The sequence below is a fragment of the Dendrobates tinctorius genome, unplaced genomic scaffold (genome assembly GCF_039654945.1).
Source record: "Dendrobates tinctorius isolate UK_male_01 unplaced genomic scaffold, ASM3965494v1 ptg000011l, whole genome shotgun sequence".
Classification (NCBI taxonomy): domain Eukaryota; kingdom Metazoa; phylum Chordata; class Amphibia; order Anura; family Dendrobatidae; genus Dendrobates; species Dendrobates tinctorius.
Genome location: NW_027361679.1, coordinates 54,489,797 through 54,561,885, shown reverse-complemented (window position 1 = coordinate 54,561,885; position 72,089 = coordinate 54,489,797). Strand labels below are relative to the sequence as shown.

At 44.8% G+C, this 72,089-nt stretch overlaps 1 protein-coding gene across 2 annotated transcripts; it reads left to right on the top strand.

The window, feature by feature from the left end:
- The first annotated feature begins 15,676 nt into the window (after positions 1–15,676).
- Positions 15,677–69,994, top strand: PRAG1 (PEAK1 related, kinase-activating pseudokinase 1). Of its 2 annotated transcripts, none has more exons than XM_073542473.1 (6): positions 15,677–15,903; positions 34,976–35,382; positions 37,385–38,844; positions 47,530–47,705; positions 58,619–59,358; positions 66,409–69,994. In XM_073542473.1, exons 2-6 carry the CDS (start codon positions 35,044–35,046, stop codon positions 67,441–67,443), a joined length of 3,750 nt encoding a protein of 1,249 aa, XP_073398574.1. In that variant the 5' UTR covers positions 15,677–15,903; positions 34,976–35,043; the 3' UTR covers positions 67,444–69,994. The 2 variants fall into 2 exon arrangements, with proteins under 2 accessions (XP_073398574.1, XP_073398584.1); XM_073542483.1 differs by having other exon boundaries at positions 15,677–15,922.
- Positions 69,995–72,089: the final 2,095 nt, after the last annotated feature.

The window sequence follows — 72,089 nt, the reverse complement described above, 5'->3', positions numbered from 1 at the left end:
TGGAAAAAGGTTACCACCACTATGTAGATAGCTTTTATGCTAGCATCCCACTCTTCAATTTCCTTCCACGAACTACCGCGGCATGTGGAACTGTCCGCAAAAATCAGAGAGCACTCCCTAAGATGCTAATTGGACAGCTGCTCAGAAAGGGTGAGAGTAGAGCCCAATGTAAAGAAAACATGCTGGTGGTCAAGTACAAGGACAAGAGGGATGTCCTTTTCTTGACCACATACATGGTGATGGAAGCATCCCTACTGCTGTATGAGGTACATCAACACAAGTCCACAAACCAGACTGTGTCCTGGGATACAAGAACATGTGGGAATTGATCTATCTGATACAAGAAGCTTGCCATGCACATTGCACTTGTACAGATGGCAATGTATAACGCTTTCATGCTATGGCCAGACGGGGAGCTTTCTTCAGTTCCAGGAGGCAGTGATCAAAGCCCTAATATTTTGAAGTCAGGAAGTAGCAGGAGCCAGTATTTCAAGAACTGAAGGTACCTTATCGTACCAGAGCAACATTTTCACAGTGAGCAAGCCTCCCAACCATCCCGGACCCACTGGGACAGGCCCGATTTTGACAGTCTGCCCCACTGTCCAGGCCAGGAGTTTACTTTTCCCTCACTGCACTGATAAGCCGCCACCGACCCCATCCATTCCTCACCCTCCCAGAGAGACCCACCGTAGCCCTTCACTGCCAATAAATCCCAGCAATGACATCGCTAGGCTGTTCTGTGTGCATAGGACCTGTGATGAGGTCGCATCAGGACTCACATGATCAGGGGCCTCAGTGTATGCAGGACTCTGCTGTGCTGGTTGTCATGGTGCTGGATGAGGGGAAGTTTATGTGTGGGGTCAGGAGGGGTATACAGGGTGGATGTAGCAGACCTGTGTGTGTACGAGGTGTACGGCGTAGAGCTGTGTGTGTATGAGGTGTATGGAGCGGAACCATGTGTGTTCGAGGTGTACGGAGCGGAGCCGTGTGTACGAAGCGGAGCCGCATGTGTATAGGGTGTGCGGAGCTGTGTGTGTATAAGGTGTACGGAGCGGAGCCGTGTGTGTATGAGGTGTACGGAACAAAGCCCTGTGTGTATGAAGCATATGGAGCCAAGTGTGTGTACGGGGTGTACGAAGCAGAGCCGTGTGTGTACGGGGTGTAAGAAATGGAGCCGTGTGTATGAAGTGTATGGAGCTGAGCGGAGCAGAGCTGTGTGTGTACGAGGTTTACGGAGTGGAGCCATGTGTGTACTGAGTGGAGCCATGTGTGTGCGAGGTGTACGGAGCAGAGCCGTGGGTGTACAAGGCATACAAAGCGGAACAGTGTATGGATGAGGTGTGGGAAGCGGTGTGTGTGTATGAGGTGTATGGTGGGGAGCATTCATACCTCCCAACCGTCACGGATCCAGCGGGACAGTCCCGATTTTGAGAGTCTGCCCGCTGTCCCGGCAGGGAGCTTACTTTTCCCACGGACACAGGAGTACATGGCGGAGCCTCGAGGAGCACTTTAAAACACGCATGTGACATTCCACCGAAAGTGATGTGCTGGAAGCTGATCGGAAAGGAGGTAATTTCTGGAGGGGATCGTGACAGAACCATGGAGGCACTTCAGGGAATGCTTCAGATCCATCACCGTGTCCTCCTTCGACAGCGCAGACAGTGGGATCGCCTTGGAATCAGGGATGCCAGCCATATGAGCGGATCACGATATGTCCTGCATCGGGAGGCTCAGGTGGGCACTACAATGGGAGCCGGACTGCTATAGCATCTTTATAGAATCTTTCTTTCTCTGTTTCTTTCTCTCTCTCTGTTCTTTCTTTCCCTCTCTAATGTTTCTTTCTTACTCTGTTCTTTCTTTCTCTCTCTCTTTATTTCTCTCTGTTCTTTCTTTCACTCTCTAATCTTTCTCTCTCTCTCTGCTGTTTCTCTAATCTTTCTTTTTTTCTTTCTCTCTGTTCTCATTCTTTCTTTCTCTCTCTCTGTTCCTTCTTTCCCCTCTTTCTTTCTCTATATCTCTCTGTTCTTTCCTTCCCCTCTGTGACATCGGCGGCTGTGCCCGCCGATGCCCCTTCAGCGGCGGCGCCCGCCGCGGCGTCTCCTCACCTGCATGCCTCCGTCCGCGCGCACGCCCGCTCTGTCTTCCGCCCTGCTGCGGGCACACGCACCAGCCTTAGGTCGCAGGCGTGCGTCCACCCGCTCTCTTCCTCTGGCGGTGGGCGTTGGCGGTGGGCCCTGTCCGCTCCCTCTGTTCTGTGTCCCTGCCTTCCTTCTGGTAGTCTCCTTCCCTGGTGCTCGTTCTGCCCTCCTGGTTCCCCGGTCCTATTCTCGTCAGTATATGTATATATATTACCCCCTGGGTTTCCTCGCTTGTTCCTCTCTTCTTCTGTGCCAGTGCTGGCCATACTCCTAGTCTGACTTCCTCAGCTTAGGACCTTGTTATTCGCCTGATTTTCCTCTCTGCCTCTTGCCTTGCCAGTCCTGTGAGCCGTCCCTCTTGGGACCGGCTGTCGCGCTTCTGTCCTCTGTGGTCTTGCCCCTAACGATCCCTGTACAGGGGTTGGTCATCACCTGGTGCGCTCGACCCAGGGGCTCCAGATCCGCGATCCAGAGGGTCCACTCTCGGATGTAGTCTACCCTGTGCATCACAGTATCACCAGGCCATGGACCCCTATGGTGCCACGGCCGCTACGCAGAAGGAACTGCTTTTCTTGAGAGAAAATCAGACCCGGATTATGTCCTTTATGAAATCCATGGATACCTGGCTCTCCGCTCTGCAGACCTCTGACTCAGGGCAGGTTCCTCTCTTAGCCAGTCTCCAGCACGAGCTCGCGCAGCAGCGCGATGCTCAGTCCCATATCCTGGGATACATGGCGTTTGTGGACGATCGACTGCTTGCTCTGCAGTCCTCTGCGGCCGCCTCTACCCTACCTCGGGACGCAGCTCTGTCCCCGCCTCCCCGTCTGGGAAAGTCTCCCAGGTATAGTGGGGATCCTAAAGTATGTTGGGGTTTTCCAAATCAGTGCAGATTGCACTTTGAGCTTGTACCCCAGCAGTATCCCACTGATCGCGCCAAGGTGGCGTTCATAGTGTCCCATTTTGAATGTGAGGCCCTGGCCTGGGTGAACCCTTTGTGGGAGAGGGATGACCCTGTAGTTTCCAGTGTCCAGAATTTTCTGGAGGTGTTCCGCAAAGTGTTTGACGAACCTGGTCGTTAGGCCTCCTCTGCTGAGGCTCTTTTTAACCTCCGCCAGGGATCCCTTACGGTAGGGCAATACGCCATCCGCTTTCGGACACTATCCTCGGACCTGGGGTGGAATAATGAAGCTCTCGTTGGTGCCTTCTGGAGAGGCCTTTCTAGTAAAATCAAGGACGAGCTTGCCAGGCGAGACACTCCCACCACCCTGGAGGATCTCATCTCTCTGGCTACTCATATTGATCTGCGTTTTTTGAACGCGCCAGAGAGTCGGCTAGGGAGAAAAAGCCCTTTAGGTTGTATCAAGCTCCTATTCCGCGATCTTCTGCACCTCCTATTAGCTCCGCATCAAGCTGTCCGAGCAATGACGTAGGGAGAGGATGACTAATGGACTCTGTCTGTACTGCGATGGAGCCAACCACTTCGTGCGCACCTCCTAGGTGATCATAATTCCTCTCTACCACTTACCCTTTCAGCTCTGATTATTGCAGGTCAGGGGCATGGATCTGTGGAGGCGTATGTGGACTCGGGCGCAGCAGGTAATTTCATTCGCCAAGAAGAAGTTGACAAACTCCAGATTCCGGTGGTCATCCTAAGAAACCCGCGTGCAATCACCTCCGTCTATGGCAAACCTCTAACTGAGCTCATTACCACGGTTACCGCCGAAGTTGACCTGCAAATTGGTGCACTCCACCTCGAGAGAATAGCCTTTTACGTCCTGCCTCAATTGTCCCATGCTGTTCTCCTAGGGTTACCCTGGCTCAGGTTGCATGAACCAGTTGTCGACTGGCGCTCAGGAGAGATCTTGCGTTGGGTGCACTCCTGTCATGAACGCTGTCTGCGGGCCCTTGTTCGTCCTCATTCTCTGCCTAGGCCAGTTGATCTCCTGGGTCTTCCTGCACCGTATCACGCATACGTCGATGTTTTCAGCAAGAAGGAAGCGGATTCGCTGCCACCGCATTGGTCCTATGACTGCCCTATCGACCTGATTCCCGGAGCCGCTCCTCCCAGAGGGAGAACGTATCCTCTCTCCCCAGCAGAGACCATGGCTATGACGGAATACATACAAGAAAACCTGGCCAAGGGATTTATTTGGAAATCCTCATCCCCTGCGGGTGCGGGGTTTTTCTTTGTTCGGAAAAAGGACGGGTCACTGCGACCATGCATTGATTACCAGGGCCTGAACAACATCACCGTTAAGAATCGGTATCCGCTCCCGCTGATTCCAGAACTCTTCGACCGGTTGAGGGGGGCTCGGATCTTCACGAAGTTGGATCTGCGGGGAGCCTACAATCTGTACCGGATCCGCGCAGGGGATGGGCCTTCAATACCCGTGATGGGCATTATGAATATTTAGTCATGCCATTTGGTCTCTGCAATGCTCCGGCTGTGTTTCAGGAATTCGTTAACGAGGTGTTCCAGGATCTACTCTACTCCTGCGTGGTGGTGTACTTAGATGATATTCTCATCTTCTCCCCCATTCTGTCCTCTCATCGGAGAAGCGTACGCATGGTCCTGCATCGCCTTCGGGAGAATCAACTCTACACCAAAATTGAAAAATGCCTCTTTGAGCAAACGTCGTTACCCTTCTTGGGATATATCGTCACAGATTCCGGTCTGAAGATGGATCCAGAAAAACTCTCTGTGGTACTTAAGTGGCCTCGTCCCGTTGGTGTAAAAGCCATCCAGCTTTTCCTCGGATTCGCTAACTATTACCGACAATTTGTGCCTCATTTTTCTACAGTTACAAAACCCATCACGGCCTTGACCCGTAAAGGAACTAAGTCAAACAACTGGTCTCCCGAAGCTGAAGACGCCTTCCTTGCTCTGAAACGTTCTTTTGCATCAGCACCAATCTTACATCGTCCGGTAGCCAGCAGGCCCTTCGTCCTAGAGGTGGATGCCTCCTCCACCGGAGCTGGGGCGGTTCTGTCCCAGCAGGCCTCATCTGGACGTCTGGTGCCCTGCGGTTTTTTTTCTAAAACCTTCTCACCTGCGGAGTGCAATTACTCCATTGGAGACCGGGAATTGCTAGCCATTAAGATGGCCTTGGGGGAGTGGCGATATTTATTCGAAGGGGCAGTGCACCCCTTCACCATCTTCACGGACCACAAGAATTTGGCCTACCTGCAGTCCGCCCAAAGACTCAATTTCCGGCAAGCCAGATGAGCTCTGTATTTTTCTCGTTTTGATTTTAAGCTTCACATCCGACCTGGCAATAAGAACCTCAAAGCGGATGCACTTTCCAGGTCTTTGCAGTCGCCAGAGAGGGATGAAGATCCATCGTATATTATCGAGCCTGCTAAAATTATCACCATGGCTCCTGTGAATTTCTCTACTCCTCCGCCTGGCAAAACCTTCGTTCCTCAAGACAAACATTTGGAGGTGCTGCGCTGGGGGCATTCCTCCAAGGTAGCTGGGCACGTTGGGACTAAGAAGACCTTCTTGCTGCTTTCCCGTTATTACTGGTGGCCCACCCTTCGCCAGGATGTGATGGACTATGTAGCCTCGTGCACGACCTGTGCTCAGAACAAGGTTTCTAGGACTCTACCCTCCGGACTTTTTCACCCGTTACCGGTTCCAGAAACTCCTTGGCAGCAAATTGCTATGGATTTCGTGACTGATCTGCCCCGCTCAGCTGGATGTACCACCATCTTAGTCGTTGGAGACTGCTTCTCCAAGATGGCCCATTTTATTCCCTAACCCGGACTGGTGTCAGCCCCGAGGTTGGCCGAGATCTTCATCCACCAGATCTTCAGGCTGCATGGTCTTCCTCAGCTGATCGTGTCAGATCGGGGGGGTCCAGTTTACCTCTCGATTCTGGAGGGCTCTCTGTCGGCCTATGGGTACATCTCTCGACTTTTCCTCTGCATATCATCCTCAGACCAACGGGCAAGTGGAGCGGATTAATCAAGTGTTGACTACCTTCTTACGTCACTTTTCCAACGCCCATCAGGATAATTGGGTCTCTCTCCTACCTTGGGCTGAATTTGCGCATAATAATCATCCCAACGAATCAACCGCCAAGTCACCATTTCTTATGGTAACAGGTCAGAATCCTGGTATTCCGCTGCCCTTTTCCACATCATCAGGAGTTCCCGCAGCAGATACTCTTGCCAAGGGATTTTCGCAAATCTGGAGGGAGACCAGGGATGCCCTCGAGAATGCCAGTGCCGAAATTAAGAAACATGCGGACAAGAGACGGAAGGACGTTGCTCCGTACCATCCTGGTGACAAAGTCTGGCTTTCAACCAAACATATCCGCCTGAAAGTCCCTTCCTACAAGTTAAGTCCCCGATACATCGGGCCTTTTGAAGTAATTAGAATCATTAATGAAGTGGCTTATAAACTGAGGTTGTCTGCTTCACTCCGGGTCCCTAACGCCTTCCATGTCTCGCTCCTGTGGTTCTGAATCGGTTCCAACCAGCTTCCACTGCCTCTCCTTCACCAATTGGCTCGGATGACGTCTTTGAAGTAAAAGACATTTTGGCCATGAAAAAAGTCAGGGGAAAAACTCTTTTTCTTATCGATTGGAGGGGTTTTGGTCCCGAGGAGAGGTCCTGGGAGCCTCGGGAGAATGTCAATGCCCCTCTTATCCTGAAAAGATTTCTGGCCAATCTCAGAAGGTGAGGACGTAAGGAGGGGGGTACTGTGACATCGGCGGCCGTGCCCGCCGATGCCCCTTCAGCGGCGGCGCCCGCCGCGGCGTCTCCTCACCTGCACGCCTCTGTCCGCGCGTGCGCCCGCTCTGTCTTCCGCCCTGCTGTGGGCACACGCACCGGCCTTAGGTCGCGGGCGTGCGTCCACCCGCTCTCTTCCTCTGGCGGTGGGCGTCGCTGAGGGGCAGGGCTGGGGACGTACTTCCTGGCGCTAAGATATTTCAGGCGTCCTCCCTATGAGGAGGGCGCCTGGTGATTGTGTGGAACCTCCGCACCGTTCTGGCCCACGTTCGCCTGTTTAGAGTGGTTCTGTCTTTGTTTCGCTGCTGTAGCAGTTCCCCCTGTCGGATCCTGGTCTTCTGTCTCTGTTTCGCTGCTGTAGCAGTTCCCCCTGTCTGACCCTGGTCTCCCTGTCCGCTCCCTCCGTTCTGTGTCCCTGCCTTCCTTCTGGTAGTCTCCTTCCCTGGTGCTCCTTCTACCCTCCTGGTTCCCCGGTCCTATTCTCGTCAGTATATGTATATATATTACCCCCTGGGTTTCCTCGCTTGTTCCTCTCTTCTTCTGTGCCAGTGCTGGCCATACTCCTAGTCTGACTTCCTCAGCTTAGGACGTTGTTATTTGCCTGTTTTTCCTCTCTGCCTCTTGCCTTGCCAGTCCTGTGAGCCGTCCCTCTTGGCTGTCGCGCTTCTGTCCTCTGTGGTCTTGCCCCTAACGATCCCTGTACAGGGGTTGGTCATCACCTGGTGCGCTCGACCCAGGGGCTCCAGATCCGCGATCCAGAGGGTCCACTCTCGGATGTAGTCTACCCTGTGCATCACACCCTCTTTCTTTCTTTTTCTCTCTCTGTTTTTTCTATCTTTACCCTCTTTCTTTCTCTCTCCCTCTCTGTTCTTTCTTTCTTTTCCCTCTTTCTTTCTCTCTGTTCTTTTTTCTGTCCCCTCTTTTTCTCTCTGTTCTTTCTTTCTCTCTCTGTTCTTTCTTTCTTTCCCCTCTTTCTTTCTCTCTCACTCTCTGTTCTTTCTTTCTCCTTTCTTTCTTTTTCTCTTTCTTTCTCTCTGTGTTCTTTGTCTCTGTCCCCTCTTTCTTTCTCTCTCGGTTCTTTCTTTCTCTCTCTGTTCTTTCTTTCTTTCTCTCTTTCTCTCTCTCTGTTCTCTCTTTCTCTCTCTCTGTTCTCTCTTTCTCTCTCTCTGTTCTCTCTTTCTCTCTCTCTGTTCTCTCTTTCCCCTCTTTCTTTCTCTCTCTGTTCTTTCTTTCCCTTCTTTCTTTCTCTCTCTCTAGTTCTTTCACTCTGTTCTTTTTTTCTTTCCCCTCTTTCTCTCTCTCTGTTCTTTCTCTCCCTCTCTCATCTTTCTTTCTCTCTATCTGTTCTTTCTCTCTGTTCTTTCTTTCTCTCTGTTCTTTCTTTCATCTCTCTGTTCTTTCTTTCTTTCTCTCTCTGTTCTTTCTTTCTTTCTCTCTCTGTTCTTTCTTTCTTTCTCTCTCTGTTCTTTCTTTCTTTCTTTCTTCTCTCTGTTCTGTCTTCCTTTCCCCTCTTTCTTGCTCTCTCTGTTCATTCTTTCTGTCCCCTCTTTCTTGCTCTCTCTGTTCTTTCTTTCCCCTCTTTCTCTTTCTGTTCTTTCTTTCTTTCTTTCTTTCTTTATTTCTCTGTATGTTGTTTCTTTCCCCTCTTTCTTTCTCTCGGTTCTTTCTTTCTCTCTCTGTTCTTTCTTTCCCCTCTTTCTTTCTATCTGTTCTTTCTATCTCTGTTTCTTTTCTTTCTCTCTGTTCTTTCTTTCTTTCTCTCTCTGTTTCTTTTCTTTCTCTCTGTTCTTTCTTTCTCTCTCTGTTCTTTCTTTCCCCTCTTTCTTTCTCTCTCTCTGTTCTTCTTTCTCTCTGTTCTTTCTTTCTTTTTCTCTATGTTCTTTCTTTCCCCTCTTTCTTTCTCTCTCTGTTATTTCTTTATTTCTCTCTCTCTGGTCTTTCTTTCTTGCTCTCTCTCTGTTCTTTCCCCTCTTTCTTTCTCTTTCTGTTCTTTATTTTTTCCCCTCTTTCTCTCTCTCTGTTTTTTTTTCTGTCCCCTCTTTCTTTCTCTCTCTCTGCTCTTTCTTTCCCCTCTTTCTTTCTCTCTATTTGTTCTTTCTTTCTCTTTCTTTCTTCCCCCTCTTTCTTTCTCTCTCTGTTCTTTTCTCTCTCTCTGATCTTTCTTTCTCTCTGTTCATTCTTTCTTTCTTACTTACTCTCTGTTCTTTCTTCCCCTCTTTCTTTCTCTCTCTGTTCTTTCTTTCTCTGTTATTTCTTTCTTTCCCCTCTTTCTTTCTCTCTCTCTGTTCTTCCTTTCTCTCTGTTTGTTCTTTCTTTCCCCCCTTTCTTTATCTTTCTCTGTTCTTTCTTTCTCTCTCTGTTCTCTTTCTTTCTTTCCCCTCTTTCTTTCTCTCTGTTCTTCCTTTCTCTATTCTTTCTTTCTCTCTGTTCTTTCTTTCTCTCTCTGTTCTCTTTCTTACTCGCTCTCCTTTCTTTCTTTCTCTCCTTTCTTTCTCTTTCTCTCTCTGTTTTCTTTTTTCTCTCTGTGTTCTTTCTTTCACTCTGTGTTCTTTCTTTCTCCTCTCTCTTTCTCTCTCTCTCTGTTTTTCCTTTCTCTCTCTCTGTTCTTTCTTTCTCTCTCTGTTCTTTCTTTCTTTCTTTTTCTGTTCTTTCTTTCTTTTTCTGTTCTTTCTTTCTCTCTCTGTTCTTTCTCTCTCCTTTCTTGCTTTCTTTCTCTCTGTTTTCTTTTTCTCTGTCTCTGTTCTTTTCCTCAATACCAGTCAGTGTGCCCACAGAACCAGCCACTGTGCCCATAATGCCAGCCACTGTGCCCTCAGTACCAGTCAGTGTGATCAGCAGTGCTATATGGGTGCGGTTGGGGCGTGGACATAGGTGTGACTAGTTGTGAAATGGGTGTGGTTGGGGTGTGGCCTAAAACTTGCCATGACGCACTACTCGAGCCACAGCCTTTGTCCCTGTTTCCCTTCTTCAAAAGTTGGGATGTATGGGTGTATGGGTGAGGTCCCTCAAGCCTCAAGGAAAGGAAGGTCGCAAAAAAAGTGACAAGTGTGCTACAGATGGTGAAAAAGAAAGGACTCCATTTGGCAATGCAACACCTGCCCTGACCAATCTGGCCTGTGTATAAAACAAAGTTTCAAACTGTACCACACGTCCATGTACTACTAAATTCATTTCTGCCTGACTGACACAACTTACATATGCAACCTGACGCACTTTGCACAACGCACATATGCCATCCTGATGCACCACACAACTCACATATGCAAACCTGATGCATTTTACTGTACATAACTCTCATATGTCAACCTAATGCACTTTACACAACTCACATATGCTAACCTGATGCACTCTACACAACTTAATTATGACAACCTGATGCACTCTACACAACTCACTCGCTTATGCCAAGCTGATGCAATTTACACAACTCAATTATGCCAACCTGATGCACTTCTATGCAATTTACATATGCCACCACATATAAAATTCATATACCAGGAAAACACTAGATCAACTCCAATATAGAGTCACTTGCAGGGATTTCAACTGTTTAGGCCCATCAGGGTCTCTCCAAACCAGACATAACACTGTAGACCATTTCATCAAAGTCTGCATTCCAAAACGTCACTCCTTTCTTTCCAAGCCCTGCCATGTGCCCAAACTAGTTTTTCCCCACATATGGGGTATCAGTGTACTCAGGAGAAATTGTACAACAAATTTTGGGGTACAGTTTCTCCTGCAATCCTTATGAAAAGGGAAAAAATTGGAGCTAAAACAACATTATTGGTGGAAAAATCTATTTTTTCCATTTTCACAATTCAACGTTGTAAAATGCTGGGAAACACCTGTGAGTTTAAGCTTCTCACCCCAACTTCCCACCGCTACAGGGCAAGTGGGAAGAGCCTGAGAATACAGCCCCAAGCTGTCAGCTTTAGCAAGGCTGGTTGTCAAAAATGGGGCAGACCCCACATCGTTTCTTTTAACTATTTACAGTGCAGGAGTCGACTGATGAATACGCCCATCAGCAGCTCCTGCTGTCACTGTTATTAACAGCAGCCGCGGAGACACCATCACATGTTTCTCAACGCAAGCAATGACTAGCCAGGTCTTTCCCCGGGAAGGAACAACCACGGGAAGGGCAGTCTCCAATGAAGGAAACCACCTATGCCAAAACATGGTATCCATCCACAGACAGCTGTTTCGGGGTATTGCCCCTCATCAGTGTGGAGTAGGAAACTGGCTAGTAGGAGCAATGCCTAGTGAAAGGCTATGAACATAAGGATGAGTGACCTCATGGAGATCAACATCCAACACTGCGGAGACACCATCACATGTTTCTCAACGCAGTGATCTAGAGCAATGCCCCCATCCCTTATGGGAAATATGCAAAAGCATGTAAATCAACAGCCGCGGAGACACCATCACATGTTTCTCAACGCAAGCAATGACTAGCCAGGTCTTTCCCCGGGAAGGAACAACCACGGGAAGGGCAGTCTCCAATGAAGGAAACCACCTATGCCAAAACATGGTATCCATCCACAGACAGCTGTTTCGGGGTATTGCCCCTCATCAGTGTGGAGTAGGAAACTGGCTAGTAGGAGCAATGCCTAGTGAAAGGCTATGAACATAAGGATGAGTGACCTCATGGAGATCAACATCCAACACTGCGGAGACACCATCACATGTTTCTCAACGCAGTGATCTAGAGCAATGCCCCCATCCCTTATGGGAAATATGCAAAAGCATGTAAATCAACAGCCGCGGAGACACCATCACATGTTTCTCAACGCAAGCAATGACTAGCCAGGTCTTTCCCCGGGAAGGAACAACCACGGGAAGGGCAGTCTCCAATGAAGGAAACCACCTATGCCAAAACATGGTATCCATCCACAGACAGCTGTTTCGGGGTATTGCCCCTCATCAGTGTGGAGTAGGAAACTGGCTAGTAGGAGCAATGCCTAGTGAAAGGCTATGAACATAAGGATGAGTGACCTCATGGAGATCAACATCCAACACTGCGGAGACACCATCACATGTTTCTCAACGCAGTGATCTAGAGCAATGCCCCCATCCCTTATGGGAAATATGCAAAAGCATGTAAATCAACAGCCGCGGAGACACCATCACATGTTTCTCAACGCAAGCAATGACTAGCCAGGTCTTTCCCCGGGAAGGAACAACCACGGGAAGGGCAGTCTCCAATGAAGGAAACCACCTATGCCAAAACATGGTATCCATCCACAGACAGCTGTGGAGACACCATCACATGTTTCTCAACGCAGTGATCTAGAGCAATGCCCCCATCCCTTATGGGAAATATGCAAAAGCATGTTTTCCTTCAGTGTTGGATGTTGATCTCCATGAGGTCACTCATCCTTATGTTCATAGCCTTTCACTAGGCATTGCTCCTACTAGCCAGTTTCCTACTCCACACTGATGAGGGGCAATACCCCGAAACAGCTGTCTGTGGATGGATACCATGTTTTGGCATAGGTGGTTTCCTTCATTGGAGACTGCCCTTCCCGTGGTTGTTCCTTCCCGGGGAAAGACCTGGCTAGTCATTGCTTGCGTTGAGAAACATGTGATGGTGTCTCCGCGGCTGTTGATTTACATGCTTTTGCATATTTCCCATAAGGGATGGGGGCATTGCTCTAGATCACTGCGTTGAGAAACATGTGATGGTGTCTCCGCAGTGTTGGATGTTGATCTCCATGAGGTCACTCATCCTTATGTTCATATACTGTTATTAACAGCAGCAGGTGTAGGATGATGGGAGTAATAGTCCCAAAAGCTGCTGTCATTGTTATCACTTGAATATAACTCTCATTATTCTCCACTGCTCGTGCTGACCAGCGCTTACTGTACAGCTTCTTCCCTGGCGCTTGTCCTTATGGTACTGATGCGGCATACGGGCAGCACACGGTTGCCACACGGTTACCGCACATGTGCCACAAGTATTACACATATGCACTCACGGACACAGACATCTCCGGTACCATTTATTCCAGTACCGTAAATATCAGGAAGTGTGAAACCGGCCTAACAAAACATCAGATTGCTGATATTAAGGTATCATTTTATTGAGCTTCCTTTGACCTTCATGCACAGATATTCCCATTACCAAGATAGAAGATGACAGTTGGTGCTTTTAAGATTTTATAGAGCAGTGAGGGGGAGATAGGGGCTAAAGGCACATACAGACATCATGCTGCAAGATAATCTGAAAAGACCATCAGGGTAGGGTCACACAACAGTTTTCTATCCACATTCGAGAAAAACGTTCCTATTATTCTGATCAGACTTTGATCAGAGTTTGATGAGACTGTCATCAGTATTTCTCGAATGTGGAGAGAAAAAAAAAGAAACTTTTCTCCACCTTCTCCATTGTCAGTCCGCGAATATTGGGCTGTACTCAGATGTCATACAATTATAGTCCATTTTTTTTCATGGACGCATAGACTTGCATTTCTGATTTTGATCTGACACTCAAATCAGAATTAAACAAGTCCACACACCACTGGGAGGCAAAAATAGGACAGCCCCATATCATAGGTACAAGTACTATCCGTGAAAACCACAGACAGCACTCGTCTGAGAAAATTGGCCATGTGCATGAACCCTTGAGTGTTTTGACGCAGCATATTTTCCCTGCATCAAAAAGGCAGCATTGTTCCAACAAAGTGGATGGGATTTATAGAAATACACACTGTGCTTCTTTTTTACAAAACTGACCTATGGTGCGTGTATCCATGTAATTAAGAGCAAGTCCTATTCTGATCCAATTGTGCGGATCACAATCATCCATTGAATTCTATGGGGATCCGTGAGACACAGAACGCTTCCAGTTTGTATCCTTGTCTCACAACTAGGATACAACTAGGATGACATCTGAAAAAACATTGTTCTGTTCCTATGGGATGGTAACACTTACAGATGTGTGAATGCAAGCTAGGACTATATACACATTTCCTAGTTCTGTCCATTATTTTTTCAGCCTGCACACTGACCCATATTGGTTCACTTATCCATACACACATCAATTTTAAAAAACTGATCCATGAGTGTGATTAGTAAATCTCAGAGCATGTCCTGTAATCATCTGTTCTGTGGATAAGACTGGACAATGAAAGTCTGGAGATCTGTAATAAACGGATGAAGCACAGAAGACACGCATAGTCATTTACAGTGACTTCTATGTTTCATCCATTTTTAAATGGAGTCAATGAATCAAACAAGCACAGACTGTCTACCTGCTTCTGTCTATGGGGCCGTTCACATGTCTCAAGTCAGATTTTTGCCTCGGACTGAGTAGTCAGTGCAAAGTCACAGAGACATGGAGACATATTCGATTTTGATCAAAGTGTCAGATCAAAGTCAACAATGCAAGTTCATGGGTTACAAAATATGACAGCGTTCGGATGCGGATGTCCGTTTTTCATTAACTGATAGATTAGAGAAGATGGAGAAACTAATGAAAAAAAACTGATGAAACTCTGAAAATCTGATGACACTGATGAAACTCGGTCTCGTTTTTCTTGTATGTCAGAAAGCCTGAATGCAGCCTAAGACTAGGGTCACAGAAGCGTGTAAAAAATCAGTCCGATTTTCATCCAGACAAGTGGGACAACTTTTCCTTACATGTCATCCGCGTGCTGTCTGTATAGAATCCGTTTTCTACTCGGCAGCCATTGATCATTTCAAGGACTGTTTACAGTTTCCTATGCTACAGAATTGTAATATATCCATAAAAATCAGATGTGGTTCCATATGGCATGATGCATCCGATTATTTTCTTGCACCCATCTGATTTTGGAGTGAAATCGCAGCTGCTGCTGTTTTTTTTCACACACAGATTGTGAAATAAATCGGTCACCAGCCCTGCCCCATTGAATAATACACTGGTCTGAGCACGACCTGATAACAAATATCGGATGGCACTTGTCCGTGAAAGAGCCCTTAGAGATGTTTCTGATATATATATATATATATATATATATATATATATCTCACATATTTTCTATATTTTCATAGACGTGTCAAAATAATAAAATCCTTTTAGTTTTGCCACTGATCCACAAGCCTGCTCCCTAATGATCTCCAGAGAAACCAGGTGAGCTGCACTCCTTTCCTCATTATTGGAGCCCACTGCTGGCTCGGCCACGTTCACACATTCAGTATTTTACCTCAGCATTTGAAAGTCAAAACTGGGAGTGGAAAAATCAGAGGAAAAGTATAAGAGAAACAGTCACCACTTCTGGATTTATCACTCACTCCTGGTTTTGGTTTACAAATACTGAGGTAAATTACTGACCAAATACTGAGGTAAAATACTGACCAAATAATGAGGTAAAATAATGACCAAATACTGAGGTAAAGTACTGACCAAATACTGAGGTAAAGTACTGACCAAATACTGAGGTAAAATACTGACCAAATACTGAGGTAAAATACTGACTAAATACTGAGGTAAAGTACTGACCAAATACTGAGGTAAAATACTGACCAAATACTGAGGTAAAGTACTGACCAAATACTGAGGTAAAATACTAACCAAATACTGAACGTGTGCACATGGCGATTTGGATAACACCATCTTATAAGGAGGCTGCCATTTATTTATTTAACACACAGCTGAAGTGACAAGCATCTAGCCCAAGTTTTACAAGGTGCAATGTTATTCTAGAGCTGGGGAAGTATTGCGCCTCCTGAGTCTGTTTGTCATTTTCCTGTTAACAGCTGTCGCCTCAAGTACTGAAATAGTTAAGGAGAACAAAAGTAACAATCCATGCCCTGTGGGTGGAGAGTGTGGACTCCAGAGTGTACAGGAGGACTACAACACACAGCTCCACCCAGTGCCTCCACCTCTGTCCTGAGCCTCTCCCCTCACTCCAGTAGTTGTAATCCTGCTGCCTGCGTGCACTGAGCTTTCCCTGTGTGACTGGCATCCTGCTGCCTGTGTGACTGGCACCACCAGTTCATTGTAGGATTACTATATGCTGCAAGAGACCTCAAAGAGCTGCAGACTCAGGTAATGGGAAGACCCCATAGTAAGTAACCGAACACATGTTACAATGTGAATATATAATCTCTCTATGTGCTCCATACTGGTTTCCCTTTAAAATGCATCCAAAGAAAGTTTTCTGTTGTTGTCAGACTTTGTGTTATGAAGCACTGAGGACTTGCCTGGGCAAAGTTTACTTTCCCACTTTCGAAAAGTGTAGTGCTACCCACCCCTTCTTCCTCCAGGCTTCTGACAGAGCAGCAGTGATAGGGTTACAGGGCAAGTTTGCCATCTATCCCAAGGGATAGGAGCAACACAAGCCACAGTAGAGACTTTTTTTTGGTGGGGGTATTACATTTCAGCCCAAATCAGACTTTTCTTTTGTTAATTGACACTTTTGTAAAGGGGTCTCTGTGACCATAGAGGTGGGGAAGTGCTTTATACTCGGGGGTCCTGGTTTACTGGACAGGTACACTTGTAGAAATCTTAGCTGGGAGGGTTATAGTTCCAAGCAGACGAGATCCTGATAGTGAGATGAAGGGGTCTACGGGACGTTTTTATGATGAAAAGTGCACATAGACCTACAAAGAGTTGCGAGGATGTGAACTCATTGATCTGGAAGGTGTTTGCTCACCTGTCCACATAAGAATGGTTTAAAAATAGGAGTTCTGCTAAAAACCATAATTGTTGATTGATCGCGTAATGATAACTGGTATGGTACGGGAAATTGGTGGGTACTGGACTTTTATCGCCATATAGGACCTGACCTGTGAACTTGGAACAGTCATTTATTAATAACGTATTGAACGTTCACCAAGGGCGCCCTTGGCACTTATCTTGTTTTCAAGACTGAAAGCCTTGCCGCTATCATGGAAGCGACATGGTCTTTACGAAATGATTAGGGAATGTGTGCTGTTCCTATTTTGTGTACAAGTCAACATTTTTTTTTATGGTTTTATTGTTGTAATGTTCCTACTGTTATATTCCGTGGGAATCTGTCCTCCGTTGTCAGTGGCTTGCAAATTTCACAGGGTGGCTAAACAATAGGTAGTGGTATGTTGTTCAGGTAGTCAGACTGTGTGGCTAAGTTCACACAAGTGTATAAAGTCATCCTTTTATCCAGAATCCTTTTTCCTTAGTCCATATTGTCCTCCGCGTGGCATTACCCCCATTTTTTTTTTTTTCTTAATAAACCCGCAAGGAATAAAATTTACAAGACCTACAACAGTTTCTTACATTATTAATTGTCAATGTATCCATAAAATTTGGTTGCTGCACGGTTGATCTGTATGGAGTACGATTTTTTTTTTTTCTTTGTGCGCACTCAGTCTTGAATAGGTGAGTCTGATCCGAATAAGGAAGATACTAGTGCATGCTTTAATTATGTAAAAAGCGGTCATTGGAGCAGTCCAATGGAATAACGTTGGTCCTAGAGCCGTCCGTGTGATATCAGATTTTCCATGGACCGCACTCGGACTGAAAATACGGTTGTGTGAATGTAGCCTAAAGGCTCCCATACACATTAGACTTTTGTCACCAATATTAAGTGGTTCAACTGATAGTCTAATGTATATGGGGACCGCAGACAACTGATCGTTGGGGGAGATGTTGATCGGGTATGTCCGATTTTTGGACGCAGCAATACACCATCTCCCTGAGATGAGCCACTGTCAGACATGGCTGGCAGCGGCTCACTCATAGAGAACACGAGTGCTCGACCGAAAGAGTGCACTGGGTATAGGAGAGCCGACTGCCACCTAATGTGTATGGCAGGCTTAAGGGTGTTTGAGAAGGGGCAATAATCCAACTATTGTCATCTGCTACTTTGCTTTGAGACCTACGGTATATACAGAAGACGTCCCAGAAGCCAAGTGGTACCGATTCATCTATAGCTCAGTTGCTTCATATCTCTCAAGGTGCAACATATCTGCCCAATATTTTGGTGCAGAATGCAACATCATTTTTGATATTGTTGGACTTCTAGTGCCCAATTAATTCATATTTTTTTTTTTTTTTTAAGCCACACAAAACTTTTCATTTGCCCATTTTTAAAGTCACTTTTTTTGCCACGCTGGATAGAGTTTAGTGTTTCAAGATGTTATCGCCTGATTCATTATTTGCGACTTTTCAGAAAATTCGCTTTTTTTTTTTTTTTTTGCAGATGTACTCCAGTTCCTCTATTCTGCCTAGAGTTATTTTCCGAACACCTGAGATTTTGCCACAATTTTTAATGGAACACGAGACTACGAGTTAAAAAGTCGCAAAACAGACTTTAAGATAAGAAAATAAAGAGCATTTTTGATCCTGTGTGCACAAATTTGATGAGCGTTGTACATAAACGACAGCGTAGGGCACAAGGGAAAAATCAAGAAGTCGCTTAAATCAGAAATCGTAAATCGGGCTCATAGTGCTTGGTTTTGCTTATGGACACACACAAAAATATTGAAAATGTCAGTATTGATGTTTATTAATAGGGTATATACTTAACAGTAGAGTGGCTGGCTACCTATACACCAAACGTTTGTGTGCAAGTCTTTTGGCAACTTTTCGGCATCCACACAATGTCCACCATCGCTCTCCTTCGCAAGCACACTTCTATCTGCGCTGCCAAGGGCAGAGCAAAGCACTGTATTGGGCACGAGCTAGCTTTACCTACCGGTCATTGGTAATCTTTGGCCTTTCCTGGGACATGCACACTACGGTACTTTGCTCCACTCTCGACAGGTCAGATAGAAGTGTGCTTTGTGGGAGCGTGATGGGGGACACTGTGGATGACGTAAGATGTGTCATCCACACAAAGCAGGGAAGGAGGACGGTGATTGAAAGAAGAGTGGAGGCGCCTGATCAAGACCAGAGATGCCCATAGGACCGGACCACCCTGTAGGTGAATATGGCCTTGTATAGGGGACAGGCATACACCATACTAGAATGCTGTTAAAGATGGCTTAAAAATGCTGGCAGAATCTTATATGGGGAAAACCTGGTGACAGGTTCCCTTTATGGCTGTATCAAGTATCTTAAGCTAGGGTATAAATTCCTGATCTCCTGGAAATCAGAATTCTGGGACCCCATCCAATCTTGAGAATGGGGCTATTTAGGCTGAGTGCAGACGGACTTTTTAGCCCTGCGGATTTTTCCGCGCAGAATGGAAGAAATCCGCAGGTCAAATGACCTGCATTTTTCCTGCGGATTTCTTCCATTTTTCCTGCGGTTTTCCACTGCGTATTCCCCCCCCCCTGCAGATTTGGAGACAGGGGAGGTGGAAAACCGCACAAAAGAAGTAACATGCTGCGGATTTTGTACCGCAGGAAAACCGCGCGGAAAAATCCGCAGCGTCTGCACAGCGGGTTTTTTTTTTTTTTTTTTTCATTGATTTTAAGGCTACTGTACATCACAATGCAGATATGCAGCATTTCTGCGCGGTAAAATCCGCTGCGGATCTGCTATATATCCGCATCGTGTGCACACAGCCTTAGAGCCCCATGTGAATGAAGCAAAGGTTTGGCATATGCACCTCTCCTCCACTCATTCTTTGTTGCACTGCCAGAGATAGATGAGCTCTATGTAAATGGGGAGTAGCTTCCAAACATGGTACGAATCCCTTTTAAATTATGGATCCTCAAAAAAAAAAAATCTTTAGTTGGTCACTGAACTTAATGTGATGTCACCACAAGGCTTGTAATTAGCCAACTAATTCTTAAAGGAGTTGTCTTGCTAAAAAAGTAGACTTTAATAGATCTTGGAATAAAAATAAATTTCACAATTGGATGAATTTGGGAAAAAAAAAAAAAAAAAAAAATGTTCCTCTGAGATAATCTTATAAAATGTGGCCCTGTTGTGTACTGTGTAATGACTGTGTCTCACCGTGCAGGAACATGGGCTGCAAAAGATTATACGGGTATTAATATTAGTGGATAGTAGGGTATCTGTGACTGGTGTACGCTGTGGGAATTAGTGGTTGGCCTACCACTATAGACACATTACTAGCATGCTGTTATGTGACTGTAATGAGGATATCAGAGGCAGGCACATAAAGTTTGATTGCTCTCAGAAATACAATATGACACAGGATTCCTTTTATACAGCATTTATTTGTTGCCACTACAGGTGCCATATTGCATCTATCAATCAAAAAAGGTTACTTAAAATTAATGGACCTATATGATTATTGGGATTCTGTTGACACAGTATGGCTGTTCAAACCAAGTACAGGCGCATGGTGCAAAATGGCCGAACAGTTCAGTGCACTTTTCCACCTGCTTGTTTTCCCTCAATTTTAACCCCCACCCTCTCCTTTAACAGCTTGGGCTTCATAGATCCAGAGAAGGGTGAAGATAGTTGGAAAACAAGCAGGTAGGAAGGTGTAGTTAAATGGTTGGCCCGGGCATAATTCCTCGTACTTGGTTTGAACAGTCATTCTGTGCCAACAGAGTCCCTTTAAGTAGATTACATAGTTGTATTGCGTTGTATGTTGCTAGAAGAAAGCTGACAACATATTTACAGACGGTGACTTGAAGATACTGAAGTGACTATACACAGTGTAATATATCTTGTATAGAGGTGTAAAGGCAGTCTTAAGACCCCCACACACATTAGACTACCATCGTTTGACCGTGGTGATATCGACCGGTTTGGTCACTAGTCCAGTATGTATGGAAGCACACAACTCTTGTCCAACAGACGATTTTGAGGAAGGTAGGAATGTGGGATGTCTGACTGGAATGGCGATCCTTTTGTTCTTGGTGACATAAGCCTCCGTCAGGAATTTGGTAGTGGCTCTCTCCTAGAGAAGAGTCGGATGAGATGGCAGATGCCAAACCGATGTTCGGCCATCAGCTTTGTAATGTGTATGGGTGGGCCCTTCATTTTCTGTATTGTTGTAAAATCAACTTGTGATTCTAAGCTATTCTTCTAAGGACGAAACAGGTGTTGGTGGTCTTGTAGATGAGGCCGAATTCACCTAACAAGAGTGGGGAACGGGATGTCTGAACCGACTGCAGGTCTCCTGACCAGAACTCTGCCTCATATACACACGTGGAGTTCAGGTTAGGACTTTGTGGTTCGTACCTGGACCGCGAATATTGAACACATACAACCGGCCTAATGGACCATAAAACGTGTGATCAGGTTTACTAGTGAACATTGATATTTGCACATTTCTTCACCACATGTAACATTTGGTCATTAAGAATTGCCACAGCATTTTTTTTTATCAATGAAAGTTTGCATTTTTGCAATTCTAATTAAAATTCCTGACATTTAACTGTCATGGTGACTGGAATTCATTTAAACCTTTTACTTTAAAGATAGATTACTGGAGCTTTGCTTGGGAATATTGTGGCTTGGCCTATTTCTGGTGTGGAATGCAGGATCTCTCTAGAATGGGAATCTCCCCTCTGCTCCATAACAAAGGCAATGGTAGCCGTCCATAAAGAAGTCAGGAATGTGAACTGATCGGGCCATGCAGATAGAGCTTCACAGGAATTCCAGCGCTGTTCTCACAGCAAGCCAGTGTCTGAAATAAACTGCCTGTCATTACACTATTAGGACTAATCTGTAGGTATCTCGGGTTACCACTGATTGGTTTTAAAAATTTTAATTCAATTTATTTTATATCAGATTTTTTTTTCCATGGGTATTTAAACTGATTAGGCCAAATGGATAGGTCTATAAGTATTTTTTGCTTCTTGTTCCTATTGGATTCAGTTTTTCCATCATTGCATATCATTTCAGGTCTGGCTGTTTCAACATATTGGTGACTAATGAGTCACTCAGACTTTACTCCCTGAGGTACTGCTTCTTTAGGAATGTACAATGAGCTGCTAATGATGGGGTCACAGCTATCCTTCTCTTTAACCTGCACTAAAATTCTGATTGGGCGCCATTGGCTGTTTACGCAACCACTTACTTTTTTCATTCTTTGTAGCTTGGAATATTTTAAGGATTTCCTTGCCATACAGATGCATACGTAATAGACCAAACTGACCTTGGCGGAGGGTGTTCTTTCCTTTAGGAACCATTTGGGGGGGGAGGGTGCATTTTATAGAGGCAAAACTTGAAAATGTAAAGTATCCACATTTCTTATGTTGTATGGCAATTTTGGGGGAGTTAAGGGGCTAATATTATAGGGGATCACTGTAGATCACCCCTTATCCACATACGGCATTATGAGCTCATCTTCAGCAGCCACTAAACAGTCTGTAGATCTAAGGTGTTCTATGCCACACTGGGTTTTTTTGTACAGCTGCTCGGTGGGGATACCAGGTAATGGACCCCCAGAACTCCGATACTGATGACCTAGGGTAGGTCGTAAATATCATAGCAGCAGAAAATCCCTTTAGAGCTACACATGGGCAGCACGGTGGCTCAGTGGTTAGCGCTGGAGTCCTGGGTTCGAATCCCACCAAGGAAAACATCTGCAAGGAGTTTGTATGTTCTCCCTGTGTTTGTGTGGGTTTCCTCCGGGCACTCCGGTTTCCTACCACACTCCAAAGACCTACTGATAGGGAATATAGATTGTTAGCCCCATCGGGGACAGTGATGAAAATGTCTGTAAAGCTCTGCGGAATATGTTAGCGCTATATAAAGATTATTACATAAACCTGTAACTGCTGACAATAATTTGCAGAAAAATGCTAATACCCTGCTGTATAATCTGAACTTGCCATGCTGATTAAAGGGATGTGCCCACGATCCGGGAGTAGCAGCGGATCGTGGGTGGATTCTATTGATTACATTTCTGTTGCAGACACTCGGGTTTCCACAACAGAAATTGATATACTGCGTTCCTGAAAGATACGCCGCCTGTCAATGTCCGCGGGTGATCCCATTTCTACAAATCCCATCCACTATGATGTAACAGCTGACCGCTGCTGGTTGGACGCTGCATAAATACGCAGCATCCAAAGCGCAGCAATTCCTGATCGTAGGCTCATTTCACGATCCTCTTGCCATACAGACAGGCTGCAGATAGCCTGTTGGACAAGCAAAATGCTCATTCATCAGGTAAAATGATCTTTTGCACAGCATAAAAGATCATCACTCTCAGCAGTGCTTTGTCCTGTGTAAACAGGACTTGTGCTGCCAAGAACCATTGCTGCCTATGTACATTTTGTTTTAACCTTCCTGTGTAAACGAGCAATCAAACAACTGCCGATTGGTAAAAACTTACAGCGCAGCGATCGTGTGGCGCCACTGATCGGTCCGTTTAAACAGATATTAAAGAATGGCAATTTATGCAATTCAAGGGTAATCGAAGGACCATTGTGTGAACTGCTGATGCTCTGGTTATTTCCTCAAATTTGAAGCTTGCTATAGAAAAACAGGCTCACAAACACAGTGGAATACCATTCACTGCATTTCACCAGCGTGTTTTGCAGCAAGCTTTTCAGGAAAGTAAAACAAAGTGTATTGTATAACAGCTTATTTCAGGTGACGGGATAGCACAGGAACACGAATTGCAGGTTTTGGTTTCGGGACAAGAAGCTGAAATCCTGGTTTTACTGATAGTATGAGTTTCAACTTATTCCCTGAATTTTTACACCTATTTCCCTGCTTTTTGTAGGTAAGGGAGCTTGTCACATAGTAGCTATAAGGAATAATCTGATTTTCTGTCAAATCTATAGTACGAGCCAATTTAAAGCGCTGACCTAAAGGTTGGTTTACACAGACCGATCAGCGGTAATAACGACTGCCGATCGATAAATATTTCCAAATGAGCAGTCCTTTAATAGCGTGTTTACACAGGCAGACTGCGCTATGAAATTTGCACTGAACGATCTGTAATGGATCATTCTGTGTGCCTAGACTGCCATTTTCCTTTGCATCACATTGATGTTTACCTGGGACGATGTGCTGGTGAGAACAATAATCTTTAAGCCTACTTAAAAATCTCTCGCCCAATAAATGAGCCTGTTTACACTGAAAGATTGTGAAACCAGCATTGCTAGGAACGCTCATTCAGTAAAATTTTTCAGTGTAAATTCCTCTTAAGCCAGGGTCACATTTGCGTGAGTCTCTCGCCTCAATACCCGGCAATGCCGCCGGCACTCGGGACCGGAGTGTGCGGCGGCATGTCTTTCTAGTCCTCTAGTGATAATCTAAGTGACTTTATCAAAACTACAGGAAGCAGCCAAAAGTAAGTGATATATTGCTGGAATCAGGGTTTCTGCCCCTATATTATGCTGCTCTTCGATTACGTGGTGACTAGAGTTGAGCGACTTTGGTCGGATCGGGTTTCGTGAAACCTGACAAACAAAATTTGAGTCTGATGAAACTGGTCCGACTAGGGCAAAAAAAGTCGGAGTTTTCCCTTCACCCATGACAGCACACCTGAGAGAGAGGGATCCGCCCTGCCAGGACAGGAACCTACTGAGACATAAGGGGCGGCACCTCTCCCCTGCTTCAGTTGGGTTCCTATCCTGGAAGGAATCCCACTGTGGTGATGCCTGTCATGGGCAAAGAAAGAAGAGAGAGAAAAAGAAAGAAAGGGACCCAGGCCCGTCCCGACGCGGGAAGAACAGGTAGCTTACCTGTAGCGCCGGCCGTCGGGTCATGGAAGCACAGTCCCCAGTGTTCCTCTGGGCTCCGGGTTCGTGTGGGCGCGGATGGGATCCCGGTGGCTCCAGGGAGCCCCCACCGTGCCGCCCTCCCCTCGCGCACGCCGCATCTCGATCCCTGTGGCAGGGGAGAGATGCTGGCTCCCTCCGGCCGCTGACGTCAGCGGCGCTATGGATTGTGGGTGTGCCGGCTGACGTTAGCACAGGGCGTCGGTGTCATGACGCCAGCCGGCTTTTCTGAAGCGGTTTGCAGGGGGGAGCGGAGGAGACACCACCGACAGAGGCTGCATATAACCAAGGACCAGCGGCGTGGGAGACGGAGTCGGAGCAGGAGAGATCGCTGTCTCTGCCTCCCTCACAACCTTCAGGCAAACATGGAAGCCGCTCAAGTAGCAGCCGCCCCAGCCGCAGATCAGGGGAATCCTCAAGGTCCAGAGAGCACAGGTCACGTGCTCCGACGCAGCCTCTGAGTCCGGTACCCTTGATTACGGGTGGTGAGTGATCTTCGTGAATGCTAGCATTTATGTTAATAGGGATCCTCTGTATGCTTTACCCTGTAGGAAAGGCCCAAAAAAACAGGAAGCAAGAAGAACAATAGGGACTGTGCTATATGTAAAACTCCCCTAGCAAGAGATTGGCAGAAAGATCTCTGTGCCTCTTGCATTCAGCGGACCATGGCGGAGGAAGTGCCTGGTTTCGCAGCCAATTTGATATCCGCCCTCAGGTCAGAAATGGAGGGTTCAATTAAGACCCTATTGAAAAAAGGGAAGAAAAGAAGGAAGAATCCCCCTAGTTCTCCCTCAGATTCCTCATCAGCCTCGTCTCAGGCGGAACAGGCATCCTCCTCCAGACTCCTCAGACAGTGACATGGGGGTAAGCCATGTTTCCCTGTTGAAGACACAGATGCTCTCCTAAAGGCCATTAGAACCTCGGCGGACTCTGAGGTTGACAGCTAGGGCAGCGGGACTATCAAATGCTGCCAGACGCGCGTTATGGCTTAAGAGCTGCCCGGGTGACCTACAGTCTAAAGCTAAATTGTGCTCTCTCCCCTGCGATGGTCGGTTCTTATTCGGCAAGAACTTGGACGATATCCTGGTGAAAGCAAGCAATAGGAAAAAAGGCTTCCTCAGGTTCCCGACGGAACAGAGGAGATAGCCCTTTCGGAGGGGAAGATTCAATAGGGGTGTCTTCCAGCTGACAGGAGAAGATGGGAGCATAAAAGGGAAAAAAAAAGTCGGGATTTATGTTTGGTGGAAACATCTCCACCTCAAAGAAATCGCCACAATGACGCCAGTATTCCAGTGGGGGGGAGATTGGCACTCTCTTTCCAGGCCTGGGAAAAGATCTCCTCCAATACCTGGATCCTGGGCATCTTAAGAGAAGGCTTGAGAATCCCCTTTATCCGCCAGCCAAAACCCGTGGTTGTCATTACACCCATCAGGAAGGTGACCGAAGAACAGTTGGCCTTAGAAGCGGAGATCCTGAGCCTGATAGACAGGCGGGTACTTTACGAGGTCCCACACACACGAAGGAAGGGGGTTCTATTCACCCCTTTTTCTGATTTAAAAAAAAAAAACGGATCATCATTCAGGACGATTATAAATCTCGGACGGCTCAATCGATGGATAAGAAACCAGACCTTCAAGATGGAGTCAGTGGCTACGGCCGTGAAGCTACTACATCAAGATTGTTTTATGGCCGTAGTCGACTTAAAGGATGCATATTATCACATCCCTATCCATCCAGATTACCAAAAATACTTGAGGGTAGCGCTTTATATCCAAGGAATACTGAGGCATTTCCAGTTCAGAGCTCTTCCATTTGGCATATCCATAGCCCCGAGAGTTTTCACCAAGGTCATAGCGGAGGTGACAGCCTTTCTCCCGACTCACGATACGGTCATAATACCATACTTGGACGATTTCCTTATAGTGGGCAGCTCAGAGGACCACTGCACGGCCGGGTGACCGACACCTTGCAAGAATTAGGGTGGATAATGAATTTCAAAAAATCGAAATTACAACCCCTAAAAAAAGTCCTTCCTGGGATTTATACTGGATTCGGAAAGGCAGGTGTGTCTGCTCCCAGAGTCCAAAATAGAGAAGGTATAGAATCTAGCCTTGGCGGCCCGAAACCAACCATGTATGACATTGAGAAGGGCAATGTCCCTACTAGGTACCATAACGTCCTGTATTCCGGCGGTCAGGTGGGCTCAATTTCACACCCAACAACTCCAGGGGGAGATATTATCAGCACAGAGATCGCTAAGAGGGCGTTTAGAAGGAAAGCTGGAGCTTTCCGTAAAAACCAGAGACTCTCTCAACTGGTGGCTGGACGGTACAAATCTGACCTCAGAAATACCGTGGGACAGACAGACGACAGATGTGATTTTAACAGATGCAAGCTCCTCGGGGTGGGGGGCACGCCTAAAGGGCCTCATAGGCCAGGGCTCCTGGACACCTCAAGAAATGGAGGCATCTTCCAACCTAAGTCACTTCATTCCGCTACTCCAAGGTCGCAATGTAGGCATCATGTCAGACAACAGGGTATCAGTGGCATACATCAACCACCAAGGAGGGACAAGATCACACTCCCTAATGAAAGCGGCGAGCGACATTCTGAGCAGAGGAACACCTACACTCCTTGACAGCCTTACACATAAAAGGGGCAGAAAACATAGAACAGATTTTCTGAGTCGCAATACCCTGAGGCAAGGAGAATGGGCGCTAAATCGGTCCATTTTTCAAAAACTAACGCAGCTTTGGGGGAAACCAGTAATAGACCTCTTTGCCAACAAGCACAACAGGCAAACAGAAAGGTTTTGCTCTCTAAACCCGAGGGAAAGGCCATGGGCAGTGGACTCATTGCACATCCAGTGGAACTTCAGACTAGCTTATGCGTCCCCCCCCCCCCCCCCCCCCCCCCCGTGGCTCTGATCCCAACAGTTGTCAGGAAGAACAGAAACGATCAAGCCAGGGTGATTCTAATAGCCCCGTTTTGGCAGAAAAGGCCCTGGTTTTCTCTACTACAAAAAGTGTCCCTCTCCGATCCATGGGTTCTGCCAGAAATCCCGGACCTACTAGCTCAAGGCCCAATATTCCACGCTCAGGTCAAAGGATTCCATCTGACGGCGTGGAATTTGAAAGGTCGCTTTTAATGGAGGGAGGGTTCTCCCCTTGGTTGGTGGCCACCCTGCTAAAGAGTAGGAAACCAGTGACGACTAAGGCTAGTTTCACACTAGCGCTTTTGAGCGCAGCGACAGCCTGCACACGGCCGCCGCTAAGCCCTGCCCCCTGCCGTGCCCCCGCTGGTAGCTCCGCCTACCGGCGCATGACGCTGCATGCGTCCCCTATCTTTATCACTGGGGGCGCAGGCCGTGCGCATTATGCGTTTGGCGGCGCATGAGCCTTTTTGACGGTGCGCCGAGTGCAACCAAACTGCAGCAGGTTGCGTTTGGAGCAGGTCGGCGCACCGTCAAAAGGACGCATGCGCCGCCAAACGCATACTGCGCACGGCCTGCGCCCCCAGTGATAAAGATAGGGGACGCATGCAGCGTCATGCGCCGGTAGGCGTTGCTACCGGCGGAGGCGGGGCTTAGCGGCGGCCGTGCGCAGGCCGTCGCTGCGCTCAAAAGCGCTAGTGTGAAACTAGCCTAACATCTACGGCAGAACATGGAATAAGTTCCTACAGTTCCTAGGTAAGCCGTTAGAAAAAGAACCCCCGATTAGTGCCATCCTGGAGTTCTTGCAATCGGGGTTGCAGATGGGGTTAGCGGTGAACACGCTTAAAGTTCAGGTGTCTGCACTAGGGGCGCTCTACAACTGCAAATTGGCATCAAATAGATGGGTAGCCAGGTTCATTAAATCCTGCCATAGAGCTAGGCCTATCCCAATACCCAGAATAGCCCCCTGGGATTTAAACCTAGTGCTAGAAGCCCTTACAAAGGAACCGTATGAGCCGTTACACCAGCTACCCCTAAAGTTTCTGACCCTAAAGACGATCATTTTAGTGGCCCTTATGTCAGCCCGCAGAATAAGCGACTTACAGGCTCTCTCGGTAAATCCACCTTACACACAAGTTTTTTCAGGATCGGGTGGTGTTAAGAACAGACCCCGCTTATCTGCCTAAAGTAGCATCAGATTTCCATCGGGTCAGGAGATTGTCCTCCCATCCTTCTGCGAGAATCCAAAAAATTTGGGGGAGGAAAAATTCCATAGTTTGGATGTTAAGAGAGCTCTAATAGAATACATATCTGTCACTAGCCAGTGGAGGAGGTCCCAGTCCCTATTCGTAGCTTTTCAGGGTGCCAGGAAAGGCTATGGGGTTTCGAAAGGGACTATTGCTAGATGGATTAGGGAGGCCATTAGTGTAGCCTACTCAGCTAATGGTATCCCGATTCCTGACGGCATCAAGGCTCATTCTACCAGAGCCGTGGCGACCTCCTGGGCTGAAAAGGCAGAGGTATCAATTGAACAGATTTGTAAGGCCGCTACCTGGGCCTCACCTTCCACCTTCTTTTAGCACTATAGATTAAATCTATCCTCCTCTGCTGACCTAACCTTTGGTAGAAGGGTGTTGCAAGCGGTGGTCCCTCCCTAAGGTGTTTCGAAATCTCCAAAAATCTCTCAGGTGTGCTGTCATGGGTGAAGGGAAAACCACCATGGTTACTTACCGGTAGCCGTTTTTTCCGGAACCCATGACAGCACCCATATATTTACCCGCCCCCCCCCCCCTTTTTTCACCGTATGGGTGTGCACAGTTAGTAGGGTGCTTTTGAGTAATGTGGTGTTGGATTAAACATGTAACTAATCGGGAAGTCCTCTCAATGCTCTGTAACCCAACTGAAGCGGGGGAGAGTTGCCGCCCCTTATGTCTCAGTAGGTTCCTGTCCTGGCGGGGCGGATCCCTCTCTCTCAGGTGTGCTGTCATGGGTTCCGGAAAAACTGGCTACCGGTAAGTAACCATGGTGGTTTCGTCCGAAACCCAACCCCAATGCAAGTCAATGGGAAATAAAAGTCGGCATTGAGCAGATGACATTCATCCACTCAATGCCGACTTTTATTCCCCATTGACTTCCATTGGTGTCGGGTTTCGGACGAAACTCCGACTTTTTTTGCCCTAGTCGGACCAGTTTCATCCGACTCAAATTTTGTTTGAGTCGGGTTTCACGAAACCCGATCCGACCAAAGTCGCTCAACTCCAGTGGTGACAGATTGCTTTTAAGAGCGGTAGATGATAAATGGTAGATGAGTGGTAGTTCACTGGGATTCCCACCTGTGGCTAGACGGAGGGACTTCTCCCAGGATGTTAAAGTGATCTCCGCTTGAAACAGGGAAACTATTCCCACAGCTGGGAGTACCAGAGTGATGTTCAAGAACACAAGTGTCATGTTGCTAAGCCCAAGCAGAATATTCTTCTAGCCCAAGCAGAAATCCAAGTCTGTTTCTGTTATCTGATTTATTTGTTTTAAAACCTGTCACAGAAGGATGGATCATGCAATTCATCAGCAAAAGTCTCAAGGTGCGATAGTTTACGTGACATATGACCCTAATGACTGGTAATCTAGCAATGTGTTTGTGATGCAGGGATAACATTATCTGCCTTGTTGAAAATACCATTGAAGACCCTTTTGTGGAGAAGGGTCGGGGTGTGAGTTGCCTGTGGAATCCTGTCACTGAGTTGCGAAAAGTAATTTTTTTTTAAATTGTTTTCTGTATATGAAGCATTAAGATGAGATCCTCTTTGATTTCTTGGCACTAAGATTACTTTTTTTTTTTTTTTTTGACTGCTGGATAATTTCAGGGCGATATTTCTAATTGTAGTAAAATTGTTTGCATGGGTATGACATGTTTTAAAGAGTTTAAGTGTATTGCAAGTATCATTATGTACTCTTGCTGTACAGTATATGATCCGTAGATACTAATGTGTTTTGCGGTGTGTGTGTGTGTGTGTGTGTGTGTGTGTGTGTGTGTGTGTGTGTGTGTGGTTTTTTTTTTTTTTTTTTTTTTTTAGTTCGTCAAATTTGGCCCAACATTCATTTTTTGAACAGTTGTACACTTTTTCAAAATCGTTTTGGGCTTGCTTTCAGAAAGATGTAATTGAGTGCTTTGGGCTTTTTTGCAACCATGTTATTGCACCTAGCAACACATGAACTTTCACTTTATCAGCACCGGAATTAAGATGGCCATCAACTATCCTTTCTGACTACCTCTTTCACATGAACTGGCTTGGTTGAACATTCCTGGAGGTCATAGAAAACTGATGGCAAATGGCCATGCTAGTGGCATATCTCCTAAAGACCATATTGGGTGTTGTGTTAAAGTTCAATCTGTCCCGGTGTTAAAGTTCAATCAGCGACCCCCCCCCCCCCCCCCCCCCCCCCCCGGGATCGCTGTAGGAAAGCCCTGGACTTTCCTTTGGTCGCTGGTCTCCCCCTGGCCAGCCAGTAGAAACCCGATGTGTACCTTAGTTACCAGCGCGCTGATGCAGGGAGCTGGTAACTAACGTACACGTCGTCTATCTAAAGGACGCACGTCCCTTGGATACCCGATGTGTACGTTAGTTACCAGCTCCCTGCATCAGCGCTCTGGTAACTAACCAACACAGCGACACCGCGCGCTCGGCGTCGCTGTGCTGATCACTAGTGAACCTGTCTGACAGCTCACCAGCAATCATGTAGCGACTCGCCAGCGATCCTGACACTTTAATATCGTTGTCGGGATTGCTGGTGAGTCGTTACGTGTGACGGGGCCTTTATACCAATAATATTGGAAGGCTCCTGCTGATATTAATTGGTTTGGCCAATGGTCTACTGTGTAGGGGGCTCCTGACATCATTTGGAAAAGATAAGGATCCGTCATGTCCGATTTTTGGACTGCTCATCCATTTTTTGTTCTCTGGGATTAGCTGCTGCCGGAGATGTCTCACATTGGCTGACTAGTAGAGAACACAGCAGTGCGAGCCCTCCTTCACATGGGAGAGTCGGGAGAGATGGCTGACAACCAAACGATCGGCTGAACCATCGTTATGCCGACAACCAGCTACAATGTATGGGGGAAGGGGATTTAGCCTAATGTATGTAGGGTCAGTGGGCCGAGCTGGGGGGTGGTCCCTCGATATACCGCGCAGTGGCGTACAGACACACGCTGAGGCAAGTGTCGGGTACAACAGGTCCAAGTTTATTCTCTTGCCATCCACCTGACGGCCTCCGAAGTACCCTGCACTTCAACTCACTTTGCTTCACTTCACTTATCGGCCCCCCGTTTCCAGGGCCGCTTCCCGCACACCGTACTTTACACCGGGGACGTACATTTACGCACCGTTCACTCTTCGACGCTCCTGTCAGATCCGTCACTGTGGCTGCCTTAGGCCCGTAAACCAGCAGCACTTTTACTGATCAGTCGTCTCTCTCTCAATACGGTATGCTTTACCTCAGTGCCTCGTCTATACTGTGGTACTCTAGTGTCAGGACCACCCCCCTGACTTTCTCTCTCCTCAGGCCCCCTGGTTCGGTTTTCCTCACAGTGCACAAACTGTCGTCCTCCTGTCACTGGAGCTCCCTCTGGGGACTGGAACTTTCTGGAACCCTCCTGTCAAATTTATATCATTCCCAGTTCTCTGTAACTCCGCCCCCCATGACCAACGGTTCCCTAAGCTGATGTTATGTCCTTTGCTCACACTCCTCCCTGCCCTCTAATGGTCAACCCAAGGTACTGCATGTCCACTACACTTTCTCAGGTGTTTCCCCACTGTAGTAACTGACACCTGTCTAAACTGTGCAAACCTTCCTTTCTCTGTTCTAACATGTCTGTCAGTCCGTCAGGTCACCTTCCCTACATGTATGAGGTCCTTCAAAGTATCTTGGGCTTCCAAGATTTTCTAATTTTTACTTACACTTAAAACCTCCTATGTTTTTTTTTTTAATATTCATAATATGGGCTCAAAAAATGTTCTCCTGAAATTGTTTTTTCACTGCATGATAATGAAAGTCACTGTCCTAAACTTATCCCAAACTTATCTCACAACTGTTCTCGAAGACTAAATAAGTGCTCATGTTTTGCTTAATACGAGTTAGATTAATTCTAATATTTACCCCAAAAATGTAAAACTGTTTTGTATAGTAGTAATCCTATTTTCAAAGTGATGATATAGTGCTGTAATCTTTGTGATGAGTTGGCTAGTGTTGTCTGATATCACCCAGAGTAAAGGGCATGTCACACTAAGAGATATCGCTAGCAATATCGCTATAACTTGTGACGTTATAGCGATATTGCTAGCGATATCTCTGTGTCTGATACTTACCAGCGACCGGCTCCCCCGCTGCTTATCGCTGATCGCGCGAGAACGTTCAGGACTGTTTCTCGTCGTCAGCTTCCTGTGGCGCTTCCTGCTGTGAGGACGAGCGACGCGTGGAGCCGGGCGGGAGGACGCAGGATCGCCTGGTGTGACAGGTAAGTAGCGATCCCCGTCCCCAGCGATGTCGCTAGTGAGATCTGCCTATGTGGCAGCTCACTAGCGACCACTTAGCGATGTACCAGCGATCCTGACCGCGTCATATCGCTGGTCGGGATCGCTGGTACATCGCTAAGTGTGACAGTACCTTAAGTGTCTTGATTCTCGAGATCCTGACTGTAGCTAACAAATCGCCAAAGATCTGTAATATCGATGACCTTTCATGGTAACTACAGTAATGCTAATATTTTGAGCCAGGAAGGTCAGAATATCGTTCTGGATCTGCATTTGTAGAAACATTTCTAATATATTTCACGTTAGGATATGGAAATAATGATGCCCCAGTCAATGGTGTAACAAGTAACACTAGGCATCACCAGTTGGTGGGAGATGGAAAGCAGGTCATCTCAAAATCAAACAGTCTGGGGCAGCTGTGAAATGGCAATGAGCACCTTTTGATATGGTAAAGGTTTAAGGTGACACTTTTGTCATTGACCTGAGAAGGGAAATGCATCTTCCAAACCAGTGATGAATGAGTTTTGTTAGAACTGTATATTGGGGTAGGGAGTCACCAGATTATTCCGGAATTGCAGGAAACCTAGATGTCTCACAGTATCAGAATCTCTGTTTCTTGACTATTGCAGGCGTGATCACAAGGAGGATTCAGTCAACTTGCCAAATACTGAGCAACATATCTGTCAAAAGACATGTAGGTTATACTGGTGACTCATGATATGTCATTCAGCACATAGTTATTGCTGCTGACCTAAGTGGATTTGTTCAAGTCAATGCTTGATGAATCACCTTGATGTAGTTAATCACATTTAATCAGATGAAGGTTTTGGGCATTTACTGCCGGATATAACTTTTAATAGTATTTGAGGCATAAAACACAGGCTTGTCAAAACGAGGTTCACTTGGCCACGCTGCTTCCATCAAACACGCTAGGTCAAGAACCTTTTCCTTCAAAGTAGTTTATTGATTCCACATTTGTCTTAATACAATATTGGTAAATTTTATATAGACAAATTGACCTGACAAAAGGGTCTGTATAACTCTAAATCACATGGAATCCATAAACTACTTTGATGGAAGAAATTCTTGACCTTGCATGTTTTCCCAAGCGAATCCTCGTTCACAAGCCTGCCTTCATGACCACTAATGGACCAGTATGATTACCGCGAGAGGTGCCTTCAAAAGCTTTAACCTTATCGAAGGCTTTTATGAAATTGGAAGGGGGTGAGGGTAGAGATTTGGCACCCATCTGTCCTCTGTAACAGTCTAGCCCTACGAAGTACCTCTGCTTCACTTTTCTGATAATCCTAATTTAGTAGTCTTTGGGCAGATTTAAGGGGAACCTTTGTCAACATGACAGATATCTGATCTGCATGTAGAATGTTAGAGCAGGAAGATGATGAGATTGGTTTCCTCAACTAATATATATCAATCAGCAAAACTTGTATTTTATTCATTGATTTGCCAGGTTTGTATACATATGAATCCAGTGGGCGGTCCTACTAGTGATTGACAGTCCTCCCTGTATGATTCTGCATGCAGAGATAGCTATTAATCACTAGTAGGGCTGCCCACTGGACTCCTATACATAGACCCGGGATTTCAATGAATAAAATACAAGTCATATTGAAACTTTTCCAAAATATCTATATATCATTCTGCTAAGCTTCTATATACCATAACATCTGCAGATTGGACGGACAGGGTCAGTTTAAAGAAGAGTCCAACAAGAAAACGCTAGTGCTCGTGTATGATCTAATGTAGACTAAAAGTGGAGTAGTTTTCCAAAACAACCAAACCACTTGTACCTTATTCAGTTTTAGACTTGATGTCCTCTTTTTGCACAAAGAAGGCATAAAAAAAAATGCTTACTGTACCTGACCGTTAAAGAAGGTACCCACTATATATACTAAGTGATGGCTTATTGTTAAATTGCATGGTTTCCTACCTGTATATTTTGCAGGAAATATGCCAAAGGGTGCCTTTTCTTGAGGGTCATCTACATGATCAAATGGAGGTAGTATTCCGGTGCAGTTCTATAAATGAATCTAATATGCTGTCTTTTCTACTTGCAGAAAGAAGCCTCCTTTCTTGCCCTGTACAATAGTGTGCACAAGATGAGAACAGAAATTCTGATCCTAATATGCACAGAGCCATCCCAATGACCAGTCAAGGCTGGAAGATGTCTGTCTGCAATGATTTTGTTGAACATATGTGGAAACCTGGATCTTGTAAAAATTGCTTTCACCCAAAAAGTGATCACCGAAAACATCCAGCACCCTCGGATGGGAAAACCAGCAACTTGCCAGTCCTGCCAAGTCTTAATGGGATTAGGATCAAGCAGGAGAACACAAACCAAGATGATGACATTGTAATTGCTGCTCTGTATTCAAAGCCAACTATAGCAGTGAAACCCACAATGATTACATCAGAGACTGCGGAGGAATGGGCACAGCTAAAGAGCACCGAGACGCTCACTCAGGTAATGGGAGTCCTTGAATTAATACAATAAAGAATCATATAGTTGCCAAACATTGGATCTTAAATATATCAAGGTCAACTATGCAAACAGGACATTAAAATATTGATTTGAGGAACAGATTTATCAAATTAAAAAAAAAAAAAATCTTTACAACTTTAATGACCACACAACCTGGTCGACCAGGTGAAGTCGGGTCTCCTGATTGTCATCCAACATCTGCATGTTAAATTTCAATGCCTCATTCTTTTTATTTCAAACCCAGGAAAGATAAACCACCACCATCTGTGGTGTCTGACACTGGCTCATTTCACTTTTCCCACTCAACATCATCTTCAGGAGTATTTCTGCCTGGAACCTGCCTGAAATGGTAGTAAAAAATCATCAAGGAGATTGAACAAATGTACAGCAATGTCAAAATGACTTGCTATGTATATGATCTGTCTTTAGGTAATTTCTGAACTTCTTTAGGTTTCAAAAGCTACTAAAAGAAGTAACCTGTTCATTGTTCTGGCGGCTTCTGTTTGAAATCCGCCACTATTGTAAATACAGCTCATAAAAGGAAAGAAGGTGGCAAGGTTGTCGCAAAAAAACATCTGAAAAGACGTAGGAGAAGACACCAACCTTTTCCTGAAGCGTCTTAAAAATGTTGCGGGTATAAAATAATGGCAGAGAGATTGGCCTGTGTTCTCCCTAACCTTATCTCACTTTCGCAGGCTTTATTAAAGGCCGATCAGAGACACTTAATATTAGGAAGGTGTTGTTAGTATTACACAAAATCCAGTCTTGTAACGATAGGGGTAGTAATAAATAGGCACCAGCTATAGTAACTATTGATGCAGAAAAAGCCTTTGACAATATTAATTGGGATTGGCTATATACGGTACTATCTAACGTGATCAGTTGGACCCCTTTTTCAGTTACTTGCGCAACTTGAATTCCTCCCCAAAGGCACAAGTCTATGCCCCAGACTTCTTGTCAAAGCTGTTGCCTTTCGAAAAAGGAACAAGGCAAGGCTGTTTGCTATCTCCCCTTTTGTTTAACCTAGCCATAGAACCACTAGTCTGTATCTTATTGAACCCAAACACTATTTCAGGTATCAAGATTAATAAGAAGACAATACAAGTATCTTTGCATACAATATTATTCTGTTCCTTGCTAACCCTAAAGCCCATCTACCAGTAGTTATCAGCCTTCTCAAGGACATTGGCATATATTCGGGATTTAAAATTAATGTTAATAAGTGTGACATACCCCCCATAACCGAAAGAGGGAAATCTGTCCTCCAAAGTACACCTCTCGGGGGCATAGCCCTTGCGCCATCGTTCATAACATACCTGGGGATTAGAATTGGATGACTGCCACTATCGTTCTATTCTCTCAATTACCCTCCTCTACTAAATCAAATTGTTGTTCAGCTAAAATCCCAGCAAGACATTGTGCTATCATGTATGGGAAGAGCCCACCTTATTAAAATAAGCATGGCCAAATTGATGTACCAACTGCAAACCCTTCTGCTGCTACTCAAACACTCTGACATTAATTCACTTAATAAAGCCTTTAGCCACTTACTTTAGAGGGGAAAACATCCCAGAATTCATTTGTCTAAACTCATGGCTTCTAAGGATGATATGTGGTTTGAAGTTTCCTAGCGCTAGAATTTAGAATTTGGCCTGTCTTACATGGTATATAGTGGATTGGAGTCACAACAGGCGCACTTACTGACTCTACTCTACTTCCCTACTCCTTTAATCTTACAATTCTGTATTCACGACTTGCCGCCCTACCTGCTGCAAATAAACAAAGGTTAAAACCCTCCTCACCCTTGTTGAAGTTATTGTTAAAAAAAATGATATAAAAAAATGATGCAGGCACACAGGCTTCTAAAGTATGCCATGTGCACATATCCTAAAGTTCCTTTATTGCTTTTAATTGATCTTCTATCTTTTTTATTTTTTTTGTGATTTTTATTTTTAATATAGTATCTTTATTTTTATATTTTCAGGTTAGTTGGAAAGAATCCTCAACCACCAGTCCTATCCTGAAGTCTGGAGATATTTCAAATGATCCTTTGGATAAATTTACTAAGCCTTTCACTCATAATTTCAACTTGTCCAACAATACACCTAAATATGTTTTCAATGGATTGTCGAATCATGACCAGATTGAGTTCAATGCAGTGCAGAATTTAACGTACGTGAGCCACTTTGGTGGTCAGCTTGACAAAGCTGTGTTTCTTAAAGAAAAGTTGCCGTCACCTTCCGATGGATGTACTCTGTTATCAAAACAAAAAATAGATGCAGAAACTAAGAAGCTGAACGTCCTCCAACCTGAATTTGCATCATCTCCCAAAGAGAGCCCTTATTCTAAAGAAGGTTCAGCTAGTGAGCTATTAGTCAAAACTGGTCAAGAATTGCGCTGTCAAGCAATGTCTGCCAATGATCGCAAACCGTGCCTTAACTCACAACCTGCACCTAGTAAGAGCATGTTCTTCAGCAGAACGAAAGTATCGCTTCATTCTGAGTCACATAACGTCTCCGAGACGCTCTCATGTGCTAATATGAAGAACAGCCCTCTTACATCTCCAACTTTTACAGATTCCCAAACTCTGCTTCAGTCATCTGTAGTGCCAGTGGATAGAAGGAAAAATGAGCCAATTTATGCTGAAAGTACTAAAAGAAAAGGTGTGAACAAGATGAAAACCGTAATGCAAGCAGAGAAAACTCATTCTAAGCAAGACGAAAATGGCACCAAAGAGAACCAGTGTGTGGGCGTTGAGAGCGTTCTACAGGAGTCTACCACACATGTGGCAGCTAGGATAACAGTCATGGCTGCACACACAGAAGAAGACAACAGGACAATCTACCTGAGCAGTCCTGACTCTGCAGTTGGGGTTGAGTGGACGTGCGGTAGTCCGTCATCTGTGGAGAACATAAATCTCTCGCCTACGTTTCTCTGGGCAGAAAGGAACCACGGGAAAGGTTTTGATGTCAATAAAACGTACCAGTCTTCATTATCACAGAAATTCCAGTGTAGCACCAGTCTGGTACTGCCAGATAAGACTACCAAATTTGAGAATTTTTCTACTTCCAAGTTATCCCCAACACGCACTACTGGGATATTTTCCTCAATGTCCCACAAAAAGGAACCCTTGGAATTAAGTGACAGATGTCTGCTGACTGGAGACCGTAGGCAGAGGATCACGCACACAACATGGAGCCAGCAGTGCAGGATTGATGAAGAAGAGGAGGAGGAGACCTCGCCTCCTCCATCACATACAAGTGCCATAAGCAATGGACAGCCTGGTGCACCAAGCTATATTTCTAAGGAAAGGGACACCTTAGATCAGCGAGGCCAGAAAGGCATGAGCAAATCTGTTTCCTGCCCGGTTGAACTATTAAAAGCGAGCACCGACATTGAAGACTCCTCTGAGCCGCCACCTCCACCACCAAAAAAACAGCCCAGGTATGAGCTATTTGTGGCTTAATTGCACTCTATAATTCTAAAATTCCTGAATCTGTTCTCTAATACAGGATGCATTCATTAGATTGGATACTTGCAGGATTTAGCACAGGATACTCATCAGACAGATCACAGCGATTATTAAGATGAAGTAATCACCTCGGTAAGGAAGGGAAATTAGTGTGGTCATGAATAGAGGTTTTGAATATAAGTCATATGCTACAAATATAGCAAACACTAAACTTACTGCCTGTGTGCTACGCTATAAACATGGCACGCCATGGTGCTTTACATACTGATACCGCTCTAATACTATAGGGAATAAATGGTGCGCTATGTAAACAGCGTATATTTATGGCATAGAGCACCATCTGTTGCTATATCTGTATGTCAGTGTGACCCAGTAGGGTAAATGCATCGCCTATGTATAAAAGCGTCCAAATTTATTTAAATGCCTGAACGTCACCCTCACCCTTACACTATCTCCAGACCATTTCACCTGGTCTAATATGGGCTAGGATTTTCTTAGCGTACCGTTACACATAGCGATGCACCAGTGATCCCGACAACGATATGGATCGCTGGTGCATCGCTAAGTGGTCGCTAGTGAGCTGCCACACAGGCAGATCTCACCAGCTACATCGCAGGGGTCGGGGGTCGCTACTTACCTGTCAGACGCGGCGATCCTGACGTCCTCCCGCCCGCGTCCACGCGTCGCTCGTCGTCACAGCAGGAAGCTGACGACGAGAAATGGTCCAGGACCTTCTCGCGTGACCAGCGATAACCAGCAGGGGAACCGGTCGGAGGCAAGTATCACATGTAGCGATATCGCTAGCATTATCGCTGCTACGTTACAAAATCGGTGACTTTACAGCGATATTGCTAGCGATATCGCAGTGTGTAACGGGGGCTTTAGTGTCACTGCTGGTGAAATGACTCATGCTCCATATACCCACATGTACTAGCCTTAATGGGGGGCATAGCCAACTATCCTATTCTGTACAGAACCCAAAATGGGATAGAGAAGTGTACATGAGCGACTTTTATAGTGAGCAGTGTGATTGCACGCCTAAAAAAATTTATTAAAGGAAATGTCAGCAGTTTTGTGCTATCTAATCTGAGAGCAGCATGATATAGAGACAGAGGCCCTAATGCTAGCGTTGTGTCGCATATTGGGCTGCTTGCTCTAGTTTTGATTCCCTGCTAAGTGATTTTTATCACTAGAGGACTAGAAAACACAAGCATATTCAGTAGCTCTGTATAACCCCGCCCCCATCTCTTATTGGCCGCTTTCTGTGTACACTGCATGGGCAGAAAGCTGCCAATCATTAGTGGGGGTGGGGTTTTACAGAGCTCCATGTTCAGATAACTGCTAGATCTGCAGTAGACACAACTAATTTTATCAAAATGACAGCAAGCAGCTCAGTAAGTAATTCATTGCTGGAATCTGGGTCTCGCATGGGGTAGCAAAAACCTGCTGACAGATTCCCTTTAATAATGTGGGCTCAGAAAACGCTTTTAAAGTGTTAGCTTTCAGAGTTCTGGAGGATATACATGGGATCTGTATACTGTTGTTTTCCCTGACATTATTAATTATGAAGTGTTTTTCCGGTCTTCGCTAGTAAGTGGTTTAGATGAAAGTTCAGTGCAGCGGAACATCTTCTGTACCATTCTGCATAGCTCATAGCCTGGGGTTGTAAGATGCTTTAGTGCCCCCCCCCCCCCCCCCAATTGCAAGAACATACTAGTCTAACAAAAGTTCCGGGTGTGCCAAGAGTCTGGAAGCTACACTGTGAAATGAGGAGTACTCGGCTCTGTTTAATTCGTATTCTCTTGTGTGTGTCTACATGGGGAGAAATCTTATCGCTCCCTATGAAAGGCAAATAAACTGTTTATACCATGGGGCACTGATGTGGCAGAAGAATCTTCACAAACCAGATAGTCCATGCTGCCACCTACCGTATATTTTTCATGTTAAAGGGACCTATCACCAGGTCAAAGGTATTTAGTTTGCACTGCTCTCGAGTATTGTGGGGGATTTTATATAAAGTCCACCATACGGTTCCTGAGATGAGCCTTTTTATTTAGTGATTATTTTTATGGTCTTTACAAAGGGGCGATCACAAGGTAATTATGCATAGCAGCCCAAAGACCATAAATATCAGCACTAGATAAAAGGCTAATATCTCTGGAAACCAAGTTTTGAAAACTTCAAGGGGTTTTCATCTACTATGATATTGGTGATCTGTCTTTGGGATGGGTCATCCAAATCAGATTGCTTTGGTACAACGCCCGGCACACTCACTGATCAGCTGTAATCGCCTCCTATTCAAACGGTAAGTGCTGATGTTTCCCCTCCTGTCTCTGCCAGAGCTACTAACAGCCGATAGGCGCAGAGCCAGGTGTGGGATTCCCCTTTGACTTGATATTAATGACTTATCCTAAGGGCTCATGCAGACAACCATATTTTCAGTCTGGGACCAATGTTGGTCTACGGCCCCGCGCACATGTACGTTTTTTTTTTGTTTGTTTGTTTTTTCACTCTCGGACTGACTTTTTCCAAGGAAAAAAATACAAAATGCACAATTTGCACCCAATTTTCAGATTGCACTTGACCATGCAATTCAATGGGTCCATGGAAAAAAATCAGACCCCACTTGGACGACATCTGAGTGCAGTCCGCTTTTTCACAGACTGACAGAATGGAGAAATATTTTCTTTCCCTTATATCCTTTAATCATGTGCTGGGAAGCCCCACCATGGGAGACGATTTTGGACAACTTTTTAAATGTATAGGGGCTTTCAGACAAAGAGATTATGATCTGTATAAGTCCCGACCCTTCCGTTTTGGAGGTAAAGTTTTAGGCCTGGGTTACACTGCAACTTTTTGCAGCGCTTCTAATTGATTTTAAGTATTTAGCTACAGCTTTAGTCCAAAGCAATACATAAGATTTGTATGCCATTGGGTGGACTGCAGCTGTTAACATGTAGCCAAGACCTAAACTTGACCTCCAAACAGAGTTCTTGGTCCATTTATTTTTCCTCTTGATCTGAGTTGGATATGTAGGCATTTGCCCATAAATACTTCCTAGCTTCAGCTTTGCACTTTATGCAGTCGGATGAGTAGAGAGAATGTAATGCCAGTTATGTAACCTGATTATTTCTAATCACACTCCACTTTTCCTTTCCGCCAGAAACTTCATGCCGCTTAACTCTATAATGCTGTGTAATTGGAAAAAGGTCACTTCACCGTAATGATGTGCGTGACTTTGTCTGATAGCAATTATCATCACCCTCCTCCCAGCACTCATCACAACATTCCTTAAAGGCATTGTGCAGCAAGATGACTTTCTAACTACCACCACATACAAGTGTGTGACTTGATAGCTCCTGTCACTGACCTGTGTCATAAGATGAATGGGATCATTGACTCTGGACACACAAAAGGTTGTCTGTTAGGTTAGATCAACACATGACTGTGACCATTATCTCGATTTCTCACATCCCTTCCAGCCAAGATGGTGATTCCCCCTTCCAAATTCCACTACTTGTCTTTAAAAATCACATTATATGAAGAGACAAAACGTGCTTTCAACTTATGATCTTTCACTTGTTTGATGTGATTATGCCTAATGTACACACTTTGCTCCTGGCGCTAGCGGACAAAGAATATATACTGATGGGTTAATCCTGGTCACAGCTAGGAATTAAATTTTACAAATGACATGTGGCCGGTCCTGGAAAAGAGATGGGGTTCTTAAATTTGTGCCTCTACTCTATATGCTAATGACTTACTCCTATGGGGGATGGTGGACACACATTTTCTCATTTGTTAGAGCAGATAGCCACTCAAAGATTGGGCTTTACTAAGGAAGACCATGGATGGATGTACATTACATTGAAATACCACTAATTTCACTGCAACGTATCAAATAATGTGACTTTCCTTGGCTCCAACTATTTGCACTCTGAGATCTGGTCTGTGATGCTTAGAGAGGTTGTCCAATACTGTGGAACCTCTTATTGATGGTCCTAAGCTGCTGCAAGAAGTCCATAATTTCTTACCGGATCAGTCGTTTGTCACCCGCCGATCTTCTGACATTGTCATTAGGCCGCTGATCGGCTGCAGCCTTCACATTTAGGTCCGAGCTGAGGAAACACTGTCCTTCCTTTTGAACATAAATATGAATGTTTCAGAAAACTAGCAGAGGACACTAGGGTATTAGAACAATTCCTTTAAGGGATTACGGTGCCCACTTTAAGGTATACATTGCGCCATACTTGTAATAGTGACTGAGTTTGACATTGCAGCTTTGTCTCATTTAAACACTTGATCAGCAGAGGTGTTGAGCTTCGAATCCCCACCAATATTAGGGTATCTGCACACATCTTTTACATGTGGGCGAAACCCCCCCCCCCTAGTTTTTTCGAGAGGAAGGCTCTTCACGGCATGTCAGCTTTTTTTTTTTTTTGTCCTGAAATGTCTTTTTTGGACGTTTCCTGAGCGCTTGTTCAAAGTTTTTTGACCACTCTTCATCAGAGCGGAAATTGCCTGAAGAATTTTCAGCTAGCTTCTTGTAGTCTTTGGAAATCTGAAGCCATTAAGGTGCTCAAAAGACTGTACATAAGCACAGCAAGCATATTCTGAGTGCTTTTTCAGGTGGTTTTGAAGCAGACCTGCCTGAAAAAGATGTGTACACACAACCTTATGCTGATGGCTTATCCTAAATTCGTAAAAAAGCTTTCAACAGTGACGTAACTAGAGTCCTAGGGGCCCCAGTGCAAAATTTTGACCACGGACCCCTGTAATAATATCCTCCGTCTAGGTTCCCAACCTGGAATAATCAAACAAAAAAGGAAGCACACTGTAGCGCCATAGCATGCAAGAAATATGAAAAATGAATTGCATTACTGCATTAGAAATATGAAAAATTGAGAAAGCTTAGCTCACAAAATGGCCAATTTATGTGTACCTGGAAGTCACGTTAAGGCGTTTCTCGTTTTCCAGGACCCTAACCTTGCCAATTCTCACTAAAGGGCCTGTCACACTAAGCGATTTTGCTATAACGTCACTGGTTTTTGTGACGTTATAGCGATATCGCTATGTCTGATACTTCCGACCGCTCCCCCTCAGGTTATCGCTGATCGCGCGAGAACGTCCTGAGCCGTTTCTCCTCGTCAGCTTCCTGCTGTGACTACGAGCGACGCGTGGACGCGGGCGGGAGGACGCAGGATCGCCTTGTCTGACAGGTAAGTAGCGACCCCCGACCCCTGCGATGTCGCTGGTGAGATCTGCCTGTGTGGCAGCTCACTAGCGACCACTTAGCGATGCACCAGCGATCCTGACGGCGTCATATCGCTGGTCGGGATCGCTGGTACATCGCTAAGTGTGACAGTACCTTTAGACTAATGTCTTCATTTGTATGGGAACTTATGTAAATCCTCTCCTTAGACTGAAATATATTTCTGTGGAGGGGTGGTGGCCCTGCTGTGATTAAAAATGCCTGCGAATAATGTTTCCCTTCCTGGCACTTGTTCTGTGATAATGTTCCTTGTCTTGGTACCTATCTTGTAGAAATGGCACTCTTCTCATATACATCTTTGGAAAAAAAGTGATTCTTCTTACCTGTACCCTCTCCCATGGCAAGCAGCATCACTTCCTCCTCCATAGCCATCGGAGGGGCTCGCCGATGTTGGCTATGGCCCCTGCTTGGCTGGCGGCGTTTATAGCTATTGTGGTGCAGGGACACACATTCAGCTGAAAACCATGCTAGAGTTGGAGAACCCCCTAACTCCACCTTCTATGACCGCAGTCTTTACACCACTGGCTTTCAGTTTTAGAGACCAGGATAAACCCTTTAACATAAAAACATTCACAAGGTGTCACTCAACCCAAAGTATGTATGTATATATGTAAAAGATGTGCCATTCTGGACAACCCCTTTTATTGGGGCACTTAGTTGTGTTGACTATTAGGGCCTGGTAGACTGGCACTGTATAGGTCACAGTTTGCAGAATTTGTGCAGATGGTTACGCATCCTTTTCCCTTGTTTCACTCTCATCAATCATATGAGTGGTATTGAGACACGATGGGCTGCTATGGAGATGGTATGTGTGTTGTACACACTCTTCCTGGCACGGACTGAGTAACATTTATCAAAGGCAGAACCTGTTCCAGTTATAGGGTTTAGGCTGTGTTTTTGTTCCAGAAGACTTCAAAGCCTTACAAGGCATTTGTTTTCTAATTCCCAGGAGCAGAGCTTCTTAGAGAAGCTGAGAGTTATGCAAAGAATGCCTTGTGTCCTTGAATCCGGAGACAGTCTCACAATGACCTGCTACCTTCCATGCGGACCACCTCTTCCCACAGCCTCCGTGGCGAGGACATGTAGATTGACCTAGTCGCAATTCACTCTGCGCTGTGATTTGCCATTCAGTTTGCAGCTTAAGGCATCAGCTTTACAGCTCAAAAGCTAAAGAGGAGACCCTGAAATAATATGAGTGCAAATAATACTGAGCATTGACTGGTTTTCTAGTAATTTTGGTGCATTCAATACCCCACATATTAATACAGAAAGGAGAAGGATGGGGTTAATGATTATTAATGTTCCAAGGAGAGCAAACATTCACCATCACAATGTCTTCTTTCAGAAACATTCCTGTTAATTATGCCTGGACGAGGTTGCCTTTCCACATATTTGTGCAGAGCTTTTATCTTTTTTGTTTTGTACCTGTTCCAAGTCTAATCACCCAGAAATATGTACATCGTTAGCCAAGCACAGCTTCAGTTTAGTGGAAGATCTGAAGGTTATGAAAGGTGTTGTCTGCTGATCCTCACCTGTACGCTGCCATGTATGATGGTGTTAGGATGCCAATAGGGATGGCATTGAATACTTGTTCAGACACTGTATGTCCCGTATGTATGCATTTTGTCTTCTTTTAAAGAGTACTCCAGATTCAATTGGAATTTGGCCCCCATCGCCTGGATCTTTAAAGGGTTAATCCCGTCTCGTAATGTAATGCCATGTTATTATGTTCGTAAAGTAATTTTCATAAAGGATAAGTCTAGGATATGTATTTTATGAATGGTGAGGTCCTCATAAACCCTGACAATGATGGGGCAGGAGCCTTGACTCCGCACTATGGGGCCCATAAAGCCTAATTAAGTCATCTGTGAAACACTGTTCAAGTTTCTACCACAATGCATGGACTGTCCACGGGTCTCCCAACCTGAACTTGACAGCCTTATCTATGCCTATGAGGCTGTCAAGTATGAGTCAGTATGAGACCTTTCACGAGTCTGACCACCACAGGGCATTACATGGACTGTGTTTCACAAATATCTGAATTAGACCTTAAGTCTCCCATATACATTAGTTTGAGGCGCATTTTCCAATATTGACGGATTCATTCTTGATGGCGCTGGCCAACTGATTGAAGGTGAAGCTGTCGATTGGGTATGTCCGATCTCAGACTGCTGTTCGCTTCGTTCTCCCGGAGATAAGCCGACAGCAGAGATGATTTGAGAGCACAGAGTCAGTCAACCAAACGAGCACTCCTGTGTTTCTGGAGAGGCGGCCGAGATGGCTGTAGACCCAACGATCCTCTGAAGCATAGTTCAGCCAACAGCCATTCACTCTGTATATGAAGGCTTTGTCTTTTTCTGAATAGCAACACCCCTCCATTCAAGTTCTCTGCACTGCTTGGTGGATGGTAGTGCTGCTCTTCAGTCAAAAATGGGGCTGTACTGCAACCCTTTGATTCTCCGAGTCATGGAGTTTTTGAAATTGGACCCACGCCAGTCATAATGTGATGTCATATTCTAAAGTTATGTTATCCCTGTCTGAGATGAGAATACCCCTTCCATATTGTGGGTTATTTTATATATTTTTCTTCAAGACAACACTTTTTACAAATCACATTGTTGATAGTTACTGAGAGTTTACACTTTTACCCAAGAATTTATAAGGGTTGTCCAGGATTAGAACTTTTTTGCTTAGGGGATGGCACCACACTTGTTATTCAAAGTCTGTAGTTGATACTGCAACTCGACCAGTTGAAATGAAAGGTGCTGATCTGCAATAATGGTTAAAGCCTATTGTCCAAAGATGCCACTCTCTCAAGGGAAAAAAATATTCAGATGATTCTGGACAACCATTGTAAATGACTCCACATTTATGGTCCGATAGAACTGGTACAAGGTACAAATGAACCAGGGAAGGGGTTTTTTGTGCAGACCAGCCAGCAGTATCCCTGTATGTCAGATTCTTGTCATGTAGGTGCGGTATACACTCCTGTGTGATTACAGTAGTTCCTATGTTTGCTTGTGTTAGGGAAGGCACAATACTGATCGTTCCGCTCCATTTCAAAAGCGGCATTTTTGTGGAAAGAGAAACCTGTTTTACTGCTCCCGAATTCATCTGTTAAGGATAGAGAACAGGACATGTCAATTTGTGCATCCTGGTCTGCCAGCGCTAATTTGTGTTTTGTGATATTTAAAATGGAAAAAAATTTGTTCCCCCTAGTAATGACGTCAAAACTTTACATAGGAATGTTTTACTTGATTCTGACTTTGCTGATTTCTAAACTTTTAAAGTCCCTTGTTTTCCAAAGTAAAGTTGAAGGAAAAAAGTAATAAAATTTTTACTCATGACTTTTTTTTTTTTTTTTTTGTTTTATTGCTGTCTTAAGGCATCTGAAAATGAACAAAAGTAGCGGCGAACTGGAGAAAATGAGCCTTGGCTCGGTGGAGAGTCTCGGAGAATCATTTAAGGCAACGAACATCAGCAGCTCAAATGTGAACATTAATGTCAGCTTCAGTACTGACTCTATGGACAGCCTGGACTCCAGGACATGTAGTGAAGGAGGTAATAGGATATGTCTGTTGTGCCTTATAGATACATGACTCTGTAAAGGTCGAATTCCCATGACTCCCAAATTCCCCCCCCCCCCCCCCCCAAGCACCTTCACTCTCCGAATAAAGAACAAGCCACAACCACCAATTTTTTGGATTATAGCGGCCACAACAGCCAATTATTTAAAGACACTTGGTGAGGTCCTCGGAAGTTTACAAAATCTGGTGATTTACCATGGCATTGCCCCTCCCGCCTTACTCCCGTCCGCGTTTTATTTGGCTCGGAAGCACCGTGTACCGAGGGAAGAGGTTGCCTAAACACTAACGTGCACCCTGCTTCCATTGCCGGGTATCCCAAATTTCACACCATTAACGTGCACCCGGCTTCCGTCGCCGTGTGCCCCAAATGTCATCGCCATGTGATACCGACTTCCATCGCCGGGTATCCCCAATGTTTTTTTTTCACCAGACAATCACCAAGAACTAGCCATGCCAGGAAGGGCTTCGATGTAATGCAAGAATCTCCACTTCCAAATTTTAAACTAACTTCGAGGACCCACCAACTCTCAAAATATTAATGAATCCAATGTAGCACAAAAACCTTTGTCTCAAGAAGAGCCATCCGAACGCCAGTTAAGAGAGGAAAAGCCCCTGTGGGGGAAACCTCCAGGGAACCATGGCAGACGGATTGCCCTTCCCCTGGGCTTGGTTTTTTTGGTGATCGCCACTGTGACCCGGTAGTTCTTCTCTTTGTGGGCGGGTGGGTCCTGCTTTCCAGATGTCCGTGGCCGAAGAGGGCAAATCCCCCCCCCCCCCCCCCCCCCGCTCCGTCCTTTTGTCCCTGGAACCCCACCTCTGCCTACGTCATTTCTTCCCTATCATCGTCCCATACCCATTGGCTCACCTTTCATCAGGACCCCCCCTTTCCTTTTCCCTACTTCATCCATAGGTCACTCCCTCCCTTCCACTGTCATGCCCTCCTCCTCCTATCCCTGCGTGTCGTGTCCATCAGCCACTATGCCTTCTGTAGCTCATTTGTGTACTGATCTTATTTTTAGTTGCATGTTGCTTCGTTAAAAAATTAGACTTGGAATTAAATTGGCCATTAACGGCAGTCTGATGTTTAGTTTTCTGTATAGTAAAGGGTTTTACCCTTGTTTTAAATATTATCCACTATCCACAGCAGTGGTCCCCCCCAACCTTTCTGACCTTGAGAGCCACATTCAGCTTAGAGAGAAGTGAGCCACATTCAGCACTGAGAGGATCGCGAGTCGCATCCAGCTCCCACCCCCATCAAAGCAGTGTCAACCAAAGCCCCCATTACAGGTATAATCCTAACCAAAGATTTTCCAAGTGTTACTCAAATCCTCACTACCACTCCAAAGAAGTACACTAAGATACAGGGGTTGTTCCCACAATACCCCCATTCAGTATTCTCCCATCAAGGACTCCCAACACACTGTCGCATCCAGCTTCAAGAATCTCTTCTAACAGGTAGTTTCATCCTCCAGCATACCATACCTAAATCATCTCTAAACCCCAAGACAGTATATGTGCATCCAGATCTGCTCTTCTGTGCAGGGCTACTCACAAAATTCACCATTTTGAGATGTATTCTTCATACCTGTTTGCTAGACCTGGAGCTAACGCACCAAGCTGGCAGACAATTCTTGGTACCGCGAGCCACATGTGGCTCCTGAGCTACAGGATGGGGACCCCTGATCTACAGGATAGGTCAGTGGGTGACCAACGGTTGGGACCCGCACCAAGTCTAATAGCGGGGCTGTAAGGGACCGCTGGAAAAAGCTGAGCACGGTATTCTGATAGTCACACAGAGAATGAATGGAGTGGTAGTGTGTATATAGAGCCATCCCTACATTCAGACAGAGCTCTGCAGAGCTAGGTTCTCAGCATCAGTGCTGGTCCCAACAATTGGACCCCCCCCCCACTGATGAGCAGATTACATCACTTGCTTACTTGGAAAAACCATTGAAGTATTCACTACTCAGTAAGTGATGGCATTCAATTTGGATCCGACCTCTGGGTCTGTGATCCTTAAAATGAAGGCCTAAACCTTGGCAGTGTTTCCTCAGTCACTCACTACATCACACCTTCATACAAGTGAATGGGACCAACTGCAATACCCTGCACAGATGGGCATCCAGGAGCACTGCTGCACAGAGAAAATCTTTAAGGGTACAGCATGGAGATAATTTTGTAGTTACTTCATTCTCAGGATTAGTGGATTCCCAGAGTTAAACCCTTCTGGTTCTTCACAGGAATTTTTGGAATGTTTAAAAAAAAAAAAATGAACACTTTTTTTCACAGAAAATTTACTTCAGATCCAATTTTTATTATTTTCCCAAGGGTAACAGGAGAAATTGGACCTCAAAAGTTCTTGTATAATTTGTCCTGAGTACGCTGGTACCCCATATGTGGGGGTAAACCACTGTTTTGGCGTATGGCAGAGCTCGGAAGGGAAGGAGCGCCAGATTCTACTGTTATGGTTCACATGCGCAGTGCGCGCTGCCCAAGAACTGACATCAGGCTATTGCGCCTGCGTGTTGCTGAGGCCCCAGCCCCGCAGTGTGACTACATCATAACACACTGTGGGGCAGGATCTGGGTCCTCCGCAACACGCAGGCACAATAGCCTGATGTCGGTTACACTTGTTACAGTGCAGGAGCCGGGATTCAAATCGGAGGAGGCAGCGACGCACTGGGCATCATGATGGACGGATGGTGGGCGGCGCCGAAGCACTGGACAGGCATGATTGACGGATGGTAGGCGGCTGATAGAGGGGGACACATCATACCTGTGGGACACATTACAGATATGAGCAGCTAATTATAAAAGTCAATATTTTGGCATTACTCTGGGTCAGAAAAAGAAGAGCCACCTTCACAAAATGCAGCCTTAGTGCTGCTGAAGGTGGCTCTTTAACTGAAAAACACCCTGGGGGGGGTGACAGGTTCCCTTTAAGCAATAAGATACAGCAGGCGGCGGCTGATGGCACTATTACTCCCATCATCCTACCCCTGCTGCTGCTAATAACTGACAGCAGGAGCGGTGGATGGACGTATTCATCTGCCACTCCTGTGCTGTAAATAAATACGGTAATTTTAAAAAAGAAATAACGTAGGCTTCTCCCTGTTTTTGATAACCAGCCAGATAAAACTCACAGCTGGGGGCTGGTATTCTCAGGCTGGTAAGCCTGGTGGTGGGCTTGATGTCACTGGACAATACAAAGGTGACATCAACCCCACAAATATGAACTCCACTTGCCAACGCTACAGGGCAAGTGGGAAGAGCTGGGCAAAGTGCCAGAATTGGTGCATTTAATAGATTTGCCTTTTCTGGGCAGCTGCGGGCTCCTATTTTGAGGCTGAGGGGGTCAATATCCTTGGCCCCTTACCAGCCTGCAGGGGTTGACTGATGGGAGTAATAGTCGCCGCCTGCTGTCTCTTTTATTACTTAAATGTAACTCTCATCATTCTCCCCTGCCGAGCAGATCGCCGGCAGAGCAGGGGAGAATGATGAGAGCAGTGTTCAGCACTCTGTGCTGTAGAACAGTGCTTACTGTAACGCTCCCTGGCACTTGTCCTTGTGGTACTGATGCGGCACACGCGTGCCGCAAGTATTGCACACACAGACCCTGACCTCTCTGGTACTGGAAATATCAGGACGTGTGAAAGAGGCGTTATAGCGGGTTTTTGTATTTGGCTGTTGTCACACACTAAAAGACTTTTTATTGCAAAAAATAGTTTTTGCTTCCCCATACTTTGAGAGCTATAATATATAATTTTCCATACTTTGGTCTTGTTTCTTGCGGGACGAGTTGACGTTTTTATTGGTACCATTTTCGGGCACATGACTTTTTTTGATCGCTTTTCATTCCATTTTTTGGGAGGCAGAATGAACAAAAACCAGCAATTCATTAATTTCTTTGTCTTTTTTTTTTTTTTTGGGGGGGGGGGGGCGTCTATACCGTTCCGCGTGTGGTAAAATTGATAAGGCAGGTTTATTTTTCGGGTCCGTACGATTACAGGATACCTCATTTATATATTTCTTTTTGTGTTTTTGGTGCTTTTAGGGCAAGTTTACACAGGACTTTTTTGCTGCGGTTTTTTTCATGGTTTTTTTTAAGCTAATTTTCAGCTGCTTTTTCCATTACCAGCAAATTCTGAGATCTCAGAAATCTCATGCACACACTGGGTTTTTTTTTTTGTGTGATCAGGATTTTGTGTAAACTGTTCGTTTTGTTTTTGTTTGTTTTTTTTCCCACGTGTTTAGTGATAGAATATATTGAAATTTTTTTGTTTGTTTTTTTTTTTTACATTTTTTACTTTGTCCCAGTGTGGAAGCAGCATCTGCATGCTATAGAAGCTGTCAGTGCTGCACTGACCTGAGAGACTTCCTGACATGCACTGCGCATGACCGGGAAGTTTCTCAGTTCTGGTAACCCGGATGTCATCATGATGACAGCAGAGGGGCTTTCACCTCTTCGCCTGCTCCCGGAAGGCTGCGATCATGGTCTGTGAACGCTGCCGGCACCTGGTGTCAGCTGTGAGAATCAGCTGACACCCGGCGACGAATGGCCGCGCACCCCCCTTGTGCACGGCCGATCGCTATGACGTACTATACCGTCCATGGTCAGACAGGCCCAGGGTACATGGACGGTATAGTACATCAGATGGCAGAGAGGAGTTAAAGAAACAAGTTAATTTTAATCAACCTTAGAATAATAATTTCTACAGTTGGATGTGTTTAAATAAAATGTTCCTGTGCTGAGATAATGTTATAAATGTGCCCCTGCTGTGTACTGTGTAATGGCTGTGTCTGCAGGAACATGGTCTGATCATACCACAGCTCCTGGCCAGGGGAAAAAGCAAGAGGATACAGACATTACAGTAGAGGATCGCAGCTGATTCTGTCTTTTGAGGTAAAACATTGTTTAAAAACAGGCAGTGAACTGTTTTACCTCACAATCATCTGCTATCCCACGTTATCCTGTCTGTAAACTTTTTTTTTTTTTTTTTTTTCTTCCTCCCCTTCCCAGGAGCTGTGGCATGATCAGACCATGATCCAGCACAGTCAGACACTGCCATTACACAGTACACAGCAGGGGCACGTTTATCTCTGCACAGGAGCATTTTATTTAAAAACCTCAAATGGTAGAGGTTATTATTATTCCAAGATCTATTGATTAAAATGAACTTTTGTTTGTGGGAAAAACCCTTTAAGTCATGTCATAGGTAACCATGTTAGCTTTTTATTAGTAAATGGGTGTATTCCACCACATTCCAAGATGGGCATAGCCAGTTTAAAGGGGGTTGTCTTGACTCCGCACACTGGATAAGTGGCCAAAATGGGAAATACCAGTATTTAATGAAGCATACAAATTCTAAGCAATCTTGTTGGCAGAAGAGCAAGGTCATGTTACAAAAAAGACCTTCCTGGGAAATTCCTAGAAATCTCTTTGAAGTGCTTTTTGTTTATCTACTTCATTTAATCCTTTTGATAGATGTCAATTAAAGAGCTATCCTTTTACTATGAAAAAACCTATTGCCTTATAAAGGATATATCCGTAAACTGAATTTGAAAATTAAGGTATTTTGATATCATAGAAGATCAATTGTAGTTAACCTTTGCCAGATATTTGGCTCAATACTTATTTGAGAAGCTTAAATTGTATCGATCCCCAGATTTCGTGTACAAACTGTATAAATTATGAAATATATAACTTATAGTTGATGAGGCTGGTGTACTTGCTATATAATCTTCAAATTAAATTATTTATGAAACCACCTCTATCTCATAAAGTGATCATTTTAATATTGGGCTGGTATACTACCATTCTGACATGGATTTTCAAAGTTAGTTCACCAGCCTTATCAGGTCTAAGAGATCATTTTCATAATGTATGCAATTAGTATTGTGAAATCCGGTAACGGATCCGTACCTAACTGATGTGAACGGATGCCACCGGATCCGTTTTTTTTTTTTTTTGACGGATCCCCCAAATGAAGAATTTTAAAGGAACCGCTGCCCGGGAGAGAGAGAGAGAGAGAGAGAGTTTTTCGTCCGCCAGAACAGGGTTAAATTGCCGGCTGACTTCCTTTCTCTGGGCATGCGCAATGTAAAATGCGGATCCTGCAGCCAAAAAAAGTTGCAGGGTCCGTCCAGGCATGTCGGCGTACGGAAAAAATTTGGCGGATCCGCAAAAAAAAGGATACAACGGAGGGCCATCCGTCAAGATCCGCCGGTAATGCAACTCAATGGGGAAAAAAACGGATCCGCCAAAAAAATGGCGGATCCGTTTTTTCAAATACTGGCGGATTTTGACTGATGGTCAAAAACGGAAGTGTGAAACAGGCCTACTATTAATTCCATATCTGCAGGTTAATGGTGTTTTTTCTGGTGACTGGTTCCTTTTAAAGGGGACCTGACCGATTCCTTCATATCACCAGCATTTATATCTTCCTTTATAAACACCCAGCCTGACAGACCCTTTTATTACATTTGACACTTTTCCTAAAGATCTGTTGATGTATTTCTAAAGTCCATTTATCATATGCAAATTAATGCTTTTAACTTATCGATGTGACTTGTTTTCTCAGACAATTCTTCCCACACAGCCTGTTATCCCGCCCTCTGGACATGATGCCATCATTTGTGAGAGCCGGTGTTATTGCCAGCTCCCTGCATTTCTCACCAATAACCGCGCCTTTCTTTCATACGAGTCATTGTGTCTTTGCCAGGTGTATGCTTCTCTGCTTCAGAGGTGCACCATGTATGTCTGCAAACAAAGAATAAGCTTTTTCCCCAGCTCCTCCATTGACTTAAGGCTTCTTCTCTGCTTCCGGACATGTGCAGTACGCCTTTGCTAGGCTGGCTTCACATTTGCGTATGGAGGAGCTGCGGCCGTCTGCGGACTTCCTCCGTGAAGCTCCACCCACGGCCGCACCTCTTCCGGGCAGCTCCGCCTACATCCACATACTTCTTAACATTGGGTACGCAGGTCGTCTTTTGACGATGCGGCGACCCGCGTCAAACGCATCATGTTGGAATTTTATGCGGGCATCAAAACGACGCATGCGGAGGCATCCGCTTACATCCGCACGACCTGCGTACCCAATGTTAAAGATAGGGTATGCAGGCCGCATGCAGACGTTGGCGGAGCTGACCGGAGGAGGTGCGGTCGTGGGTGGAGCTTCATGGAGGAAGTCCGCAGACGGTCGCAAATGTGAACCTAGCCTTACAAGGAAGCCTAAATCCGGCTTCAGAGACTCACTGACTCATATGAAAGTGGCGGTCATGCTCAAATTTACAGTGAGCGGACTCTTACAAATCATGTTTTTATACCCAGAGCGTGCAGCGGGACCACTACTCTGGGGAACAAATGCACCATCGACTAGCTAAAACGGGTGGGGAACCTCAGGCCCCCGAGCAGATTCTCGGGGACAGCATTCTTGGGCAGGGAGCTGTATTTTGATTGCCACAAGCTCATTAATTTCTTCTTGCTCTGTTAGCACACACACACGCAGTGTTCACTACTGAACATTGAAGGGCATGCAATGAAAGATTAAGTCATGAAACCAGTGCCAGAGTCAGGATGTACTTTGTGGGTGGAGTTTGTACAGTCCCCGAAGGATGGTATAAATATCCAAATGGCCCTTGGCAGAAAAAAGATTCCCCACCCCTGAGTTAAAAGATGAGTTTGCATCTGATAAACAGATTTAGAAATACTTTTTCTAAACATCTGTTTGTATCAAACATAATTAATGGACTATTAGGCAGAGTATTTATACAAGATGTGTTGGTGGTTTGGGGTGCATGGCGGACCTGTCGGTTTCACTTTAATGTTTGTGGTCCCGCCATTAAAGGGGTTGTTCCCTACCCGGAGAACCCCTTCTCAATCCCTATCTTGACGCCAGTAAAATAATAGTGCTTATACTCGCCTCAGTTGCCAGCGTCATTCCGGCGATGTTGGCACTGGCTCTCCCGGGGATAGCTTGATATTATGTTACACAATCCCTGCTGCCAATCAGGGCCCGCTTCACTCTTCCCGACTTTGGACGTATCACAATCATTTAGAGTAAGTGAAGGAGCCTTTTAAAGGTCACAGAGCTATCAAGGCTGACAGATAATTGCAAAGGGCTGAAGAGACCCAGTGCTCTGATGAGTAATGACCGCCGCCAATCAGTAAGGTTACAGTCATATCAGAAACTTTGATGGGGGGGTTCTTATACTGACCGTCATTGATCAGTTTTATTCAACTGATCTTGATGGTGTATTTTCATTGTATAGACTATTATTTATTTATTTATTTTTTTTAAGCCTTTCCCAGGAGTGCCAAAGCCTATAAAAATTGTTATAAAATTATTTCCGGAATTTGGAGACATGGTAAAATTACTTACCGGTATCTGATCTACTACATTTAGATTTTAATATTATCAGGAAGTCAAGTGATTTCATTGTACAGCAAAGCCCATAAAGTACCGTAGCTGGTCACCGTGACCTAAACCTAGCCTTATCTAATGACATTTCTGCTTGCAGTAATTTTCTTTTCGTGAAATTTTTCTACAACAGTGAAGGCGTCTATAAACATTCTCTCTTCTAAGATATCTGCATAACTCTTGTAGAAGGAGCAAAGTTCACCAGATCTCCAGTTTCTGCAGGCTGTGTACATGTCTGGTGGATATGCGTATGCAAATATGCCAGGACTTACTCTGAATTTTTTCGCTTGCTTCACCGTGAGCATTACGATATGGACTTGGTACCAATATTGCTCTTTGACCACCATGTAATAGGAACAGGATTGTCGGCGGTCGCGGCGGTTCGTTCAAGAAAAATTCATTTTGGATCTAGTATAGTTCTAGAGATTTTTGCTTTACGGACTTATTGGTTTTTGCATGTAGCTGGTTCATCTGTTTGCCATGTGAGTATTGAATACAGACTTCTCGCGGGTTCTTCTACTGCTCGTTTGTATAGATATGCAAACGTCATGTTTAGGCCTCATTCACGCATCAATATGTTTGTATGACAAAGTCAGGAGTGAAACTTACAGAGGGACATTATAATTGAAAGATTGACACCTGTTTTGTGATTTTGAGGCACTCATGGTTTTGACATATAAATACTGATGTGTGAATGAGGCCTCTGGTGGTTTTTTTAGAAACTTTGATAAAGAAGGGCAGGTTGGAAAGCTGACATGGTTAAGGGTATGCAAGGAGTTATCATTGCTTTTTAAGATCCCCCTAAGGCTAGTTTCACACTAGCGTTTAAACGACGCGCGCACGGCGCCGCTAAGCCACGCCCCCTGCCGGCTCCCTGCCCGCCCCTTCCTGTTATTGCCTCCTCCGAGCGCAGAGGGCTGCATGCGTTATGCGCACCCTATCTTTAGCATAGGGTGCGCAGGCCGTGCGCAACTATGAATATAGCGTGCGCTGCGCACTCTTGAATGTGCGCCGTGCGCGCCAAAATGCAACATGCTGCGTTCGGCGCGCACGGCGCACCTCCAAAAAATGCGCAGCGCGCGCTATATTCATAGTTGCGCACCCTATGATAAAGATAGGGTGCGCATAACGCATGCAGCCCTCTGCGCTTGGAGGAGGCGATAACAGGAAGGGGCGGGCAGGGAGCCGGCAGGGGGCGTGGCTTAGCGGCGCCGTCCGCACGTCGTTTAAACGCTAGTGTGAAACTAGCCTAAGCCTCCTTTAAGGCTATTGCAACATCTGCCCTCTACTCAGAGTATGTACTTAAAATAAAATAAGCTTGCCAGATCAGTGTTCGGTAAGGCGCCACTCCCTGTCTCTATTAATAATCCGATTGCAATGAGCCTCTTGTCACAGAGGAGCCATGGAATGTGCTTTATTCTTTCTACCTGAGCAATGCAAACACACTTTGTGCTCTGTTGGCACAAAAATCATCAGTTTGCGGCAGGTTTCCCAGTTATTACACATACAAGGCATACAAAACCTGTGCTATTGTACTCAAATACAAATTGGGACACTGTGGCGATGGCAACCAAAAATCTATTTCTTTACTATGCTTGCTTGAATAGTGCCAACATATTCCACAGCGCTTTACAGACATTATCATCACTGATCCCACAGTCTAGTTCAGTATGATGTCTTTTAAATGCCAGTTTACCCAATGAGTTTTTGAAGCTGAAAACGCTTTAGGAAAATGCCAGCAGTATTTTTCCTGAAGCACGTTCCTTGGCATCCTTGTTTTTGATTCTGTTTGTCTGACCATATGATCGACTTGACAATAGTACATGTATTAATTATTTTTGAGGGAGTTTTCCACTATTTTGGAAAAACCCCTTCTGAATCACTGTTTTCCCCCAGTAAAATAACGCCTATATTCACCTTTGATGCTAGTGTCGGTCCAGCAGTGATGACTCTGGGTCTCGTGGGGCTAGCGTCACATTATGTCATGCAGTCCCTGCGGTCAATTAGTGCTTACTTCACTCTCCACTCCTTCAGACAAATCAAGACATCCAAAGGAAGTGAAAAAGCAGCTGCAACTCTCACTTCACCTGGATGTCAAGTACATCCATAGAAGAGAATGGAAGCCAGCGCTGATTGGCCGCAGGCATTGCATGACATATTGTCACGCTGTCCCGAGGACAGCTAGTGCTGACACCGCTGGAACAGCGCTGGCACCGGAGGTTAGCGTAAAAGATTTCATGTACAAATAACATTTGGAAGGAAACCTACATAAACACTGGGAAAACATACAAACTCCTTGCAGATGTTGTCCTTGATGGGATTTGAACCCAGCGCTAACCACTGAGCCACCATGCTCGGTGTACAATAAAATGATTGTTATCATAGTTTACATAAATGTATGTAAAAAAAAAAAAAAGTATGATTTTAACATGAAGGCTCCAGTTTAATTGGCTCTTGGTTTTTGTAGGTCAGTCATGTGAAGCTGTCATTTCTCCAAGTCTTTCATGTGCTTCTGAGAAGAAGCATTTTTCCCAAGTTTCATTCTCTGTGGACTCTGGAATGGAGGCTCAGAATGGACTTGGACAGCCACCTCCACTGCCCGTAAAGAAGTCTATGAATAGGGCTGTATCGGCACCGGATAACTCGGCATGGGGCCGGGCTTTCCCATCAAGAACTGGAGTTAATCCAAATAGTCCAAGGTCTAATCTTAGTCAGTCAGAAAACAATGTTTGTGGAGAGGAATCCACACTGCATAGCCATCCTTTAAGTCCAGTCGACAGACATGTCATGTTTTCTTCATCGGAGTCCTTGGAAACATGCTGTAGAGGCCCTGGCCACAGAAATGAAGTGAGGAGCAGAAATTGTCTTCAAAGCCGAGGAACACCAGCCCTGTCAATGTCCCAGCTAAGTGTTTCCAGTCAAACTTCGTCAGCATCAAGTCTCCAGTTGCACCACCTTCTTAGCAACATAGACAGCAAAGAGGGCATGTATGCCAAGCTCAGTGGGCTTTATGCACAGTCAACAAGACGTTTAATGAACAAATGTGAAGATTACTTCATGCGGGACCAAAAGAAGGAACTGCATTTCAATGAAAATAACTGGTCACTCTTCAAGCTGACGAGCAACAAGCCATGCTGCAACGCTGGGGATGCAATCTATTACTGTGCCACTTGTGCTAAGGACCCTCTAAATAATTATGCCGTGAAGGTAAATTTGATTTCTTATATGAAATTTCAAATACAATTTTTTTTTTTCTATATTATCTAAGAATAATGTTTTGTTCTCCTGCTAACTAAGCAATATTTGTACTGACAATCATATCTATTCCTCTACATGTATTTTGCTTTGAACAGACTTTAGGGTTGCTTACGATTAAGACCAGATTGGGACAGTTGTAGTATTGAAGTACATAAGATCCGCTATGGCCAAACCCAACAATTGTCATTAGATCAGCAACTTAATTCTAATTGGTTATGAGGGATGCTTGACATTCTGAGTTTAAAGAGGACCTTTCATCAGTTTGAGCATGTTAATCTGGCTACATCATGGAGTTGTAGCTGCTCAAACTAGTGAAAGGACCTATCATCAAATGAAAAGTGGCCAGTTTTTGCACATTTTATACCACTGCTCAGGGTTGTGGATATTATTATTATTATTATTATTATTATTATTATTATTATTATTCATCCCCTTAGTGACAGAGCCAATTTTGTACTTAAAGACAAGCCAATTTTTAGAATCCTGACCACTGTGAGTTTGAGGTTATAGCTTTGGATCGCTTCAACGTATCCCACTGATTGAGGTTTTTTTTCATGACATATTGTACTTCATGTTAGTGGTAAAATTTCTTATATATAACTTGCGTTTTATTTATGAAAACAAAAATTTGGCAAATTTTTTTTTTAAACTGCAATTTTCAAACTTTTTTATTTTTTGTACACTTAAATCACACAATAGTTAATAACATTTCCCACATGTCTGCTTTACATCAGCACAATTTTGAAAACATAATTTTTTTTTGTTAGAACGTTATAAGGGTTAAAAGTTGACCAGCGGTTTTTTTTTTTTTTTTTTTTTCCAACAAAATGTACAAAACCAATTTTTTTTTTTTTGGGGGGGGGGGACCACCTCACATTTTAAGTGAGTTTGGGGGGTAAGTATAACAGAAAATACCCAAAAGTGACACAATTCTAAACTGCACCCCCCCCCCCCAAGGTGCGCAAAACCACATTCAATAAGTTTATTAACCCTTCTGGTGCTTCACTAGAACTAAAAGTGTAAAGAAAAAATGGACATTTTACCTTACTGAGGCCTGTTTCACACTTGCTTTTTTTTGCAGCGCGTTTTTCCCGCAAAAAAACGCATTGAAAAACGCATACAACTGCTGCGTTTTTTTCAAGCATTTTTATGAGCATGCATGAAAAAAACGCAGCGTTTTTAAGCGTTTGTATGCGTTTTTAGTGCGTTTTTACCGCGTTTGCGTTTTTTTCCAACATTAGGTGGCCACTCACACTAACCCAAACCATGACTTTACTAACCCTAACCCTTAACCAAACCATACTTAACCCTGACCCTAACCCTAACCCTGACCCTAACCCTTAACCAAACCATACTTAACCCTGACCCTAACCCTGACCCTGACCCTAACCCTGACCCTAACCCTGACCCTAACCCTAACCCTGACCCTAACCCTGACCCTAACCCTGACCCTAACCCTGACCCTAACCCTGACCCTGACCCTAACCCTTAACCAAACCATACTTAACCTTAACCCTAACCCTTAACCAAACCATACTTAACCCTGACCCTGACCCTAACCCTTAACCAAACCATACTTAACCCTAACCCTGACCCTAACTTTACCCAAACCCCTAAATTCCATTGTCTAAACTAATGGTAAAAAAAAAAACGCATGTGCAAAAAAACGCATACATAAGCATGCCAATGCGCACATATGCTCACCATAGACTTATAATGGGTGTCTTGCTGTAAAAAAACGCATTGCGCGCGCATGCGTTTTTTTGAGGCAAATCGGACGCACAAAAAATGCAACAAGTTGCATTTTGTGCGCCCGAGCGCATACCGCAAAAAACGCATGCGCGGTAAAACGCGTACAAACGTATGTGTATGCGCACATAAGCGCATCCCATGCAAAGTATAGGAAAAAAAAACGCATGCGCTATTTAGCGCTAAATTACCGCGAAAAAAAACGCAAATGTGAAACCAGCCTAAGGGGGTGATAAAGGGGGTTTGATTTACTTTTTCCTTTTTTTTTTATTTTGATCACTGTAATGGGGTCTATCACAGTGATTAAAATGAACCAATAAGAAAAATTTCCTATTGGGGCCGGCCGGCAGATCTCAGCGGGCGCACTGTGCATGTGCCTGCCATTTTCTCCTGGAAGAAGACGCAGATGGCCCGGGGGAATTATGGGGGGTTGCAGGGACTCCGGAGGTACTGGTGGGGGGAATCGGGGGACCCTATTTCTCTCTACTCTGATGTGCGATCACATCAGGGGAAAGAGAAATTAAATGGGAAATCGGACTTTCTTTTGCAGTCGCGCTTATACCGTTAACAATGGCGATCGCGACACCAGGGTCGGTAAAAACCGACCCCAATCATATTCTCTGAGGTCTCCGCTACCAACTCTTGGGGGGCGCTATACACTTATTTCTCAGCGACATTAAAAAGTGGCGCTGAGGCATAAGTACCCTTAACTGCCGCCATTAATAGGCGTATCAGAGATTAAGGGGGTTAAAGCACTATTTATTCCATGGCGTTTTACATGTGAGAAGGGATTTACATAATAAAAACATAAGTACAATAATCTTAAACTATACAAGTCACGACTGGTACAGGAGGAGAGAGGACCCTGCCTGCAAGAGCTCACAATCTACAAGGGATGGGTGAGCATGCAGTAGGTGAGGGTAGTCGTGTAGTGGTGTGGTGGTTACTGCAGTTTGTCAGAAGAGTTGGGCCTTCATGTTCCTTTTTGAAGGTTTCCATGGTAGGCGAGAGTCTGATATGTTGGGGTAGAGAGTTCCAGAGTAGGGGAGATAACCGGGAGAAATCTTGTATGCGATTGTGGGAAGAGATTTTGTGAGGATCGGAAGTTACGTGCAGGTAAGTACCGGGAGACGAGGTCACAGATGTATGAAACAACAAATATGAACCTAGCACTCAACTTAAAGGTATTTGTAAGGCGGTTTATTGTAGTACACGAAAAAAGACGTTTCGGTCAATGTGACCTTCTTCAGTTACGTGTGGTATATAGATTGTGTAGGCATTTCCTTAGAATGATCTCTAAGGAAATGAGCTTGTCAGTATATAGGAGAGGGGCAAACGTGCCTCCAGATGCGGTGTCCACTGGCCGGTGGACACCGCATCTGGAGGCACGTTTGCCCCTCTCCTATATACTGACAAGCTCATTTCCTTAGAGATCATTCTCCTCAATGCCTAAAGCACCATCGTCCTTTTTGATAGATGCCTATAAGCTCTACACAATCTATATACCACACGTAACTGAAGAAGGTCACATTGACCGAAACGTCTTTTTTCGTGTACTACAATAAACCGCCTTACAAATACCTTTAAGTTGAGTGCTAGGTTCATATTTGTTGCTTTAACGGTTTGGGAACCTAACCTTAGCACCATCTTGAGTTGTGCTCACGGTGTTCTTTCTATACAGATGTATGAAAGAGACAGATTGTGGATGGCTTTGTATGTCATTGTTAGGGTTTTTTGAACTGGAGTCTTTAGGTAATGGGGAGCCAGTGCAGGCATTAACAGGGGGAGGCTGGGGATTAGCGGGGGTATAAGTGGATTAGTTGGGCAGCAGCGTTTAGAAAAGATTGGAGGGGTGCGAGTGTATTCGAAGGGAGACCACAAAGTAAAGGGCCCCATCACACACAGCGAGATCGCTGATTTTGTGATGCAACAGCGATCTCGCCAGCAATCTCACTGTGTGACATGCATCAGCGACCGCCCCCCCCCCCCCCCGATCGTGCAGGAATATCCTGGGCCATTTTTTGATTGTTGGTCTCCCGCTGACCAGCGCTCATCACTGCGTGTGGCAGCGGGAGACCAACAATCAGCAAGCTTCCAGTGCTGTAAGCAGACGCTGGGAGCTGGTATTCAAGGTAAATATCGGGTAACTAAGCGTGCGCATCGCTTGGTTACCCGCTGTGTACCTTGAATACCTGCGTGCTGGCGCTGGGAGCTGGTATCCAAGGTACACAGCTGGTAACTAAATGAAGCGCGCTTAGTTACCCGATATTTACCTTGGATACCAGCGACCTCGCTGGTCCTGATGGCTGGTGAGTCTGCCTGTTTGACAGCTCAACCAGCGATCATGTAGCGAGGCACCAGCGATCCTGACAAGGTTGTATCATTGTTGGGATCGCTGGTGCATCGTTTAGTGTGACGGGACCCTAAGAGGTTGCTGTAGTCAAGGCGGGAGATGAGAGCATGGACTTGGGAATTTACAGATTCCTGGTTGTGGAATGTACGGCTCTGGGAAATATCTTTGAGTTGAAGTCAGCAGGAAGTGGAAAGGGCTTGGATATGTGGTTTGAAGGAGAGATCAGAGTCAAGGATTAACCCCAAGGCAGCGAGCTTGTGGGACTGGGGAGAGTGGGCAGCCGTTTACTTTAATGGATAGGGGTCCGTTGGGGTAGTCGAGTGCGATGGGTGGGGGGGAGATGGTTTCTGTTTTGGCCATATTAAGTTTTAGAAATCTAGTGGCGAAGGATGAAATAGCTTACAGACATTGTGGGATTTTGGTTAGTAGGGAGGTGATATCTGTGACTTATTTTTTATTTTTTTTTAAATCTGCCATATGATTCCAGAGATATGGGCCTTTATATTTAATACTAGTTTTCATAGTTTTTACTAAGGAGGCTTACAGGATTCCCTGGGGGCTTGTCTTTAGGCTGCGCTACATAATTACCATATGAGCCCCACACCCTTGTATAAAAGACCATAAAAATTAGCAACAAATAAAAAGGACCGTATCTTTGGGACCAAATGGATTTTAATAAAACAAAAAAGGAATAATCCGTGGGATAAAATAAGTGCAAAAACTGTCCACTTTTGACCTGGTGACAGGTCCTCTTTAACAAGCTGCTGCCATTGACAACTGTTTGGGCTTTAGGTATTTAATATCTGGTTGTACTCTACTACATATAGTAGGCATCTGACATTTGAAACTGACTTCAAATGTCCACATGGCACTTATGCCATGTGCAAGGTTCACCAGAGTGTACATAGTACTTGTGTTATCTAGCTGTACTCTTCTAGGTATTTAGTCCCTTCTGAGTCTTTCTAGGTAATAGTTATGTTGAGAGGGGTCGTAGAAAATATAGCTTTTACAGAAAGAAAACTAATTTATTTATGCCTCGTACACCTGGCAAAGCGGTGTACTGGGGGTCGAGCAACAACACAATCTGTGTCCTAGGGATGACATGTACCATTGTATGAGCCTTCAGGTGTCATATCAAATGTCACTATGTATCTTTTTTTTTTTTTTTTTTTTTTTTTTTAAGGATTCATCAACATGAAATTCCAGGCCTATAGAGCTACAGTAGGGAAAGTTATAATGGCGCCATAGGAAACCTAAAAAAGGGCACCCTTTTAAGCCTCTGAAACTGTCTGGTTTGAAATTCAGCATTCATTAAACTTTCATGGAAATAATCTAGTCACCTTTCATCACCCTTATTTAATATATTGGCCTCTTAATTTGATTAGGTACTTAGGTGAACGTGCAGCTGCTTGTGCAATTGCTGCCTAACAGATGATTACAGCCAAGGTTGTAGCACAGTTTATATTAAGAAAACAATAGTTTGCCATCAAACACACTGAAACCCTTACAGATCCCATTAAAAGTAATTTGGGTTAGTCAGATTTTCACTGGCATTTTCTTGAAAATATCTCAAATGTGACCAATAATTCTTCCACTGGCATCTGGAGAAAATTGTCAACTCATTAACCCTAAGATCAGGTGAACTAATGTTGCCCATGCGGACTGCATTGTTTTGGTAATATGAAATAAGCAGCAGCTACAAATTCCCATATTTTAGACTTTAAATGGGTTTCCCCTTTCAGAAAACTTTTGCCTGACGGCTGTTTGTTACTGGTTCCACTGCTGTGTTTCCGGCAATGCCCTAGCCTCTGGTATTTGGCTGCAGTCGTAATGTCACATTTACAGTTCTGCTGCCAATCACTGAGCGCAGCTGCTCTTGTGTCGTTTACATCGCTGTAGCCTATACATTTTTCATAAAAGTAGCACTAGAGACTAAAGCCCCCCCGGTCACACATAGCGATCTCGCTAGCGAAATCGCTGCTGAGTCACAAGTTTTGTGACGCAACAGAGATCTCACCAGCGAGATCGTTGTGTGTGACACTGACCAGCGACCGGCCCCCCAGGACATTTTTTTGATCACTGGTCTCCCGCTGACCAGCACGCATCGCTGCATGTGACAGGTGGGAGACCAGCGATCAGCGCGCTGGTAACTAGGGTAAACGCAGGGTTTCTAAGCAGCGCGCGTCACTTAGAAACCCGATGTGTACCTTAGTTACCAGCGCGCTGATGCAGGGAGCTGGTAACAAGGTACACATCGGGTTTCTAAGTGACGCCCGCTGCTTAGAAACCCGGTGTGCACCTTTTAGTTACCAGATCCCTGCAACAGCGCGCTGGTAACTAACGTACACAGCGACGACGCGCGCTCGGGGTCGCTGGTGCTGATCACTGGTGAAGCTGCCTGTCAGCTCACCAGCGATCATTTAGCGACACACCAGCGATCCTGACACGTTGATATCGTTGTCGGGATCGCTGGTGAGTCGCTATGTGTGACGGGGCCCTAATTGCTGGACCTTGGGAGGGGTGAGTAAAGTGCATTTGTTAGTTTTTTTTTTTGACAGGCAAAAGTTTTCTGAAAAAGGTCAACCTCATTAACTCAAATGGGGATTATTGGTGTAACTCTGCCTAAAGCCAAGTTCACACAAGCATGTTTCCATGTATGTACACAGACTGCAATTCCCTGATCTAGCAGCAGGTCTCCTGACCTAAACTTGCAGTCTCCTATGTGTCTAGGCTGAGACTGTAAGTTCTGGTCAGGAGACCCATGATAAGCCCAGGCATACGATCCTATGAACCCAGTAGAACAAAATATAATCCTAGCTAGTAAGAAATACTATTAACCACTGTATTTATACCATAATTGTGAATCTCCTTTTCTTTTTCTTTTTTTTTATTTACAGCTATGTAGAACAGAAGACACAAAAAACCCATTTTATTCCAACCTCTCTTTACCTGTCCATTTCAACATACAGCAAGATTGTGGGCACTTCTTGGCTACTGTCCCTTCAAGCTTGTTACATCCCTCTGCTACATCAAAAGGCAGTTCAACAAATGAGACTTCCCAGGCTGTTGGCCAATCCTCTGAGGAAGATTGCGTGGTGGTGATCACTCGAGAAGTGCCCTACCGTACAACTTCAGACTTTGTCAAAGAGTCCACATCGACGCATAAAACCCAGCCAGAGATCTATGAACGTCAAGTCTGCCTCCTTCTTCTCCAACTCTGTAATGGCTTAGAGCACTTAAAGGAACATGCCATTATTCATCGAGACCTCTGCTTGGAAAATCTGCTTCTTGTTCACTGCATTACCACACCTGATAAACTTAAAGATGGAAAGTATGTCCCAAGACTTATAGTGAGCAACTTTTCTAAAGCCAAACAAAGACCTGGTTCTGAAGACTCTAAACTCAAGAGAGATAAGACCAGACTGGCACCGGAAATCATGGCTGCTTCCCAGTACAAAAAGTTTGATGAATTTCAGACAGGGATCCTTATTTATGAATTGCTCCACCAACCAAACCCATTTGAGGTCCGTTCAAGTCTTCATGAGCATGAGTATAGTCAGAAAGACTTGCCCCCACTCCGTAACTTGTCAGTTTATTCTCGTGGCCTTCAACATCTTGCCCACTTACTCTTGGAAGCTGATCCAATTAAACGCATTCGCATTTCTGAGGCAAAGCGAATACTTCAGTGCCTATTGTGGGGCCCAAGGAAAGATTTAACAGATCAACCATTTAGCCATGAAGAGGCATTACACTGTGCCCTTCAGAACTGGATTGACATGAAGCGAGCCCTTCTCATGATGAAGTTTGCAGAGCGCGCTTTAGAGCCTGAACATAACATTTCTCTCGAGGACTGGTTATGCTGCCAATACTTGGCATCTGCAGATCCATGCTACCTTTATAAAACCCTGAAACTTATCAAACTTATTACATGATCTGTTGTATATCATTCTAACTGCTCAAAACATGGTAGAGCAGTTTACTGCAATGATGTTGCATTATTAGCTGGCGTGAAATACCTAATGGACCTGTGATTCCCCTGTTTCAGCATAGACATTTCATTGGTGATATTAAACTGCAACCATCTATCTCATTACTTATTTCCATCTGGGAACACTAAATGTATCTTTAATCCAATGCTGTGAATAAGTTAGTAGAGGGACACTTTTTGTAGCAAATATGATTTTATGAATCTTGGCAACAATCCAATGACAGTGGCTTTCGGGTGGCGCTGTCACCAGGTTCAAAGTGGATATTTTTTGCTCTAATTTTGTTCCTGCTTTTTTTTTTTAAATCGAGCTACAGATCTTTTGACTTGATGCTTTTTATAGTCTTTACCAAAGAAGGCAATACTCACAGGGTAATTATGCAGATCAGCCTAAAGACAAGCCCCACCCAAAAAAATTCTGTGAGCTATGTCCCCTTGTAAAGCACAGAAAATTTTGCACAAAGTTAAAAAAAATCCCATAACTCTGAAACCATATATGGATTTGAAGAAAAATTCAGCCAGGAGGAAATCAACTTTATTCCCCGGCAGCATTCTGGTTTGTCACAGGGGTGGGGGTGGCGCACGTTCAGTCACCGCTCTGTGTAGAGAGCAGTTTCTGTAACTGTGCCCCTGGCACTGACTGACAGCCAGATCACCAATAGTCAGCTGCCACTTGATACAGAGGGGTGAGTAAACCCATGACAGCGCTTCCCCCGTCACTGAAACTGGAACACTGCCGGGGGGGGGAATAAAGTTTATTTCCTCCTGGCAGCAAGGATCGAAGTACCAGCGGCTGGCAGGTTCACAACGCTATTAGCCTGCAGATTGACACCACATCTGTGGGTTAGTAGCAATTTTTTGTTTTATTTAATAAACAGGTGACAGGTTAACTTTAAGAGAGAAAACTGTCCAGTTTTGAACTTGTGATAGGTCCTCGTTAAGATATAAGTTTTTCCTATCCACAGAACTTTGCATATTAAATCCAAAATGTGACTTATTTAGTAAATTATGTCCTTACAATTGTCTTGTCTACAGCACAGACATTTTTTCTTTTTGAACTTTTCTATTACGCTGTTCCCAATATACATTAACTATTCTACGCGCTATAGAGGAAATCACTCCCAGAGAATTCTGACCCGTACTTGAATATTGCATTTGTACTGTATAAACTGAGCAGTAAAACAAGGCTAAAGTCTCCATACCTGCCCAGTATACACTTCTTAGCTTGGCACCACACACCTCTGTGTCGATCTATCATTTCTAAGACAAATACAGAAGGGTGGTGTAGTCCTGACCGGAATTGTAATGTTCACTTTATAGCACAGGTTGCTGAATGAAAGCACATTTTCAATAAATCTCCCATGTTTTATGCGCAAATTTTATTTCTTCTGTATTAAAAAAAAAAAAAAACATTAAAAGCGAGCCAACACTTGGAATAAAAGATGGACAAATCTGATAATTCCATCAGGAGAAGCATGCACTGTTGTGTATAGAGCCCTGGTGACTTTAAGGGGGGAAGCGGGGGCTATATCATGCACCTTAATCTTTGTTCTTGCATGACCTAAACTACTAGACTCCTCTCTCCATTAAAATGAACAGTGTAAAATTTAGAGAAACATCTACTGATCAAACTGTAATCTTAAATATATGGCTGACTTTAAGGTATTATGCCATAAATGACATTTATGTAGAGGATAGATAATAATTACAACTCCCGCTAATTCTGATTACAGGGGTCCTTGTGTAAATGTAGCGGTAGTGAGCATGTGTGACTACTGCTGCTATATATTGAGTAAATGGAGCTACATTGAGCATGTGTGTTTATGGATCAGTAGTCAGTCTATAGCAGCAGTGGTTGCACATACTCAGTGCAGCACAATTCACACAAAGAGCTCTTTGATCCTTATTCTCATGATTGATCGCTGGGGATCTGACTGCTGACCCCCCCAGACATTTACCATCGAAGGTAATTTTCTGTTCAAATAATGGACTTTTTTTAAGAGATTGATGCTCCTTTTGTTGGTTTTGGACTTGTTGCTGTATATCCTTACCACTAATTTTAAATACTTGACTCGGCTTTTTGTTACTGACTGTACATTCTCCTACATAAACTAAGAAGGCTGCTGAATTACAAGAGTGCCACGCTGATCTTCGTAAGTATGTATATAAAACAGGCTAACGTAGCCTGGATTGCTACATATAGTTTTTATTTGAATAACGAGATCATAGTAGAAGTCGCTGGGTTGTGATCCAGCATTTCTGTATTATAGATGTACATTTGTTCTATAAAATTATCATTTAAAGAATTTTTTTGCGGAAGCCTAATCACGTTGCAGTGCAATGGTTTATTAGCTTCACATGCTATGGTTTATTTTTGGGTGCTTTAATACTGTTTACAAATCCCATTTTTGCATATGGAAGATGAATTGTTTCATGTTTTGTACGTTCCTGTGTTAATTTTAAAAATATTGTAAAATAAACTACTTGTTAAATCCAAACTGTTGTGTGAATGATCATGTAAAAAAGTGAAGCGTGCATTCTTCACAGAAGGATTATAAATGGTACATAGGAGACACATTCCATGTATAAAACACACATTTAGGCCTCTTTCACAAGTCCGTATATTTCCGGTACCGGAAAAACCGGTAACGGAGATGTCTGTGTGTATGTGTACTACACGTGGCAACCGTGTGCCGCATCAGTACCACACGGACAGCCGCTGGGGAAGAAGCGCTACTGTAAGCGCTGTTCCCCCGGCGGCTGGAGCTGAAGTCGGCTGTCTTCGTTCTCCCCTGCTCTGCCAGCAAGCAGAGGAGAATGAGCGTTATATTAAAGTCCAAATGACAGCAGGTGGGGGCTGTGAAATAGCCCGATTATCAGCACCTACTATCACTGTTATTAGCGGCAGCAGGTGTCGGATGATGGGGGTAACAGTCCCAAAAGCCCCCCACCTGCTGTCGTTCGGGACTTTAATATAACGCTCATCATTCTTCTCTGCTCGCTGTCAGAGCAGGGGAGAATGACAGCTGGCTTCAGCACCTGCTGACGGGGAACAGCGCTTACAGTAGCGCTTCTTCCCCGGCGTCCTTCCATGCACACGGAGGACATCAATGTGTGTTCTTCGTGTGTGGGACGTTTTGCCGTCCGTGATGACAGCAAAAAATGGACGTGTCAGCGTGTTTTGCCTACGGACACACGGTCCGTGGAAACACACTGATGTTCATAGACCCATTCATTTGAATGGGTCTACGTGTGTACGTGTCTCCAGTACATGTGAAAACTCTCCACACGTACCGGAGACATGGATGTGTGAAAGGGGCCATAGGGATTTTACTTACCAATGTGTTTTTATGACAGGCAGTGATCCAATCTTCAGTGATTGGCCAATGTAGCAATATGCTAGATAAGTAGGATTGTGAACATTAGTCCTACAAAGTGCAATTTGCTCTGCTCTACCTCTGGCAAAGCTAAAACCTACCTGTACGTGCACCGGCAAACATTATTCCGGTTCCTGCTTACCGGAACCATTTCACCCATATTTTGTTCAGTTAGGTTTTAGGGTCCACCCGCATTACGGTGGAGAAAATGGTCCTGTGCAAGTCGGCAATGTCCCTTCGCAGGCACGAGATTTCGTCTCGCTATATGAATGATGTAGGACGCGTCATCCACATCAATTGCAGTGAGAGGATGGCGTTTAGTAGGGGAGAGGAGGGACAAGCATTGTTGCAATGACATTGGACCAGACCTAACTTGCATAGAGGGGAGTCGGGACATGATATGCAACATTTTGGAATGCAACCCAGGTGTTGGGGAAAGTGGTGATATTGGTTCATACATGAAAAAACTGGTGACAGGTTCCCTTTTAATGACTGTTTTAAAATTAAATTAATAAAATTTGTAGCAGAACAATTATCACAGACATACACTCAGACTCCTCCTTGTTGGTGCTACCTGACGGAGAAATATCTGCCTATATTTTTCATCTTTGAGGACACCATTGATCCTGTCCAAATGATCAATTGCATTTGCTGAAATTCATCCTGAAACTTACAAAGAACCTCACCACGTTTCACTGTTGCCTGCAGACATTCAGTATTGTACCGCCCTTCAGCAAACAAACTGCCTTCTGTTGCATCCAAATTTTTCACATTTTGACTCATCAGTCCAAAGCAGCTGACTGCCATTTTTCTGCACCCCCAGTTGAGTCTCTTGGCCTTGATTTCAACTTCAAATTTCTTTTTGGCTGAAATACTTCCATAAAATCCACTTCTGGGCAAATTTCTCCAAACATTAGATGGGTGTAGCTAGGTTCCACTGGATACTGTCTGTTCTAAGCTGATTGCACTGCTGGACATTGTCTAATTTTAAAAGAAAGTAAGCATGATTTGTCTATCTGCTGCATTAAGATTCCTAGGCTGACCACTGCGTCTAGTGTCCTCCAACATTGCTAATTTTTTTTTTTGTGCTTCTTCAAAAGAGCTTGATCACCATATCTGTCCACAAACTATCCTGAAATATCAGCTTATTAGTGTTAGTCAGCTAATAAGGAATTCTGTCTTGTGACAAATTATTTGTCTACATCCTGTGGGAAAT

Coding starts and splice junctions, on each gene's coding strand:
- PRAG1 (XM_073542473.1), top strand. CDS start 35,044: ATGCACAGAGCCATCCCAATGACCAGTCAAGGCTGGAAGATGTCTGTC. Junction 35,383..37,384: donor GCACCGAGACGCTCACTCAG/GTAATGGGAGTC, acceptor TTATATTTTCAG/GTTAGTTGGAAAGAATCCTC. Junction 59,359..66,408: donor TAAATAATTATGCCGTGAAG/GTAAATTTGATT, acceptor TTTTATTTACAG/CTATGTAGAACAGAAGACAC.